Here is a 58,020-nt window from a genome sequence, read left to right on the forward strand (position 1 = left end):
GGAGAGGAGGAGAACACAGGGCTGCTTGTCGTTGGCACAAGTAGTCTGAATTACACACCAGAGCATATGTTTCTGAAGGCATCAAAGTGCCATCCTCTCTCCCTATTAAGACATTGTGAATGGGTGCATTTGGGGTAATGGGCTAGTTGCACAGATTGCTCACTGCATACCACGTCAGCTGCTCTGTGAAAACTGCCAGCACAGTATAACACAGCATAATACGCTAAGGTTTATCAACAGTAATTTTTGAGATGCAAAGCCTGAATATTGAACCGAAGCATATCACTGACCTATCACTGCCTGGGAACACAGCTGAGAACTGAGATCTGCTCCTCAAGTTAAATAGGTAGGTAGACAGATAGCTTGGGAGGTAGTAGATACGGGATGAGAGAGATGAAGTGTTGCATAAAAAGGTGAAGGAGGTAGAAAGTCCTGTATTAGAGAGGTCAAGGTAGGAGAAGGCACAGAGTGTCCTCAGTGTTTCGGATAGTGGCATAGGTGGTCAGGGATCAATATCAAAGATTAGGGTTAGACAAACAGAGGAAGAATGGAGGTGGGCCCTGCCTCTTACACGTCTTGCTTAGAGCTTTACTTTATTTAAGGCTGGCTCGGGGACAGAGGCTTGGTGCCTAGCTTTTTGGATAGAGGACTACAGAGTAAGTTTGCAAGGTCTTGTTCACTGAGTGGGTTTTACAAGCCATTTCCATAGTACTGGATCATTATTCAGGAAGACAAATTCCTGCCTTTCCCTTTTGAGATTAAATTAGAACTTAGTTTTTGGGTCTAGCTGCAGATACTGCATTATTATTTCTTCAATGTGGATATTTTCTTCCTTTTACAGCAAACAGTATTTCAGGAAAAGTATGCAGAAAAAAAATCAGTAAAATAATAGATGCTAGGTACAGTTCAGTGATTAAATGATAAACTGCTTTTGGAAGGGAGGATATAACTACGGGTGTTTTCTATACCAAGGAAACAATTCCATGTTAACCACCACTAAACCTTTATGTAAAAAAAAAAAAAAAAGAGAGAGAGAGAGAGAGAGGGAGAGAGGGAGAGAGAGAAAAGGAAAGGAAAGAAATTGGTCCCTGTTAACATGCTGGGTCAATGTGGAGTGGCAGAAGGGCTCATACTATTATGGATTGCAAGGGGTAAGGTGACCTACTATGCAGGGTAGCTACAGAGTTTTATGGGTTTCATGGTGTAGCATAATGTCCATTGACCACAGTGTTGCAGTCGAACCCAAGTTTAGTTCTGATGTCTTGCCTGTCACTTCGAAACATCAGTACAATGAGTCTGACATGTTTTAATCTATCACTGCTACTAGCTGTCATTCTAGCATTTATAAGTTCATCGTAATTTTTTGTCTTTGTACAAGTGCATCTTGAAATGGAAAAGATTACCAAAACTTTGTATAGTACTCTAATGATAAGATTAAAAAAAAAAGACAATATATTCTGGCAATATAACTAGAAATAAGGCAACATTTAATTTAAATAAAAAACTTTATTAACAATGTAAAATGTTTAATATCTTACAATCTGAGCTAATTCTGGCATGCCCTATAAGAGTTAACAGTGATACGTAGACACCATGCTTTAAATTCTATTGGAAACAAAATGGGTTAGTGGTGTGTAGTACATTGTAGGGTAACTTTATTTTACAACATCTGCTTTTAATAAATAGCTATTTTTTTTCCAAAAGGTTGGAGAGATACCATTGACTTAAAAGGAAATTTATTATTTCTATGCATTGTACAGTATGTTGATATTATAATTTCTCTGTATTTACAAGATCTAAATATTTTTATATGGTTTGTGTATCATAAATTAAGATATTTTTCTATGAAGCTTTTAGATTGAGATAGAGTGGAAGACTAAATATGAATGAGAGCACAAAAAGCAACTGTAGATTTTGTGCAAATTCTGTTACAATATTGTCTAAATGTTTTAGAACTTTAATACTTTTGCTATTAAATAGCTTTCTATGCTTAAAGACCATTAGAATATGACCAAGTATTTTAATGTGATACTAATGAATACTGTACTATGCACAAACTTTTAGCTGTAGTTCAAACAATAAAAAATTAAAAATGATCTATTAAACATAATGCATGTGTCTTTCTTTGAGTCATTTAAGCATGCAAAACATATTTTAAAAAGTTTTAGAAACATTCTTAGTTATGCTAGATTTGTTCCACAACTGATTCTTGAACACCGTAACTTTAAATTGTTAAAACTCTTTATTTTGAAAACGGGGATGGAGCAGAAGAGAAAAAGGAACAGGCTAGTGTAGAAAATATACTTTATAATCAAGAATAGTAACGTTCATCTTTGCAGTGATCAAATGATAGTGGTTTAATCAAAGTTACGATTTTATTGTCATTTCTGTACTTAATCTGTACTTTTAACTGGACACAAGACAACACAGTCCAAAGAATCTTCGCTTCCGTCGTCTTACTAATGGGTAAGGAGTCAAGTTTAGGAGGCTGCTATCATCTGTGATGAAAAAAAACACATTAAAAAAAAAATCACACACACGTGCACACAAACATTCACAAGAGTTTGTATCTTTGTGTGTCCTCACACCATCTACAAGATCAAGTAGTAGACCCCATTGTTCTAGGCACATAGCAAATAATCAACTGAATTTTCTATATTAGGGGAAGGGTCTTAAAAATGCCAATTATCAGGACTCCATAAAAATGCAATAGAAATTTTGATATAAGGAATACCAGTTCAATGACAAAACTTTAATGAAATAAATGCTACCTCCAGTGCTGGGAGACCTAAGCCAAAATATTCTTGCTTGATGAATAATGTTAGGCAACAACTAAAACCCAAAGCACAATAGTATTGAGATCTTAATTGCAGACATGCAAGTTTGACAACCTAAACCTAAATTGTGGGTTACTTTAAAGATGAAAAAAAATATATTGAGTGCCATTTGTGCACATTCATCAGAATTTCAATTTAAAACTCCAAGATCAGAACATCTTGGCACATGAAGATTGTGCTAACTTTCCAAGGCAAATACTTTCAATCTGCTATCCGTGCTTCTGGTTAGCTTTCTACTTTCTATATTAACTCCTTTAAATTCATACAGAACATATAAATTAGTGCCTATAATTATCTTAATTTGTGCCCTGTCAGCAAACTGTCTCAAAAATTCTTTAGTATTTACTTTGAATTTGAGCCATCTTCAAGTAGGGTTTCAGACTAAAACCTATACATCATTATGTTCCTATTCTTGATATACTGGGGACTTAGTTTGGTTGGTGGCTCTAGTGTTGATATAAATTCTTAAGTATAGAAACTTAGGTAGGAAAACATTTAATAATGTGACCCTTAAGTTCACAAACCACATCAACTAAACCTAGCATGGTAACTTTCCTGTTGCCACTTAAATTATGAAAGAGAATTTTATGCAGAAAACATGTATTCAAGCAGGTCTGTGAGTAGTCAGCAACATCATGTGAAGTTTGTTTGGGCTTGCAACCCTAAGTCCTGTCTGGTTCTCACTGAAATTAATGGCAAAACACTTGCATTCAGTCATTTCATAATCATTCTTGTAAACCATGTTTGTAATTCATACATATGTCCAAATTAGAGTCCAGACCATATTAACTACCTATAATGTTTTTTGTTTGTTTGTTTGTTCTGTTTTCTTACACTTTCCTCTAGCTTTAATTAACTAAAGCTCTTGGAATATTTTGAAGCTTTTAACTGCTGTGTCAATAATAGGTTGGACTGTCCATTCCTGAGGCATCAGTTCTCTGAGGTCAGCTGTAAACTGTGATCACAGTTGGCCTCTGTGGGAACAGCAGAAATACAATTTGTGATTCTCTGATCCTGGATTGTATCACAGAGCTTTAAACTGTCTGGCTGACATATGTCTTCCAGCCTGCTGCACGGATGATCAGTGATTTTTAGGCCATTGTTGAAGGACAGTATAGACATCAGCAGGGAAGCGTTCTGTATGTCTTTCTCTCTGTTCTTAATTCAAGTTTCTATGTGTTTTATACCTGCCTGAATTTGTTCTTTTCCATCCTTATTTCCACCATGCTCTTTTTATTCTAGGCTAGGTATAGACTTCATGGCCTTTTTCCATTCTTTTACAATGGCTCATGTGCATCATGTATCTTAAGCGTGATTCCTTTTCTCCTTTCAAATAATTTCCACTTAATCTGTCCCTGCCATAAACTCTTACTTGTATAATCAATTCACCTAATCTGTATTGATCTTTTACTATATTATGATGAATATGAGACTGCTTAGTTCTTCGGGACAATATCCAGGACACATTGGGCATACTTCGTCAGCTGCCAGTGTGCAAAGAGTATGCAGCACTTAAGAAATACATGTTATCAAGAAGAAATCAAAAAGGGAAATGATTATCTTTTAAAAGTTGTTCACATGAGGAAAGAAAGTGCCTGTAGATGTGGAATATATAAGACTGCTGAGCCACAAAATGAAGGATGAATAGCCCCCTGTGCATTTGCATAGGGTTTGTCATAGCCGGATACTAGGAAAAGCAAGCTGTCACCAGCCTCAAGGCAGGTATCTGTGCAGGGTCAGTGTCTTGTCATAATACAGATCCTCCAACGCTTGCAGGGGTAAAGCAAACCCCATCACTCAGCATGATCCGCATCACAGTCCATGCAATTTATACCTTCATTACATTTGAAAAAAAAAATACTTTCTCAGATAAGGAATTAGTTGTGCTGCTGCCTTATCTCCCCAGAAGTCGTCTATTATTTTTTCTGTAGATACCATATCTATAAGCATCCAAAATTCAATACTTTGAAGTGTTGTGTTCTCAAGTGAACATCAAGAGGACAAACTTTGCATGTTAAATTCTAGCACCATTTAATCAGGAGTGAAAGGATTTCATCTGGATTTTTCTTTCTGTAACTTCTACAGAAAAAAAATATTTTTTTTTCATATCTGATGGAAGCCAAAATCTTTAATGATCTTAATTTCCCCTTACATGAAGAAAATATAAAACCTACCTTGATTTTTCAGTGGTAAAGGCATAGTCTCCCTGAGTTTGCTTAAAAGGTTTTTCATTTCTCTCATATCTCTGCAGAAACAAATTTAAAAGAAATACAGTAGAACAGCATCTGAAGACTCACAATAGGTGAATGGTTCACAGTATCATTTTATGTACTGAACGAATGGAATAAAACCCCAAACTAAATAATATAAAAATCTATTGGGCAAGCATTTGGTTCAAATATATCAGGAAATGCATACCAAAATAAAGGGCAGTAGATTTAATAAGGGAAGAATTTTAAGCCAATCTGATTGTAACTGGTAGCAAACTGGTCAAAATTTATTTTCTGGATCTCGAATATTCCGTGTTAAATGAGTTGGTGGGCACAAAGTGGCAAAACATATAATATGCGTTACAATTAGGACTGGCCAGCACTATTGCTAATATATTACCCCATTATTGGCATTTTGTAGTTTGTACCATGAATGTGGTCAGTGTTTTAAAAAGTAAGAAATTATTATACATGTAGTTAATCCTCGTCACTTGAGCTCCCTATGGCTTTAGATAACAAGGGTGTCATTGGATTTAGATAACAGGGATGTCATTTTGGAGGTCTGGAATTTGCTAAAATTTTAAAAGGCAGAAGATGGAAAATATGATAATGAAATACCATCTCACAAAGCAGGTTATATATGGATATATTTTGAAAGAGGCCAGAAACTGTAAACAGGTTCCTGTTTAACAGATAGGTGGCAGACCAGCAATTTTGTGGGCGGGCTTGTGATGTCTTCAGGCTTTCAGGATTTAAAGATAGTGTAGTCCTGCCTCATTCATCTACATATGATATGGTTCTTAGAAATGAACTAGCATGGCTAGTTCATTTCTTATTGAGTCTTATTGCTCAGTTCTATTCTCCGAGTCACTTTCTCAGTAGAACAGAACTTTATTTTATAGAAGTAAACGCATGTTGGCCATCAGGACTGCTCCCTCTCAGTTTTGTCTTTCACCTGGGCAGTCAAGAGAGTGAAAGTCCACTTTGATATATTTTTGGATGATTTTCCCCTATGCTTCTGAGTCTTCCATATGTATAACTATGGGCAGAAACAACTGATACAAACTAGCTTCTGTGTCTTTGGGTTATGAATGCAAAACTGCAGGCAGCATATTACAGATACAAAACCAGAAACTTGTTAAGGTGAGACAAAAACTCTCTCTTTTCTAGCACAGTAATTTTCTGCCCTTTGTTTTCGGCAGCAGTTCCTCTGGTAATTAACCAAAGTAAGAATGTCATTTCTCTTTGCCCCTTTTACAGGTATTGCTTTCAGGTATGTTAAATGCAATAAAAATGTTAAACAGGCTGTAATTTACAAGCACCTACAATAGCAACACTGGCTGCCTAATTGGAAAAGAATAAATAAACTCTAGACAGAAATTTGCTTTATTTCAGAACAAAGTGCTACAGATACCTGTCAGTGTTCTCAATATCTGTGGAAACTTGCCATAAATGCTGTTGAATATCTGTTGGAGATGACGACGTGTCTTCTAAAATAGGTACTTCAGAACTCTCCTCCACTTTAGTGTCTAGGACCTTGGGTGGTGCACAAGGCTCTTTTCCTTTAAAATATTGAAACAAAACATAGTCCTGTAATTAATTCATTAAAAGGTATACTCAAAATATATCATTGATGTTGGGCTTGCTCTTGCACAGCATAAATGAAGAGAGAGAATTGTGAATGCAAACTCCAAATAAGAACTGTTCAGAAAAAGAGTGGACCAGACCAATCTGCTCATCAGAGTGCTGCTGTATGGTCCATGAACTTCTGCGAAACAGGGCTAAGGCTTGTGTGGAAACAGGCATGTGTGGAATTTAGAATTTTTTTTCAGTAAATATTAACAAAGAGTTTCACTTAAACTCCAATGGCTCACATGTAACAGAGAAAATGAGAACCAGAGGACAAAAGAGAACAAAATAAATTGAGAACTAGACTATATATTCGGAAAGCAATATCAAAAGCTTTGATAATAGAAAATAGTGTAATCTATGTGTTTCAATATTACTCACTCTAGTACTATGGGAAAAAAAAGACAATAATGTGCAGTTTTGTAGTTGATAAGATTGATAGCAATACTTAGCTGCCACCAATTACAACCCAGTATGTTGCGTGTTCTGAATCTGCAAACTTACACTTGCCTAATTTATACTTACTATATGAAAATAAAGGCAATATTGGAACTGTTTGGGGACTTCATGCCAGATCTGCCAGGGCTTTTATCATGGGGAGGATGGGATATGGGATGTGGACTATGCTAGTGGAGAATGCAAGAGAGGTAAGTATTGGTGAGATTAGTTAGTATTCTTGCAAACTTCCCATGGCCAGCCTACTGCTATTCTTTGTCTGTAGTGGCAAGTACAGCTCTGGCACTCAGTATTGGACAGGACAGATTATTTCTGTGTACATCATTTAAATGAGAAAATTCAAAGTGGATCACTTAGTGAGAGGTTAATTTTTCCCTTCCTTGTTGTCTAATGAAAGAGCTCAAACAGTCTCACGAAGAAATACATAAAGTCTTGTAAAAATAGAGAAAATAGTGTTTACAACAGTGGTACTGAGGAGTTGAGTAGGATGTGTTTTTTCATTTCACAATTTTTGCTATTTCAGAAATTTTCACATCAGGACAAACCTGAGCATGTCCTGTAAGGTTCGAAAAGAACAGGAAGGACCAGAATCTAGTGGTTATTCCATTTTTCTGGAGCATTAGAGACTAAGACCATGCTATAATACTCTCCCACATCATAAATTATTATCCGAGCTATCAGGCTATTAACTTTCTCATCTTTTTCTTTAAATTAGAAATTCCTTGATCTGAAGAAACTGTTTCAGCATGTTCTTTGAACTGTTATATTTAAAGTTTTTTTTTTTGAAAAATTCTCAGCTACTCGTCTAAATGTCCAACTAGATACTACTCATACTAATGAGAGATATTTGCCTAATGTTTTCATTATTCTTTAAAGTCAGTGCAGTGTCCTTTTCCATGCATTATACATCCTCCCCAAAAGTAATATCTGTGTGATTCCAAGAGATGACCAGACGTGACAGTTTATCATTTAAAAATGGTGTCCTTTGTCCTTCCTCTGCTGCTTATTTTGGCACCTACTGCTAACTTTGCCTTTGACAGATCTCTCTGTGAGCTTCTACCCCTCAACTGGTAGAAGATTACCTTCATAAAAAGAAAAATAAAAGGTGAAAAGTTTTCTGTTGTTCCAGTGAGTTAAAGAACCAAGGATGCTCCCGGGCAAGTGACAGAGGATGAGGGTGATGATATAGTCTGAAGCAGTTGAAGGGAGGAAGAAGTGAAGGCAAGATGAAGTCAGAAATACAGAGAAAGAGATCAAGACCTTTTTAGTGGCAACAAGCTCATATGTTGATTCAATTGCTTGTAGAATAGTAGCCTAAGCCTGCTTCCCAGATTGTATTTTTTATTGTGTATGTATCACCTTTTAGGTATAACTTTCAGATTATTTCTAGTAGCAATTGCAGCTTATGCTGTTACTTTAAAGTAGATTTTAATATGCAGTTTTAATTATTCATTTGTGTAAACTTCATTATTCATTACTTTTTCCAGTACAAGAAGCCCAAAACAGAATATACTGTTCCCAATATCTCACTTACAGCTTTTTTGTAAAAGAGGGTTGCCCTGGGAATATGATCTAATTTGTCACGGATGTCACAGAAATACAAGGTGTTGTTGCTACCACTAGGTGTTAATTCTGCCATTATTTTGAAGTGTTAAATTAAACCTGATCTTTGGTGACATGCTGAAGAACAACCCTGTCTATATATGCATCCTTCAGTGCATCTATTGATGTGAAAGGTGTTTCAACAGAAACAATAACAATTCTTTTTCCCAGCTGGAGAACAGAAGTACAGAGACTGCATTGTTCTTTTTGTTAGCACAGAGGCAGGTTGAGCAGCACAGATTTCCTCTCAACCAAAAAGAACTCCTTACCAGTAATTTTGTTGTACTGTGAACACTTCATGAAGCCTTCCTTGAATTTCAGAGCATCTGCTCAATCACTTGAAAACAGTTAAGAGTCTGCTAATAACAAAGGCTTTGTTTGAACAATGTCTGTGACTCAGGCTTAACATTTCTTACTATATAGCACACACTATAGGTAAACAAAAGCTCTTTAATCTTCTTATCCTAGTGATGGGATGGATATCTTTTGTACAACACACTTCCTTAATATAGAGATGTGAACCATAAATTTTACTTTCAGTTTAGTCAGTGGAAAGACTTTCACTGATTTCAAAAGGAGTTTGATCGTGCACACTGCTTGCAGAGGGGTCCACATGCAGTTGCTGTTCTTGCCAGTTGGCTAGGCACTGGCTTTTTTACTGCTGGTGAAATGTTAATATAACACATACTTGATGTACTCTGGGTCTTCTAGCCTCTAATTCATTCTTTTAGGAGGCAGAGATTTGCTTATGGAGTGAAATGCTCTTGAATTAAATAATGCTGATGATCCAACTTTAATAAGTGTAAATAAGAGGGTGAAAAATGGTCAGCTCAGCAAGGCTACATCACCTATGACCGTAGTGTTATAGGACATACTCACCTGTTGTGCTCCTTACTGCTTTTCTGTGGTGACCTCTGTGGTGTTTGCTTCTGCCATACTGCACTGTGCTCCTACTCTTATTCATACCCTGCTTCCCAGAGAAACTTAGATAATACAGAAAAAAAAATGTATTATAGATCCCTTACAGCTAGTTAGATTTCACTCCAGATGAACTGGAAAGATCTCTGAAGGGAATAACAGAATTTAATCAAGCTGGGGGAACCTATTCCTCAAAAGAAGGCAGCATTTATATCAGATTTCTAATCTAGCAATTAAAAATTAAATATCAAGCTCTAGAACACAAATGAATGGAAAAGAGAACATATAATGGGAAACAGAGAATCTTGTAGGAAGGAAGAAATATACTGCTGCAAATATGGTTAACTCAATCTGAGGAACTTAATTCTTGAGCTATACTTGGGATCAGCAGAATATAGAGTATATCTCAGTGGAAATATTATTATCAAGGAAAAAGCAATGGGAACCGCAAGGCTGTAGTGGATATTGTGTTTTCCTCCCTCCAGGCCTGTTTTTGGCATATTTATGTTAGCTTCTTCCTAGTGTCCACATGAGAATGGGTGATTCTCTGGATTTTAAGTGCTTGTATCCCCACATGTATACGTTTCTCTTCTCTCTCATACCTTATCCCTCTTGCTTCCAAATATCTGTAATATAAGCTATCAAAGGCTTTTAGGTATTATTTTAAGAAAATGAATGTTGTTATCACAAAATGCATGATGGAAAAACAATAGTTACACTATGAACTTCAATTTGTAAAGCTTTCTACTGTACATGATATACACTTGCCTGTGATTTAGTATTATTCTCATGAACCAATAATACAGGAATCAGATCAGTCTGAATTTACATCATAAAAGTAGAATTTATTCTTTCTGTAATGCATACACCTAATTTTTCCATCAGATTCAATTCTTTCATTTCTTATCTAAGTATTTCTATCATTTTTTCAGGTACTGACCACTCTGGTGTCCTAGTGTGGTATCCTTTTGTCCTCAGCTATGTTTAATAAAGTCAGAGGGGCCCACTCATCTCAACAACAGTGATAGAACTGTGATTTTAGCTAATTCAGCCTTTCATTAGGGCTTCCAAATAGACTTTTGGAAAGAATTAACAATATATAGGTTACAAGCATTAAAGTATTTTGCATTTCATTTTGATAAATTCTTTATGTATAAACACCTCATTTAGGAAAAAAACACAGGAAATCAATCAGAATTCGAGAGCATTTCATACAAAGAAGTGTAACATTCCTGGAACTTAATGTGTCCTGGACTCATTTTGCCTGTGGATATTCATCCAAATTTTATTAAAAATAAAAGAGCTATGTGTGAGTAACTGACAGAAAAAATTACCTTTCCATGGTTGTACACTTCTTTTTCAGTAAGCACAAACTAGCATAGTGGCTTCACCTGATTCTGGATCATAAGAATAACATGTTGTTATGAGTATAAATGAATAGTGACTTGCTTTGTCCAAACTCAGGATAAATAGTTACCTGTTTCAAGCCCTACACTTCTATGACATGGTAGCTTTAGTTATTTTCACAGCATATTTTGAATTCTAGAAAATACCTCCACTTGATTTTAACCTTCAAAATTTCTGTCCTGTTATATGTGCTCTTTACCTGTTACATGCTTGCTCCCAAAGCTAGAAAAATGAGTACCTTGCACAAATGCTGCACAGCTAGTTAATAACATGCTAGCAATTTGCAGTTTGGATTTTTTTTAATATTTCCATTATACATTCTTATGTAACGAAACATGGCAATTACATCTGTAGATGATCCTAAGAAAGTAACGGTTTCTCTGTAAACATGTATATACACTAAACTTCAGTAACATGTGCTTCCACAGTAACATGTTATAATGATCCAGTGATTATAATAATATTCTACATTTTTTTTATAATGAAGGGAAGATATTATTGTGGATATATGAATCAGCAAAGCTCTTTTATCTGCTATTTTTACATAGTCAGATGCACTGAAGACCTTTATATTATCAATGAAAATCTGTGAGTCAAAAATATTTGTGACAAAATACACTAATGTATGCTGAAATGTACTGAAGAACTTTGAGGTAATTCTAGATTTTCTCAGTGTGGGAGCTAAACAACCTCAATATTAATTTGTAAAAAAGGTCATCACAGCCGGCAGCTTCTGTAGAGAGAAATTATGCCAACTACTTCCTCTAGCAGCTTGCTAGCTAAGCTAGCAGGGTTTGTTTATTTGATCAAAAGAATAGTCAGTGCTGGGAACATGTACAAGCCAGATCAGTGAAGCAGACATACAACATTTAAAGCAATTAGAGCAGAATTTTGTAAACACTTCAGAGAGGTACCAAAGCTTGTCCAAAGTACCTTGCTTTCCATGAAATTATAATTCAAAATGTTAAAAAAAATTATTACCAGATGGAAGACCTTTTTGTGATGCTGCTCCCTAAGGCATAATGCTATTCAAGGTAATTCAAATTCAAACAACTGAAGGAGACAAATAAAGCAAAATCAGGGCCAGGCGAGAAGCTGCAGGTGCCAGGCGAGTGAACAGATCTGTTCCTTGATGAAGTCAGAGAGAAGAAATGCTATCCAGGCAAGTTCTGCTACGGTGTGACAGTGAGGCATAAGAAAGCTAGGAAGTATGCTAGGGGTAAACAAACAAAGTGAGACATTTCAGAAGATCTCCTGGAAGAGCTCCCATTTGCCATACCACCAGGAGGTATTTGCTACAGTCACCCTGTTAGGACAAAATGGACAGCAAGACCTTTAAAGCTGTATGTTAGGGACTGCAGGAAGACACTGGAAAGTTCCTCACAGTTAACAGGCTCGCGTGGTGCCCTGGAAACTGGACTCTATGCCTTCCTCTGTCCCAGAGTTTTCATGTGATTCTAGCCAAGTTGTCTAAATGCAGCTCCACATTAATAATGAGTGACAACATGATTCTCATTCTCTGGTTGCTCAGCTTGAAGACTCCGCACTCACAACTGCAACTGAAATTACTGAGAGATTACTCTAACTATCCTGCCACCTCAGATCCTAAATTGGCATTCTTTAACTTGTTCTTTCTTTGCAATGGGAAAAAATGTTACTATCTCACTACCCAAGACAGTTTTGAAGACACTCATCAGTGAATGAATTACTGAGAAGAATCTGAGGAATAGCAGGATTTTACCTTTAGAACAGAATTATGTGAAATGAATACAACATATAACACTGAACAATTAGAGTAAAACACAGATGACTGCCCAAGTAAATATCAGCATGTGTCTTAATCCGACAGGACTCTTGGAATGATGGAGAAAGTATATGATCAGGTAACTAAGGACTTAATACATACAAAAAGGTTGAATTAACCCTACTTAGGCACATTTCATTCTGTCATTTGCAAGTGTTCTGAATGTTAATTTTTGCAGTCATAATATGTTTTCAGCACTGGGGTTATGTGGTGTATATAGCTTAGAAATAAATTTATTAGAGAGCACATACCTCAGTTTACTTACTGCATAGTACAGCTGGAAATATTTATGGCTGTTGGCCCTGCTATGGCAGTTACATCTCACAGAAATAATGGACTGTCTTACTACTATAATAGATGCTGTATGACAGTAGTAAATTAATCTGAAGTACCGTAAATATGCAAGAAATTTCTGTACAGGAAGCTTGATAAAGTATATGTAGGAATGTTTGTTCAGTAGCACTGAAAGATAAGGGGAGCTCAGATCAGTGCTGAGAAAGACAGTGAAAGTACCAGAGCTCAGCCCTTAAAACAGTACTGTGGTTTTTCATCAAATATCATCTGTTTCCCAGCAGGGAGTGTTGGCTGAATTCCTCTTGGGAAAAGAGCATCAGCGTCAGCTTGCTGTCTTAGATATATCAATTCCGTAGTTTGTTTGATAATGTCTGGTCAAGATACCAGAACCCACATTATTATTTATTAGCTGCATGTTGGTGAGAAAAGCCTGCATGTTATTCTACATGAATCTCTGCTGGCTCCAAATAGAAGACATGCTTTGCTGAAATCTCCAGAGAGATTTAAAAAGCCCAATAAACTGCTTATCCAACAGGTAAGAGGGTAGAAAATGGAAAATATTACATCCAAATAGAAAATATTACCTTCAAAAATGAGCTACAAGATACAGCAAGAAACCTTATGCAGGGAATAACAAGAGACATATGCAGTTATAAATTTAGCAAAGTTAATACATATTGGAAATGTTTACATTTTCTAAAGGGTAGTACTCTTTGCAGACAAGGAAAATGAATTGAATGTTTGTTTTAGTATCACTCAGATGCTGGTGAAAAACTGAAAAAGCTATATACCAGCTACAGCACAATATACTTCAAATTAACTGGCTCTTTCATCCGTAGAGATAAATTTATGCACTTTGCCTACATTGCAGTCCTTCTCTCCTTAAGGAAAGAATTTCAAGAAAATGCAGGTTCATTCTGCTCCTTGTAAAATAATCTGTTTTGGCAGATATAGAATCACAGACTACATTAGTTTGGAAGAGGCCTTGGGAGGTCATCTGGTTTAACCCTCCACTGAAAGCAAGGTCAGCTTAGGTCAAGGCCCATGGCCTTGTTGGTTTGAGTTGTGAACGTCTCCAAGGATGGAGATTTCACAGCCTCTCGGGTGCCTGTTCTGATGTTTGGCTACCTTCACTGTTAAAAAATAGCTCTTAATATCTAATTGGTATTTCTCTTGTTGCATGATCCTGTTACAGTGCCTCAAAGCATTGTAAATACCCAACTGTTTACTGTAACGCTGCAGCTCATCTTATCTAACTTTAGTCATCTAATAGTAAGAAGTTTAGTTTAAGTTAATCATATAGATTCCATCCACAGGCAAATGGGGCACATTGCATCCACAGGCATACCTCTGCATTACTCAGGCCACCTCAAATGGCTCTCTCTCTCTGAAATTACATAGGGTGCCTTGACAAATACTGCCAATGCTAGGAAATATAGTACAATTTGTCTAAAAAAGAAAAAAAAAGACTAATTTTGGTAGCTTCTTCCATCTTGGAATACAATGGCTGTTAATTTTGACTCTTGATATTCTACAGTTTTCCTTTTGATTTGATAAGATCACTCTAAGAAGCTCAATGAAGCAGTAACAAATCTCTAATTCTTATTTTTATAATAAAAAGGATCATGGGCTTTAGTTATATCCTAGATGCTAGATGTGAAAAATGCATTAGAGGATCTTTCAGGGTAACAGGAACATGCCAAAGAACTATTGTTTTGTCATTACAAAACAAGATCTTTTCTTGTCTTTACCTAGTATATTCTGCTAAGATCTTATCTGGGCAAAGAGTAGTTACAACAAGCACAAATACAGTCCCAAAGATGTGTGACATCACTGAGTAATAAGATTACTGGTCAAGCTGCTTGCTATCTTCTAGTTTAAATATTGTCCCTGCAGACATCCTCTGACTACTGAGCATGACTGAAATTACAATGTGGCGAGAAAAACTCTCCTATGAAGAAAAACACGGACACAGGGCATCCTGACTACAGTTCCTGTAAACCTCCTATAATAACATAAACACATTATTGTGAAGCCTGACTTGAAGCAAAATATGGCTATTCACATGAACTGGAATTTTTCAAAATCCTCCTTTTTGCAGTAGTTATTCTAATAAAAGGACTGAGAGCGCTTGCTCACTGGAATCTGAGTAATGACAATCTTTGATCTAGAACCAATTTTATTTTTAATTTCAGATTTCTGAACTACACAAGTACATTAATGATACATGCCTGATATGAAACACTTATATAAGAATGATGATAATGCAATAGAAATACAGCTTTTTGTAGAAGCTGAAAAGCTACTGTTGTATAGGTGATTTAAAAGTTTGGTGCTGTGCATTTAATGAATAGCCAAGCATGCCCAAAACTCTTGTTTTTTGTTTAAATCAGCATTTGTATATTTGTGTAATTCAATACCTTTCCGATGAAACTGAAGGGATCCTAGCAGACATATGGATTTAAGCATTTCTGTTGTGTACATTTCTAGGCAACACTGCAACTGGATGTATAATCTACAGATTTCAGGATGAATTTCACCGTCTTCTGGGCTGCAATAAAAGAAAAAAATTAATTAGGAATGGAATGAGAAGGACCTGAGGGTCATCAAATTCAGTTCCTTACCACGTTATAATTGCTTCATTAGCTATTAAGCTATGCATATATGAGAAACAGTTTGTTTCTACCACAAAAAGGTTGTTTCTACCAAACTGAATTTAAAAATAAATCTTTAGCTCTACATGAACTCAAAATAGCTAAACTTGGGGTCTCTTGGGTAAGAGTGTACAGTAAGACTTCAGTAAGACTTATTTTCTCTTTTGCATATCTTTGGAAATGGTACAAATTAATGACTTGAAAAATCTAAGCTTTCTTGTCCTCTTTACCAGCTTTGGAGAAATATTTTCTGGTAGACTGAAGAATTCTTCTGCCATTCAGGTTCTGTTACCCTTGGTCCTGGTGCAGCTATGTGAGGAGATTGCAGGGCCCCTTCTACTGTCCCTATTCAGGCTAGAAATGCTGGATGAGGCATGTTCACTAGCAGTTTGCTGACACTTTAATCAGAAACACGGCAGTTGAGACTTTTGGTTTTGCAGTTTCTGTGTTTATGTCTGGATTTCTTTTTTGTCCTCTGTGTTTAAAATACTGCTCATATGATTAACAAATACTGCACTATGAAGAGAATGAGGGAATTACAGAATTTTTCAGAAAACCTGTCTTTCAGGAATGTCTCAGGAGTAAAAAATTTTAAAACAAAATTTGAAATCAAGAGTAATCTTAGATGTCCAATTAATTGCATGGAACACCAGAATAAATCATTTATCCAGATTCAGTATCCAACTACTCTCATGCCTGGCTGTGAAACTGGTCAATAAATCTCCCTTTCCTATGCTCAGAATGGTGCACAGGCATAAATAAACTGTTTCATAAACTGTTTCCTCAAGTGCTCAAAGAGGTGATTTATCCACCCATACTTGAAAAGTAGTTTTTCAATCACCTTTCAGTAGGGCAGTAAGTGGTAAGGTTAAAGAGTCAGGATTTCTGCCACTTCATACTCCTGCTTTAATAAATAAACAGAACCTAATGGCATTTTTAAATATTACCACGTTTAAATTGAGAAAATAAAAAAATTTCTGAGCAAGTTCTCAAATTTCTAGCATATGAATAATATAAATGAAGCTTTCTCAATAAAAAGATTGCTAGCATTCTTTATAGGGATTGAATTTCCTGTAGTTAAACTGATGCTTCTAAAGATCCTCTTGTATATGAAATAAAATTAGACTTGTGGATTATCTCAAGGGAACAAAAGCAACTTACCTGGTAAATTATTTGCAGCAACACTAAACTGGGCTGTTATGCTCTAATTGTTTCTTAATACCAGTCTAGGCTATAGACTTTTAAGACCTGCAGCAGACGATGTTTATTTAAACCAGTAGAATAGATTCTGTCTGACAGCAAGGTAAGAAGCCATTACTTATACTCAGTCAAACTCTATGTCCAGTCAAAATGTTAGATCTGTCTCTTTTGTCATGAACAAAACTGAAAAAATGGATTTTAAGAAAAATCCTACCAGTTTGTGCTGATACAATTTTATTAAAAGTTCAGTTCAAACAAATACTGCATACTAAAACTATTAATTTTCATATTAGGGATTCACTATTATTTTTAACAAAGTAGAAACCGTATGTTGTCTAGAAAGCATGTATTCTTCTGCCACTCATTTCAGTGACACCAGGGAAGATCAAGCCCAGCCATACACTGAAGATGTGAAAACAGACAAGGCCAGAAGAAGACAGGCTCTGGGTTATCCCTGTGCATGTGGCTCAGTGGGCAGGAGAAGGGAGTAGTCTCAAAGGAATATTGGATGCAAGGACTTGCCATAATTTGCCTCAATGAGGGAGAAACTATGTGGTTTTTCCAAGGTCCTTAAGGGTTCTTATCCCTCCAAGTGACAGCAGAAATCAAATGGGAACATGAAGATTTCACAAAATTGGGCAGAACCTTCCTAAAAGGAAAGAACAACCTTAGCACTTTCACAGCACAATGAGGAAGACTACTGATGTTTGCATGGGCCAGTGAAAACTATTAAGAATCCACAGCAGTGGTAAACTTTGCAATCACAAATGCTTAAATGAGCAAAAAATGAAGACAAAAAGGGAATAAAAAAGTGAAGGTTGGGTAGGAGCGAGGACTGGAAAGAAATCATGCTGGACTTACTAAGAAGGGACAAAGGAAGATCTGTCCCACCTGCCAATCCATTATAAAGTAGAACTCATCCAAGAGGCAGGAAATAACTGGAATTCAAATTGGATTTACTGTGGTCTGTGTTACTTCGGAACCAATACTCGATGCATGATAATAAACTTGCCAATTGTAGGAACTTTGTTTCCCTTGAATATATCAGAAATATGTGTATTTCTTTTAAGCCACACTTATTTCTACTTTTAACATGAAGTCTGCATTTTTTCAGAAATCTTGCATACATGATATGTTATTTCATGGATCTGAGCATTAATACAGTGTAAAGCTGTGATGGCAGAACAGACAAGGGGTGTTATCCTCAGTATCTTAAAGATGTATTTTCAGATGTTTGCTATAATATTTCTTCCTATTCCCAATGATTCCTGCTCCAAAAACACTCAATTGCTTTAAGTCCCTGCACAGTTTTCCTGAAAAATTAGCAACCTCGGAGAACTTTGCCTATTCAGAGTCAAGTCTTTCACTGCATATGAAAATATGCATTTGCTGGAGATGAATCCTTGTTCAAATCTCACATTCTTTTCAAAAGATACGAACATAAATGCTTTCAGTGACTGCGCTAGCAGTAGTATAATAGAATAACGAATGCCAGTTAGGGCTGAAAATTATGCTTAGAAGAACCAGCAATAAGTCAACTCATACAAAAATGACTGTGGGATAAACTAAATTTGAATTTTTAAAACCATACCTACCTGAAGACTCCCGAGACACTTAGAAGTTTTACTTATGTGTATTACAAAATTTTATAATACTTTTTATTTTGAATTCTACCATAGTTCACTGGAATTCTTCCAGTTTAGCAAGAGTTAAACCTTAACATTCTCTGCAATTAGATGTTTGCTGTTTCTTTCATTTTTAAGCAATCTATACATTATATGAATTGCAGCTGTTAGATCTGTGATCACTTAGCTGATTAGAAAGAGACTGTTCTCTGCATAAACAATAACCATAAATGTAGCAGCATTTTTTTCTGTAAATTCACAGATGGCAAGAAAGGTTTTTAATGTAATCCCATTGGTATTAACCAAAGAAGATAAAACAAATATAGCTCAGATTTAAATTTAATTTGCTTTAGAATAAATCAGGAACAGCTCGTCAAAAATAGATCAGTATTTCCTAAATCATACCAGCATATTCAAGACCAGCATTTACTCTTTCATTTTGCATATACCACTCCTAATGATTTCAAACTTTTCTGTAAGTGCTTGCTACCAAATCAGAAAAATCTCAAGAGCAGAATAGGATTCTGGTTAATTTGTTGCAAGAGGCAGTCTCTTGAGTAAATGTAACCTTACAGAGCCCATCTAACCAAATAGATTATAAACAAATAATTAGCCAAATACAAAAAAAAAAAAAAAAAAACAAAAAAAAACCAACCAAACAAACAAACAAAAAAAAAAAAAACCACAGCACACCACATTTTCTTACTCTGCAATAGTATTTTAAATTTCTGTACTTTGCGTCTGATATACTTGTTTTTATTTCTCTGGTAACTACATTTAAAATTCACACAATACCTATTTAGATAATACATGACCTCCTAAAGTCTTTTACTATCCTGCTTTACCCTATCTTTTAGCTTAGAGATGAGTTTTCTTATACCCCTTAGTGTCATCGATAGTCTTCCACGCACCTTGAACAGTATTCCCCAGTTCAACACAAAGGAATTACTTCAACAAATGGAGATACAACATTTTTCATCATCTGAGTCTCTTACTGGTGCAGCTCTTGTTTCCTCCTGAGCACTCATGCAGTAATTAACTTCCTTTGAGCTATCCCTACTAATAAAAGGATTACAGAAAGATTTAGAAGTGTAGCGCTCTCCCTGCTTGCCATATTTATCACCCAACTCCAAAATTTAGCGCTGCAAAATCATTGTTCATCTAATACCTAAATCCTTCAGCCTCCCAGTGGGCACTCAAGCATATTCAGTTTCTGCTCATAAAGTTTCCAGGATAACTAGAATCGGTTTCTGAGCAGGACTTCCTTTGTCCTGCAGATGAGCAGTTACATGCCTAGTAATAGATAAACAAGACTTTTGTCTATTTCACCTGCAGGGTGCTACCTGCTAAATGTTCACAGTGCAAAGTGGAACCGCACAAAAGAAAGTCACCACAGATGGCAGCAATGGCCTTTTTCTGCTCAGTTCCTCAGTCATCTGCTCTTCTGCTGTTTCCAACAGAGATACTGATCCATTCTGCTCTGTTATCCCAGGAAAGCTGAATCTACCTCTTTCTTCTTAAGGGTATGATTCTTTAACCATAAGGATATCACTGAGAGCAGTACTGAAACTTACCCTGTGAGAAAATAACAATTACCTTGTAGCAAATTTAGATAAAACTGGATTATTTTTGTCCTTTTTTCTCTACATTGTTTCAAATGTTATAAATCCTTGTATTTTTTAGGAGTCATGGTTGTTAAGGAACTTTACTTAAAATATTCACTGTATTTCTTTCTTTCTAGCTGTCAGTGGCAAAAAGATCGAGGGTCTGTATACAAGGATAGGAAAACTATGCATCTCATACAGCTATTTCATTTTTGAGAAGCAAAAACAGTAAAAGCCTTTCATTAAAACTGTTGTGGGAAAACCAGTCTTGACTCAGGGAATTTCACTTTATTTATTGCCAATTCACATAAACTTTTAATTTCGGTATTCAGTAATTCAGTATTGAGAAGCGAGACATAAACAACTGAACGAACACTTGAGGAAACACCTTTCCTCCCTCTTCCCCATGCTCAAATTTAGTCCACTACTTCTCCCCACTTTCCTCCCTCTCTCCTACCTTCTTCCTAGTCTCAATTCCCTTGTTTCCACCACCTGCATGTTACACTCAGGCCCTCCCAATCTCTTCAGTGAGCCAATGGGTGGCATAGGACATCGGTGTCTGGTGTGTAGCCATTTCTTTCTGCTACTCCTTCCTTCTTCTTTTCCTCCACTGCTCCTTGCTTCTTAATGTTTTTCTGCCCTGGCATGGGTTCTTCAGAGGGACTCCAGTCCAGCATGGAGTGCCTCCTTCCAGGAGTGCACCTCCATCTGTGTCCTCAGCAGCGTCCCCTTCTACTTGCCTCCTCTGTCTTCTTTCTCCAAACACATCTCTTCACTTTGGTCTTGTGTGTCCCTTTTTGTGTGCCCTACTGTGTCTCCTCTCACGTACCCACTCCTTTGTCTCCTGTCTTCAGTGGCTACTGTTCTTTCTTAAATACATATGAGCAATGATACCAACTGCTCTTCTGTGTAGTTGAAGTTTTGGCACGTGGGGACTGTTTTCACCCATTGACAGCTGGCTGGAACCATCTGTGACCAGCACAAGGCAGTTTATAGCTTCCTCCCACATAGGGCACTCCTTGAAGCCCCTGCTACCAAACCCCTGCCATTTACGCCTAATAAAAAAAACCCAAATTATTATATCTTACTGACAGAAGTTTTAATTGTTCAGATTAAGAAGCCAGAAAGTAAGTACAAGAAGGGCTGCTCGTAAACCAGTTTGAATTTCTCAGTGGCTTTCTGTTCACAGGTAAGTTGGAAGAATAATTGGAAAATGTAGTTACAGGTATTTTGACTGACATTTTTACTCTTGTAAAACTAACTTATTTTTCCTATTAGGTCAAATTTCTCAATAGCACAGAAATGTCAACTAGGGACATCTCTGATATGGGCATTTTCTGACCCATTTTTCTCTTTTCAAGAACATGGAGCATCTGTCATTGGACTGTGGATTCTTCTGTCATTTGTAAATCCAGAGTAACAGCAGTAGCATCCAAGAGAAGTATTTTTAGTAGTCTGGAAAAGTTATTTCCAGGCCACTACCCTCACTGATTGTCTCAAATTGGTTAATTAGTGTTTAATTGCAATAATGGCCCAAAGAATTCCATTAGTTTCCAACTAAATGATTTTCTCCTGTGCATGTATGTAGGCCTCATTATCATCTCTGAAAACCACATGATCAGATGCCAACACATACAAAATTTCTTATATAATCTCTGGTGTATGTTCTTTGTAGTGGGCTTAACATTTCCCTTTAAAGGGTCATCAGTTTGGCTTCTCTCTGCTATCTTCTATGCCTGCAAACATAACTGTCATAGTGATGGTTATTGTACAAGTTTATTATTAAATAGTGATGTAGCAAATCGGTATTTATTTAAACAGAAAAATTCATATAATTTTTTATCACCCCTCAAATTAGCTACCTCTATTTCAGTTAGTGTAGCTGATCTCTTTATGAATATCACTTAGATTTTCAAGAGAAATATCATATAGCAATCTCATATAACTGCTGTGATAAATGTTGTTCTCAATGGAGCTGTTTAATAGTAGAAGTGCAGCTAGGTATAGGAGAGAGAGCACAGCACTGAGCACTTGCTGGTGAGCCAAAGACCAGCTGCTCATCAGTGGCCTCTGAGCACAGCTGCCACAAGGCTGTGAAGAGGAATCGTGCTCCCTTCATGCAGCCATTGGGGAACAGCAGTTTTCTTGCTTCTCTATCCACTCAGATAAGACAAAGAGGTGCTGATAACCTGTGAGAATACAGGATTTGGATACCCAGGTTATGGCCTCTGGAGGATACTTTATCTGATAGGGGAGCACTGCTGTCTTTTACAGGATGAGTGCGGTAGGTGCCCACGTAGGGGAGGCCAAAGATAAGATGTGTGGAGTTCCACTGGCTTCAGAGAGCCTGCTGAGCTTCCAGTGATGCTGCAAGACATACCTGTTCCCATACATGAGGAAGGAGAAATGGTGAGATGGGAGTGTATGTGCTTGAGCAAAATAATAACGTTTACTTGCATGCGGAGTAAACTTTAGGGATCCACACAATAGCTATGTCAGGCTTCATTCCAGCCTGATTTTGATTAGAAAATTTTAGGCTTTGATTTTCAATGGAACTAAGAGATTGGGTTCCATCATACAAAGGTTTTATGGTTTTGTTTTTAGTAAAACATACTCTGTATGAAAGAAAGCCAGATGGTGAGCTATGTACTACTAACAACCACTTTTCTCACCATGAGGTCTGTAGGATTACTTATTTGACCTAGTATTTACTTGTTGATGTCTAGGAAAACTGGCAGATCAGTTGGCTCTATTTTACTCTTTTTCTCTCTCTTGCTAAATTATGCTGATAGCTGTGCATTAGGTATTTTCTAACATCATGTCACTCCCTCACAAGGAATTTCTGTAGTTAGCACATGAATATTGTACCACCTAGGTCCATAAAGGCTGGAGATTCTTACTCAAAAATGTGAATACTACTCAGTCAATGAGAAGCTTGCATTACTATGTGAGCCACACTTCTGCAATTTGGGAACTTTGATATCTGTATATACGAAAAGTAGTTACAGAAGAGGAAAGGCTGTTTTACGGGTGTATATACCAGTAACTTAAATAACACATTTTATCAGGCTGCTATTAAATTTTAAGTATTATAAATATATATTAACTTAAATCTATAACATTATTATGTAGCTTTCATACTTTGACCATTGGTAAAATTGATGTTTTTCTTTCCTTGAAATCATGTGTTTTTTTTTTAAAAAAAACACGATTTTGTTCAACTGAATATGTTTATGAAACACTGTCAATAGATGGTATTTATTTTCCTTTGTATTTTCCTAAGCTGATATTTAAAATAAACCCTATAGAGGGAGCTCTTATACCAACCATTATCTTTTCTACCTGGTATAAGCACGAGGGGGGAATGCAGCACTTTGGATAATAATTCTAAGACACAATACACAGGGCTAAAATGTGAAAATGGTTATTTTTCAATTCCATTAAAAAAAGATTTTTTTTTCAAAATAGTTGGCAAACTATTTTATTACACTGCCTTTACCAAAATGTTGATTAAAACTGAAAAACACGATTACAAGTTTTTCTTGTGTCCAGTATTCATAGGATCATTGAAATTAATGAAATATGTCTGGTAAAAGTGAATAAAGCCTCCAGTCTAATTCTTATTTTAACTTAAAAATTTTAGTCACATATTTACAACACAGCAGTACTTTAATATTACTGTCAACAATGTTTAAAAATACACGTTGATATATAATCTATGGCAAAAAGAAGGGCTGAGTTATCCAAAGAATTTGATATACCCTTTTAAAAAAGTGTTAGTTTGACAAAGTCTGTGCTTAATTGTAAGGAAAAGTACAGCTTTACAAACAGCATCAATAATTGTAAAATATTGTAAGATAAAACAACTATCTCGACACAGGAAAAGCATGTATGTTTTAGATGTATCATGTCAACTAAAGGAAAATAAACCTTCGGAAAATCAGAATAAAAACACTAATTCATAAAAATCTGCCTTATAACTCATATATGCACTTCCCATGAAAATGAATTTAAATTGGCCCAATAAGCTCTGGAAAATCACTGTCCAAAACATTACTCTGTAGATTGTCTTTTAATTTAGTATCAGAAAGAGTGCAGTTTAGAAATATACAGCAGATACATAAAACGTCGCACAAATGATCGAGATAGAAGACCTATCTCAGAGATTATATTTCTTCTGGTGGAAAAAATACTGCAGAGGAGATACACTTAATCCCCTTAGATACTAAGGGCAAGAGGCAAACAGCCCCTGTCATTACGGCTTATGTACAATAACCTACTGAATCTGCCTCTGCTTTTGTATCTAACACACACTATTTATTTCTTCATCACATAACCATTTATGGTTTATCCAGACTTGCTGGATTAATTTGAATGCAAGTAGAGAAGTCATCAAATTACAGTTTTATTCTGATCCTGAGAAAACATTCTTGTTTATGTTCTTCCCATTTGCTAGGGTTATTTTAGATTCAATAATGAAAGAATGCTATCAAGTTTTTTTTCTAAAATACAAGTGTTCTTGCAAATTGAGGTCATGTTTTAATATTGCCTGTCATTTTTTTGTTCTATACTAATGCACTGTGGTAATGTCATACAACCATGCCGCACCACACCTCTTGTGGACTTCCTCTGTCCAACCAGAGGAAGAGCAGGACTAGTTCTTTCTAGTAGATCTATAAATGGTTACAACTTGTTTTTATTGCATCACATTGCTGTTTTGAAGCTGTTGTGCTCCCCAGTGCTCTGGCAATAACAGAAACGTGACCAGATTTTGCTTAATTAGACCAGTGTAAATCTCCAGTTATTGTGATAAGGCTGATGGACTCAGTCTGGGTATATGGTAATACGGGCAGGAAAAGGACCCAATGCATTAGCTCATAATGGAGAGACTTTTCTAACTCCTAAGTTGATGGTAGTTTAGGTATTTCTATGCTAGTACAGTTTGGGATAGCTAAAACCATACCAGTAGGAAATACACTTCTCTTATTCATTCAAGAATATCTCATTAACTTAAATTATAAATTAACTTATAAATCAGGGGCCATGTATGGTTTGTAGATTATGCAGTATTTTGAATATGCTGTTCTTTCATTTTTATGGCTCCCCTCTTTCAGAAATACCTCCAGAGGCAAATTTATACTATCACTTATTTTATTAAAATCATCTGCTTTTTTTTTTTTTTTTTTTTTTTTAAGATATAAAATTCTTTTGGAAACTCCCTATAAGAGATGATTACTACAGAAGCAATAACTTTGCCTTTAAAATGGATTAATTAACTGCCATGTTCTTTACACATATTTTGTAGTGATTCTTCCACATCTCTGACCTGATGTTATCAAGAAAACAAGTATATATCAATCACCGTGGCTTCGAGTTGTTCGGGTACTTTGCAGCTTATTTGGTATTTGCAGATGCTATTCAGAAAACTTTTTTTTTTTTTTTTTGAAATTGTCAGAATTACAGACTGAAATTTTCTAGACTTTCTTCCCCTCAGAAGTGAATTTTACTAACTGAATTAACTCAAGATGTGGACAGAGGAGTAAATTATCACAGGACTATCCAAACTACTCCATTAGAGAACACATTGATTATGAGTACCTGATAAAACTTCTTGATTTTGAGTGTAACAGCACTGATATAGGAAATTTTATTCAAACTTTAGGTAAGGCTAGCTAACCCAAACTAGTATTTTGGAAATACTAGTTTCTTCCTGAGGAAAGACAGCTTATTTCTGGAACATTTTCTCACAATTATCCTAAAGCAAGTTACTTCTGGGCCTTATGTTTTAAGATGCCTGCCTTAGGACAACTCCATTTATCTATCCATGGTCCTAATCACAGTGCATCTTGTAAGGATGAAGTTACACAGACCTCCTAAATTGCACAAGAGTCTTTCTTGCAGCCTTCCTAAAGTGCATCATCCAATGACATTCAGACATACAGTACTGCATTATGAAATCATGTTCTTCATGAAATAATATTAAAAGAACATATATAATAGCATTTAAAATCCCTGACACTATACTTCTAAGCACTCAGAATTCCAAATGAAATTGCACATGTATCTTTACTTATGCTTTGAAGTACTAGGAGATTTTCAAATGAACACAGGGCTTGACCACCACCTTTGCAGAAGCTAACTCTAAGCCATCTTTTCATTCTCCTATTTGGCTGGTTGTCCCTCACCTTTAGGGAAATCCATCAGACCTCTGCATTGGCCAAAAATGGGCTGAGTAGTGTCTCTTTCTCTGTACATAATCAGCCTCCCTATTGAGAAGAGGTGGTGTCAAGTGAGACAAAAGAAATCTTTGAGTTAGCTCTCATTTCAGCCTTGCTTAGCTCTGCTTTAGTCAGACCAACAGTCTGACTCACAGCCTCTAATTATATGATAGACACAACTAAATAACAGATAAACCCAAACCATGGCACAGACCTTCCACAAAAGATCTGTGATAACTGGGAAAAAAGTAGTCAGATGAGTTAGTTGATGATGCAATAATTTTTTAAGCTTCCCAAAGAGATGCCTATTCAGCATCCTGCCTTGTCAGCATCTGCAGGCAGCTTTCAGATGAATATCTCTGATATAGTGAGTGCAGAGTCAGGTCTGTGCCAGGCAGCAGGCTCAAGCCCAATATGTTTCCATATTGCCTCTTACAACAGACTGCAGACAGCAGAAAGTCAGGCTGTCTGTGGATTTCTCCTTTGGTTTTAATCATGTTTCTAAATTCTTTAAACTGTCCCTTAATCACTTAGTAATCATTTATAAATTATTTATGAACTCAATTATTCATAGCAAAAAGGAGTGTTATGTAACAATCTTACTTGTTCTTAGTTATGCTGTATTGGCAAAGCTCAAATGCTAAGAATCTAGGCCTACGCTCCCATGTAGCTCCTTTGGTTAATAGGTTTTGTAGAAATTTGGTCTGTAGGCCTTTTGGAGAGAGAATTAATGTTTGGGTATCGTCAGAACAAGTATCTCGCGCAGGATGATCTAGAAAATTTGTTCTGATCTGTATGGACAAGGAAGTCAGGTTTCCCAGAAGTGCTTGAAAAAGAATTAAATGCTTCAGGTATTTGGTGCTGTATGATCTAGGTCGCAGCAAAACTACTAACATATGGGCCTTAGAAGGGACTCTGCCTCAGGCAAGTGGGGCCAGCTGCTATTGACCATCCACAGGACACTAAATCAGATGAGTGCTTTGATTTATGACACTTCTATTTTCCCATCTTTCTGTCTTCAACACCTACTCTGAGTATCAGTTCTAAGAAGATTTTCCTAAAACGCAGTGCATAAAGCACTCATGTGGTCTGAAGACCTGTTATCTGTGTTTGTGATGCAAGTTTCTGGTTTTCCACATTTCAAAATGAGAAAAATGGAGCAGATGTGAAGAGAGAGTAAAATGAGAAACAGTAAGGAACAATGTATTTATATTTCCTCGGAAAAGATGACAAAACACTTTGGTTGGTCTAATGCCCAGTTGAAACTAAAGGGAAAATATTCTATTAGCTCTAGAGGATTTTGGATAAGATCCAATTTGCCTTTAAAAATATTGAAAAGTTCCATACATCCTCATTATTCCCTTTTTTTTCTTGTAGACAAACAATGTGACTGCTAAAATCCTTAAATGGGATGGTAAACAGTCCATGAAAGAGATTACAGTTGTTCAGAATAAGGAAATATTTGGGATTCTGGATGTATCAAATGCTCCTAGCAGTGCTTTGAACAGGTACATTCTTCCATTCTGGAGTATTTATCTTTTTAAAATTAAATATCAAAATACCTCCATGTAAAAGCCTTCCAACTGAAAAAGAAATCTTGAAGTATCACACAGCCCCAGCAGATATTTCACAGATCAAATCCATATGAGTTGTTAAGTTAAAAATCACAGCTGAAAGACTGGGAGAAAACTTGAACAAGCACCAAAAAAGGAAAAAAATACATAAGCTTCTTGAAACCTTTGAATTTATGTATAGATAATGAAATTTTAAAAACCATCTGTTGATAAAATGTGTTTGGGAAGCAGTATTTTAGCATGAAGAACTTCAGGTTACTTTCACTTTGGATTTTTTACTTCTGCTTTAGTCTCCACTTTGTGAGCTGGTGTTCCTTATTTTCCTCTCTGAAATGCCTGTTTCTGCTTGGGGAGCAAACGTGGCTCCTCAAAGTCTTCCTCGGGCACCCAAAATCCTGCACTAGCAAATACCCAGATGTACCAGTCATTTCCATTTCTTGAGTGATGCAAAAGGAACTGTATCTACGCTGCTTTGGGGAGACCTGGGGGAAAATAATGCCCAGACTTTGTGCTCCCTGCGACTTCAGGGCCCCAGCAGTGGCCGGCTGTTCTTCAGCCTGCACAAAAGGACTGCCCCCTCAGCGTACAGCCCGCCTCCACATTGCTCAGTCTAAGTACAGGCCTATGGTTGCAGCTGTCACACTGTCCTAAAGTACCCTAATCTCTTTTTTTTGTTTGTTTGTTTTTCTTTTCAGTAAATGCATAGGAGTAGTAACAACTCCAGAACTGTTGGAAATAACTGGAGGCTGCTGTATAAACAAGACACTTTTCTGTTTTACCATTTAACTTTCTCATGCTGACAAGGTTATGAACAGCACATTTGCAACTATCTCTCCTGCCATGATAGATGGAGATAGGAAGTATCAGCTTTTCTTTGCTCACCCAATAAATATAAACTCATTTTCTTCTGCTAGGGCAAGGCACTTCCTTCAACAACTCTGAACACATCATTTAATATATGATAGTATTTGAATTCTTATGCCAAATCTGCTGGCAGTAAATGTTGTTCGTCGAGAAGGTATTCATAAGAAAGGTAAGAATAGCAAGGTGAAAATGGGACAACGGAGGGGAAGGGAAGACGCTCCAGAGAAAGATTGTTCATGTACAAATAACTGAGTATATTATTCCTCTTACAGTTAAAAATAATATAGAAAATATAAGTGTAGATCTGCAAACATATTCAGGAAAGAAATGATATTAAATAACAGGCAGAACTTCAGCCAAACACTACAGTGTAAATTTAATTTAAAAACCTGAATTTAAACATTATTTAATTGACAGCATTGGATTGATTCCTGATTAAGGAATGTTTGTTCAGTTGAGACCTTAATGCGTAGACAATAGTTTAGAATATTTAATTACTACAAAACAGAATTACAAAGCAATTAGAAAAACCAAAACAGATTTTACACACCTTATAATAAATTTTGACTCATTTGGAATTTTCCCTATGTGAGCCTGACAAAGCTAAGATCTCCCCTGGTTGGAGACTGATCTTTCAAGTTGCTGCTGCTGCTGCTGCTGAGAGCAGTTATCCTTTATCATCTGGGGCCCAACATCTTACTAGAGCAAATCTCCAGGCACCAGAGAGGTGATTATAAATAAAAAGTCTTTTCTTAGATGACTCTGCAGGAAGTCTACCACTTGAAAGGGCAGGACAGAACATGGATCATGAGAAGGAGATGCAGTTAACTGCATGGTCCTGCACAATTAACTTAGGATCTGCACTGACTGATTTCACTGAAGCACAGAATGAAAATTATTTTTTTCTGTCAGAGGTAAGTGTTTCAGAATGCAGAGAGCTACTGACAATATTTGGATTAGGAAGATTTCAGTCCAAAATTTAAAGAAGAATTAAGAAATCACAAGCAAAAACCAGTAAATGCGGAATTTTAAGAACCCATGTTAAGGTCTTTTTCTAATACACAACTTCAGTATCTCAGACTCATGTTTCTGCTTCCTTGAAGATACACAGATATTTGAAGGAGGAACAGTCTGACATTATGTAATGCTTTCTCTATTAAATAATTTTAAAGGTGCTTTAACTTTAAAATTTCAGATTATTTATATTCTAGGGCTTTAAAAATAATGTTTCTTTCAAAATAATTTCAAATTTTAAAAATAATTTATTTTATTGGGTTTTTATTTAAAATTTAATGGATCCCTACTCCCTTTTCTCCAGCCCTTCCTTTGTCAAAACATTTGTCAAAACACTATCTTGCTTTTTAATTTTTCATCTTTGTACTAAGTTACCTCTGTCCTACTCTGTGTGAACATATTGCTAAAATAGTCTGGATTTATTAGAACTTAAATGAGAATCAGAAATACATTTTTTAAGACAATATAATCAAAGCTATACAGAGCCAAGGTAAGCAGAGCGTTTAACTCTAATTGCAGCAATATGCAATTTCTCATCAAATAAAATCTCATCAAATCATCAAATCAAATAACATTTAAGAAAATGACCAGGAAAGAAGCACTTAAAACCCCTGAGTAATTCTCAGCTTTGGACACAGCTGTTACAGTGGAGATCAATGGAAGAAAATCACTGTCATATGCTGGTGAGACAGATCTCAAAGCAATGGATCTAAATGGGACATGAGGGAGCTGTTCTTACTGTCTTGTTTATAGGAATGGTTCTTTACCAGCGCAGCAGCAACTCTAAATTACATCTGTGAAGCTAGGCACAAAGTTACAGTCTACATTTTTTCAACAGATGTGCTTTTCGCAAAATTTTGCCAAGAAAGAAATTTTCTCTCAGAAATACTGAAATGTAACATTCATTTTCGGTTGGTCTAACATTAATTTTGAATGCATATTACCATGGTGCCCCTCATTTTTGTGGGTATATGGTCCTTAGCAGACAAAACATGATGTTCTCCATAAATGTGGTGACAAGATAGAGAATTCAGAGAAATGAAAACCATGATGCTCCGTATGAAATGAAGTCTTGCAGAGAACAAGCTTATTGAAGGTATCAAAGTACCTGTCCTATGGATTCCATGGAAGGCAACCAAATTAATATCAGTGCTATCCAGAATGGTATACAAATGCAGCTACTTTTGAAAGTCTCCTAATTATCTGCATTTGTTGGTCCTTAAATACCTTCACAAGTTCAGTTCTAAATTCCCCTTTAAAGCACCGCTTACAGATATAAGTTAATATCAATGAAGTTTTTGCTCAGGAAAATGTTAACTGACTTGATTCCATTTGTGATATGTGAAGACACATACAGGAGGTGTTCACTGTTGTAAATTGTAGGGTTTAAAATTCCATTGGATAACTGAATAATCCTTAAATTCCACTCAACAATTTAAGATCAAATTTAAAGAAAATAATTTAGAATCAGTACACATCAACTGCTTCTTCAGGAGAAAGACAAGATAAAAATATTTTCTACATGTGTCTTATTTAAGAAACAACATAACAAAATAGAATATTTTAATATTATGCCTTCACAAAATCACAGAATGGCTGACGTTGGAAGGGACTTCTGGAGATCCAACTCCCCCCCCCCACTCAAGCAGGGTCACCTAGAGCATGTTGCACAGGATTGCGTCCAGGTGGGTTTTGAGTATCTCCAGAGAAGGAGACTACAAACCCTCTGGGCAGCCTGTCCCAGTGCTCTGGTACCCTCACAGTAAAGAAGCTTTTCCTCATATTCAGACAGAACTTCCCGTGTTTCAGTTTGTGCCCATTGTCTCTTGCCCTGTCACTGGGCACCACTGAAAAGAATCTGGCCCCATCCTCTTTACACTCTCCAGCTTAAGATACTTGCACATATTAGTAAGATCCCCCTCCATCTTCTCTTTTCCAAGCTGAACGGGCCCAGCTCTCTCAGTCTTTTCTGAAATGCTACAGTCCCCTAACCATCTTTGATTTTCAGCTCTCTGCTGAACTCACTGCTGTAGCTCCATATCTCTGTTGTTTTGAGGCGCCCAGATCCGGACACAGTACTCCAGATACGGCCTCCCCAGGGCTGAGTAGAAGGGGATGAGCACTTCCCTCAGCCTGCTGGCAATTGTCTTCCTGATGCAACCCAGGATGCCATTGGCCTTCTTGACTACAAGGGCACATTGCCTTCTTTTGAAAGACTAAAATATGAACTAAAAACACTAAGTATTTTTAAGCCATAGGTGTATCAGTACACCTATTTAGTAGGTGATTAACCTAAAGCATCAGAGGGAGGTTGAATGAAAGATTTTCAAGATTTTCTAAAAACTTTTTATGAAAAAACATTTATTCAAAAGATTAATTATTCTTGTTAATCATGTTTATTATGAGTGTCTAAAACCAAAGGTAGTAGGGCACTCTTAAATTCTGTGAGCATTTCAAAATTCTTACATTCGGTGTTTCTGTAAATGTACCTAGTAGCTAGATTCTTGGGCTGATTGCTGCATAAGAAAACTGTTTTCATAGAAGAAGTCTGAAATTTCTTATGTCCAAGTGATAGCAGATATTCTGAAGAAAGGACAAAATGGGTCAAGAAAAGAACATGAAGTTAGAGAATGGTTGCAAAAATGTCGAACTGTCTAAAAAATGTCAGCATGTCCCGATGCTGCAGCATTCTCAAAGGGACGCTACCAAACTAATTTAGCCCCCAAATCTGTCTGGCCACATGTATTGTTTTCTCTCACTCCAATTTTGTTATTTAAAAGGTTGGCATAACTCAAAACAGGCGGTTAGGACAGAGTGGGTATTTCAACTATTCCTACAGATAAACAGGCTTATCTGTGAGTGGAAAACTCCATGATTCCTGAGTCAGTTGGATTTAGAGAAACAACACCCTCTGGAATCTAAGCGGGGTGGGATGCTGGACATGTGCAAGGTAGAAAAGAGTCCAGCAGAGACCTTCAAATAGGACAGCACCTCACTTCTTGGTATCCATTTCCAGGATTGAGTTTGGAGCGTGGGATGATCTGAATGCAGAGGGCATGTCAAAATGGAACCCAAACCGCCCTAAACAAACAGCCTCCTCCAACCCTAGACCAAGAGACTGTAGAAGTTATGATTCACTAGGCTAAAGATGCAGAATGCTGAAGTGTACTCAGCATTCATGTAAGTTCTCTCTGCTTCCCTGAATCTTTCTGTATTTTATCTGCATACAATACAAAATACAAAAAGTGGGATGGAAAAAGGACAATATACAAATTTTCCTTACCATCAAAAAAGTGCCTTAACAGTCTTCAGTGTTTGCCAGTGCTAGCACTGCTTGAAACAGGAGCAGAATGCAGACCTCTACACCGTTTTGCTCTCCAGTGCCCCACACTGCCCACTGGGTCGGATGATGGCAGCAGGTCCCTTTTGTCCCTGTAGTTGCCAAACTGTTTCAGATCACGTAACAGGAAAAGCTATTGTGCTGTGCTCTTACCAGGGAGAATATGCCTACCTGTGGGTGTCCTCGAATATGAGGCACAGCCCCTGGCAGCTTGGGCTTTTCTGTTAGAGGACCCCTCACAAAAGAGGCAGCAAACCTGTCTGGCTTACCTGACGTTTGCAGTCCTTGAGTGTCTCAGAAGCAGCACTGCTGCACTGGGAGCTGTTGGAATGTGCTGGTGGAGCGTGAGGTGGAAGAAAGGGACAGATAAGTGACTCTGACAAAGATGATGTCTACCCTGCTTTCATCTCTCACTTCCACTTGTCTGGAAGTCAGAGCATTCTTCTAGGAGGTAATGTGCAACTGCTCTAGAAATTAAGTTGACATGTTAATTTTTAGTTTAAAAGAAAGTGGCAGTTGACACTGCGTTTTACGAGGAGTCCAAAATTGTCAGTGTGTGTTAGGCTCTAAGGATGCTCTGAGTATGCCGATGAGATCAAGCTCCTCTGAGTATGAACAAGGAAGAATGCCTCTTTCCTGCCTCCTGATTAGGTTTAGCCCTAAACAAGGTGCTAAGACTCTTCTACTTTGTCAAAAATTAAGTTATATTGTGTCTTTTCAGATGTAGAACTTTTCAGGCTTTTTAGGATTTCTGTTCTGGAGAAAAGGGAAGGGAAGTAAATGCTAAATTCAGTTTTAGGTATGTTTGCCCTTTACTAAATTTGGCTCCCAGTTATGAAAGATGTATCTATATAGAGAGATATTAATACCCTGTATCTTTAAGTGCAAACTGCCTATTAGAGAACATTTTTAAAGACAAGGTTACAAAGGAAAAGTGCATCTGTGGAGGTTAGCTATTTTGAGAACTCTAGTTTTAGTAAGTAACCTTGTTTTCTCCTTCATTATTTGCTTTCTGAGTTCTCTTATTAAAAATTGAGGCATCAGACTTAAATGATTTTTTTTCTACTTGCAACTTTTATATTTAGTAAATAGATTTTCTTCTCAACAACAGAACACATCTTAACTCAGTTCCGTACAAAATCAACCTAGCTTTTTAGGGTCCCTTTCCATTGTTCTAGATGCAGAGGACTTGTACAATTAGAGATTTTTTTTTAAAAGGAACCCAGCATGAGAACTCTAATTGTGAAGATTGTTACCTTTTTGAGAGAGGAGTAAGCTATGTTATACTTCTTGTGCACTAGTTTGTCCACAGAGAGTTGAGTACACAGTATATTCACATCTGAGCTTACATCCCCATGTGATTTGAACCACTGGAACAAGTACAGTCTCTGATATACAATATTAAGTCTGGAGTAATTTCAACCTGAGAAATTAGTGAAGCTATTCCAAAGAAAGTGGAACAAACACGGTAAGAATTTTCGCACAGAACTTGATATGCTTGCGTCACAAAAAGATGTGAGTGTTTAAGAACTATGCTAAAAATTTACAGAAAGTGAAAGCAAGAGGCTTTGTATGATGAAAATGCTCAGTAATGAACTTGCTCCAGATCCTGAAAGTTCTTCTTTGGATGGAGACAAAGATCTCACTGATTTTTCTCACACTGAACAGTCCCAGTCAAGTCATCAAGACTGAGTAAGGTACTGCTGAGTAAGGTACTACTCAGTAATTGTAAGAATAGAGGGGTCTGGCCCACCAGCTTATACGGAACTACTCACTGAGATGATTTTTAATATATGCCTGTAAGTACAAATGGCAAGTTTTTTATTTCCTGCAGTTTGCAGAAGCAGGCAACCTAGACATTTTGTACCTTCTTAATATTGTCCTTAAGGTCAGAGTTGTCCTCTTACTGTTTTGAAATTTCTGCAAAATTTTGGCAAAAACTATATGAATTTAGGGAGCATTATGTCCTTGATATATCACGTATGAGAGCATTGATCATCATATTTTTTAATTATGATTTAATTATGAATTAATTGTAAGCATAATTAAATTATGCTCACAACAGGCCACATTTTGGTTATCATGGTGCAGCCTCTGTGAAGCTAATACTTACTTTATTTTCAACTTTTCATTTGGCTCTTAAAACTATGCTAACTGTAACTGAGATAGGATACAGGGATAGTGCCTCATATTCAGAACTCAAAGGATTAACTTTATCATTGCTCTCCCCACCACTGGCATAGGCAGTTAGAGAAGGAGTGCAATGGCAGTGATTGCAGAGACAGCTGGGGAGGGCAGACATCTCCATAAATGCTGCATGATTGATATCTAGCCTGGGGAGAGCTCTAGTTTGTTGCTCTATCTACTGGCATTACCTTGTTTTGATTCATGATTATAAAAATTCTTCTCTGTTGAACTGAGTGTTGCTGTGTTTTGTTTCGGCTAAGCTATACCACCTGCCAGGAGCGCTTTACTTAACATCGTAAGTTAAACAGTTAAGACAGTTTCTATTATGACTGTCTTAATGCTGCTCTCATTAAGTTATAAGCCTGAAGTCTCCTTTCGCTTAATTTCTCTTAATTCTCTTAACGCGTGTCTGATTTTGCAGTATACTTTTTTTGTTTGCTTGTGTGCTTTAAAGAGCAGATGCTCATTTTAAAATGCTTTAATCTGGAGGCAGTTCCCAAAAATTTTAATAAAAAATCAGCCACAACTGGGTGTGACCAGTCTTTTAACACAACTGATTTAATATTAATTAGGTCTGAGAACTTACCCTCTATTGCTTTATGAAAACATCAGAAATTTACTATAGATTGCAGAAGAAAAAAGAACAGCAGAAGTGAACTAGAAGCATATACTTAACGTAATGCTATGGCAGTGCTTCTATATACTACAACAAAAACTAGAATGCAATCACGATGTGATTTTTAGGTCTACCTCCCTAACTTTTCTTGAACTAAGAACGTTTAACAATTGTATTATAAAAGTAACAGACGCACCCCAGTGCAAAGTAAGGAAATTTCATCTTGGAATATTCCTGATAAGAAAATTAAGGGTGACTATTGTCACAGGTTGGAAGGCATCAACTATAGCAGGTTACTAAGGACCATGTCCAGTCAAGTTTTGGATATCTCCAAGGATGGAGGTTCCATAGCCTTTCCAGGCAACCAGTTCCAGCGTTCAACCACCATCACAGTAAAAAACATTTCTGTCTTTAATATTTAAATGGAATGTCTTGTATTTCAGTTTGTGCCCATTGCCTCTTGTGCTGTCACTGGGAGAAGTCTGGCTCAGCCTTCCTTTCAATCAGATATTTATAAACATCAGTATGATCCTACCTGAGCCTTCTCTTCTCCAGGCTAAATAGTCCCAGTTCTTTCAGCCTCTCCTCAAATGATAGATGCTCCAAGACCCTAATAATCTTAGTGCCCCTTTACTGGACCCACTCCAGCATGTCCATGTCTTTCCTATATTGCGGAGCCCTGAACAGGACACAGCATTCCAAATGTGGCCTCACAAGGTATGAGCAGGGGGGAAGGATCATCTCCCTTGATGTGATGGCAACTATTCTTAATTCACTCTATGGTGTTTTTGGCTTTCTTTGCCGCGAGGGCACATTGCTGGCTCATGTTCAACTTGGTGGCCACCAAACCCCCAAGTTCTTTCCTGTCAAGCTGATTCCCAGCCAATTGGTCCCCAGCCTCTACCGGTGCATGGAGTTATTCCCCTCCAAGTGCAGGACTTTGCAAAACTAAGCTGAACAACAGAGGGCAACCCATTTGAACGTTAGCTTCACAGAGATGTACATTGTCCTATACCCCTGGGCAATACCCTCTACATATACATGAGAGTATCACAGACATATGGCCAGTTCTAGTTTCAGCATGCCAAGTATCTGCAGAAGTACTTGTGTTATGTATCCATACCACGTGCTTGAGAATATGAAAGGGACAAAGTGTGTACACAGTTGTGCAGACCTGTATCTTAAAATACAGCTTTGAATTTTCTTTCTGTTTACCTCCTTAAAATAGTGCACTTCTCCTATACAGCTCTCTATTTGATGACTTCTGATCTGTAACACAGTCGGAGTCTTTACCAATCCCATAAAGCAGACCCTCTTCCAGAACAGACTGACACTTTTTATCTTCTTCATCTTGTCTCAAGTGTTTTTCCTCTCTTTTAGATTTCCTTCGGAAAAAAATCATGCTGACTCCTTCTCTTGTTGCTTTAGTCTCTCCAGGTTGGACCACAACTTCTACAAAGATGCACAGCATAATTCCATTGAGATACTTAATTTCTAGTGCATTTGTACAGTAGAAAATGTAATGGAAGGACCAAACCTTCGTCACTTTTTTCAGAAGATAGTCTCATTAAAATCACTACAAATTTTATGTAGGACTATGGTGAGCAGGAACTGAGCTGGGATTCTGAAATGCCAACTCTGAAAGAATAGCTCATCAGCTAGAACTAGAATACTTCAATTTAAAATATTTTTATTTCTAATCTTTATTCCCTAAAAGCCCAAGGTAGTTTTGGTTGAGAAAAGAACTAAAACCTGCATCTGCTCTTTGATAAAACTTCATGCATTTCTACAAGAAAAATACATAACAGAGCAAGTTAAGAAGAGGGTCTAATAGCTATGAAGACCTATTAGGTCAGAGATAGAATTTGAAGTTCTTCTTTTCAATAAACTAAATCTCTTTTTCAAATTGAATTGTAAGGATTTAAAACACATCACAGTGTAAAGATGTCATTATTCATCCTCAACATTTTCTGAGTAAAGACTTTAATACTCAGACAAATACTGAAATCTTCTATGAGAGCTCGGATCTGTCACATATAAATTGTTCCTGTGCAGCCTCTGGCTCAGGAAACACTTAAACTACTGACTGCTGGGAAGTGGCAGGCATACTAGGGAAGGCATCATGTTATACACAGCCTGTTTTTTATATACTTTTGTACTAAATCTCTGCTACAGGCTACTGTCAGATTTGGACTAGATTGAGTCATATGGTTTAATCCAGTGAAGATTTCTTAAGGTTTTATGTTTTCTTGCTACTTTTTCATTATCTCCTTTGCTCTTCTTTCTGTCATTAGTTTTAAAAAGCTAAGGTAGTTCTCACTTCCTCCATTTCCCTAACTGGATTGCCTTTTCATGGCTTATCAGTGTATACTTTTTCCACAGCTACAACTGAAGCCTTCTGTTCTTGTTCGTTTTACACCACTGTTCTACTCTCATGTCCATTTAATATTCCAAAAGTGATGTTCCTATGATCAGTGTTTTCTCCTCATGATTTCCATCTCCTTCGGTTCCTATTGCATTATCTGTGTCTGAGCAAAGCGCCTTTCCCAATGCCAGTGAATCTGTTCTTGTTTCTTTCTGTCCAAGTCTTTGCACCTTTCTTCTTTGTTACCTTCCCTGCTCAGATAGAACCAGTGAGTCATGAAGGGAAATAGGTGCCTTTTCTAGCTGCCTGAATGAGTAGTGCAAGAGGCTCAAATCCTCGTGTATTCAAATAGGAAGCATAAAAGGAAGCTGCCTGCTAATTTTCCAAGGAGGACATCAGCGCAAACAAAATTAATGGACTTAATGTTACCTGATACAGTGATGCTGATTTCTTGAAAGAAACTCAAATGTCCCTGCAACAGCTCAGGTCACTTAGACACTAAGTGAACATTACTAATGAGCTTAACTAATAGAATGATGATATGTAATGAAATTTTATAGTCTAGTAATATAGTTAGCTAATTGTTATTGTTACTCTGTCTGGGAAAGCAATAGGCAAGGATCGCTATCCTTTAAGAAGCTTTTGAAGAAGTGAGATGGAATTGGCTGTGTCATCCAGAAGCTCACACAGTGCAATGCTGCTCATTTTGAACTAAAGCAGAGAACTAAATGGGCCTTTGTCATATATGCTGACTCTCAGTGATACACCAGCCTCCTGACCATTTAATACTGGAAATGATTTAATACCATTCCTGTCTGTAAATATTTTTCTTCCTGATACTTTTTCTTCTTAGCAAATCATCTTCTCATTCCAGATTCTGTCATATGCATTACATCACTGTCCCAGCTGACTTAGAGTGAACTTCCAAGTCTATTACTCCTCTCCTTCTGTTTGTTTTCTAAACTGAATCCTTGCTGCACCTCCATCTCCCATCTTTCATCAAAGATACACTCAACAAGTTAAGTTGGCTCACACTGCTTCCCTCAGCTGTAGGAGGGTGAGCATGTGAAGCACATCTTGAAAAATGCCTGTCAAACTAAACAAGCAATTTCCAGAGGGTTTCTAACACCTACCAGTTGTTATGGATATCACGTTATTATCACAGTTATTTAAAACAGTTTTAGATTAGCTAAATGTCAATCTCATAGCAACTGCACAACCTTCAGGACATCTTTGTGTATATGACAGACTCCCAACTGTGAAATGATTACCTAAAAAAGCTCTGTATTTCTAAAGAAGCATATATCTATGGTTTCCTTTCCGGGGGGGGGGGGGGGGGGGGGAGTTTGGTTCTGCTATTTTATGTATTATTTTCTTTTTGAATCTGAAAATGAACAAGATCAAATTTACTATTGTTTATCTGCTTATTTGCATATACTCAGTGCTGCAGTGTTCAGGTAGCACATACTGGTTAAAGATCTTTCGATTTTTTTTTTATTTCTCACAGTATTTAGAATTTTAAAAGCATGTATTTTGTTTGTGGAACAAGTCAAATGTTGTAACATCAATACAAGAGTTTTTGCACAAAATCATATCAGAAAAAGTTGACAGTTCTACAAAAAATAACTAGTGGGTTTTTTTTTTGTTTAGTTTGTTCACATGGTCTTCCCTTATGTTTCTATGGATTTCCTATAAAGTAACCTGATGAAGGAACTGCTAGGGGAAATTTGGCAGCACTGCCAAAAACAAACCATTTGTATGCCACTGGGCGATAGTTTATGTTGAGCAACGCAAGCCCCAAAAGCTCTGATGAACTCTGGTCAGAGAAAAAACACCCAGGATGTACATCCTTCTGTTAATACAAATGCCAAATGCATTAATCACCATAATGTGAAGAAGCCACTAATACATAGACTTTGTCTGGGTAGCATGACTTCACTTTTTGTAAGATATCCTTTTTATTTTTTTGTACTGAGACACAGTCTTAAGTATGTGATGATACATTCTGTCACTATGGAAAGAAAAGTATGCAATATAACATAGTAATGTAAGTCCACTGGAGGATAAATTCAAAAATGATATGCTGGGAAGGCTTTGATCCTCATTTCAACACAGCTAAAGATTTTGAAAGATGTAGAATTTAAACTTGTTTTCACAGTATTTCTTTCCATTTCCCCCCTATGTAATTCTCACCCAATTAAGTATTTTCTCCTCAAATTTTGCTAAGTCTGTGGTTGTGCTGAATTAATTGTCTCTAATTCTGCAAGCAGGTGATACACCCAATAGTAGGTCATAACGTTAAAACTGCAAGATTTGGCAGAAATCTATTGCTATTTTACCTTGAAGTGCAAGTGATACAGAGTAAAATCCTGTGCACCTTACATAAAAGCATCCAGTGAAATAGTAAGATACCATCTTGGTAAAGGTAACAGGATTTGACTCAAAATTATCAAAAGGATATGAATATTCTGTAGAATTTGTGGTCATACATCTCTCTAAAACAGAAACATGACATGTTAATGCTTTTTCCCAAAGCCACCTCTCTTACCTTCAATATTTAGCAAAGATGTGCACGAGTACAGTTTTATTTAAACATAAGACAATTCCTACCCAGAAATTGCTGCTAGTTTTTGATGAGCCTGATAGGCCATCTCGCATCCTCGGGTTCGAGTCTTGTGCATTTCGGCATGTAGAGATGGACAGGTGACTGAGACATCCCCAATGGAAATGACCAGCTCCCGGTACAGAGCCACCTGGGTATTGAACTCCTGGACAAGCTAAAAAACAGAGATGATTTGCTAAAATGAGACATTGAGCTATACTGACAAAAACAAACAAGTTTTTATAAAAGCATGCCTAATCTGAGGCTAATTCCTAATCTAATTCCTAATCTAATTCCTGCTGCTCCTGATTTCATGACATACAGGATCAACCACCTAAGATCTAGCAAAGGACAAGGGCCTTCATGCCAGCTGCCTATTCTGTGTACTATAAATGTTCCTTTGCAGGAAAGTAGTATTTCTGCTTTTAATCTCTGAAAGTGTTTGAGTTATTAGTCCTAAATATTAAGCACACAAAAAAATCCCAGCTGTTTTACTGGTAGCATGAGATAATTTTTTGCTATCATAAAAGACAAAAATATCTCCAGAAATGATTGCCTTTGCTCCTCCTGCTTCCTGATTAACAGCACATTTAGGGACTGGAATTTAGCATTTGCTTTTACACTGGAGATTTTGCTAGTTTGCTTTGTAGTGATTTCTATTCTGTCACTGGCCTCTAACCCTGATTTCAGGCTTGAAATTGATCCGAAGTTACTGGCTGAGAAGGTGTGCTAGATAGGCACTTTCCAGTTAGTATTCTAGAAAGTATTTTTTCCAATAAAAAGGACAACAAAGGAACAGCAAAGAAGTAAATCCAACCTTTTCACAGAAATCTTCTAACATAAGCTGTATGCAGATATGTGTGGATACTACCAGATAAATGGGTAACGTTTACAATGATGGTAAGATTATTAGTGTTTAGTCCCGCACGTGGGACTATAAGAAACAAAGCATTTGCTGTTTTCTGAAAGAAAACACAGCAGACTCTTTGCTACCCATGGTGGTGGTAGAATGGTAGGTAGGGAGCATTAGAGCAAATATGCATTTATCTTTGTTTTGCTAATTTGACCTCATTTTCCAAACTATAAAAATAGCCAAAGCAGCTGCTTATAATTCTATAACCATCATTATCCCCAGGAGCTCAACATATCCCAGCATACAAGCATGTTCAAAACCTTCGTTTGGTATTTGGGTTCTATCAGATCTAAAAATTTTTAAGTCAAGTTCTCAGATTCTTAGAAATGGAAATTAGGTGCTTCCCCTGCAAAATTACATTCTGGGTCTTCATACGTCCCACTGCAATTACTCTGTATAACTCAGTACCAGTACCTGGACCCATTTTTGACCATGCTTTCTTAAATTTCATTTTGAGAGTAGTGAGTGAATAGGTTTCACTGTTTATGGAGCAGCAAAACAATCCATTCCCAATGCATTCTGGTTGGTACATCTGCACCAAAAAATAAATAATAATAATAAACCCTCCACTACCAAACAAACAAAACCGTAGATATACTTGTACTCTGCTAAAGGTGGTCTGCGTCTCTGTAGCTTCTGAGAATGCATGTAGCCAAAAGAGAAAAAAAAATGCACTACTTTGTGTAAAGGCATAATTATTCTGCATTGAGAAGAAAAAAGAAAATCCTCACATCCTGCAACTGGTTACTGATTGAGCCAGACGCATTTTGCCACCTCTCACTTGACATCCGCTGTTTAAATAGAGGACACATTTAACCACTACGGCATTGCCAGGGAAAACAAAATGAGACTCATCTAGCAGCACTGAAATAGAGAACAAGAAAAAAAGCACAGGCTTTATCATCTCCTGAATTGCATCTTAACAATCCATCTCTAAAACGTATTTTATTTCTGATCAGTGAATTCTACTGGATAAAGAGTGAAGAACCCAAGCTGCCACTGCTGTTTAACTGTCCAAATTTCACTGCCTGGAATTAAAAAATAGGCAGGACCTAGTAGGACCCACTTGTTGGAAATATTTATAGCCCTGCTGTGACAGCTTTTATTCCTTGGTGATCTGGGAGTTGCTACCAATTCTGAAGTATTAGAGGGGATAGCTGCCAGCACAATTTGCAATATAAGAAAAAAGGATGCCAGAATTCAGCAGAACAGCAGTAGCCAGTATGTTTCCAAAGCTATTGCACAGAGGTGTAGCATGATCCTTTTTTTTCTTTTTTTTTTTTCTTTTTTCCCCAGGTAAAGTAGTAGCAAGTTCACTTGTTTCGCATCTCTGCGACTGGTGAGAGGTGCAGTTTCGGGCCCCTTTTCCAGCTGTCAGACACGCGGTGCACGTCACTGGTTTGGAGGAGCGTGTCAGGATCCAAACACTTAGCGCACGAACGGAGCAGAATGCCACACCATAACGCGAGGGGCCAAAAATAATATAGACGCAGGTCCCCGGTCTGAGATTTTACACTGCAGCCAGCTGTACCGGGCAGGCTGGAAGCAGGTGCTCACAGAATTTCGGGGCCTCAGATCCCGCACCCTATCTGAGAAGGCTCGCAGGGCACGAGGAGGGCTGCAGCTGCCGCACAGCTAGGCGGCAAGCTGACAGCGTGCTGATGCAGCAGAGCCGCTAGCTACGGCGCTAGCCGGGCTTTAGCGGGCGGCAGTCGGGGGCCAAAGGCGGCTGGACGTGCCGACAGGCAGCCGCGGGCGCCGGCAGCGCCGCGGGGAGGCCGCTGCCCGCTGCGCGCCGCGCCGCACCCGCGCCCGTCCCACGCCGCCGCCGCCTCTGAGCCGCCGCGAGTCCGGCCGCAGGGCAGCACCGCCGGCGGGGACGGCGGCTTTAAAAATAGTGCAACTGCACGTGATGGGAATAGGCAAGCCGGCGGGGGGCGGCACGGCCGCCCGCGGCTAACATGCATGAAAACGGCAGGAATTCAGGCGAGCCCTGTTGTTTTACCCACCATTTTGCAGTCGTCCAGGGCTCTCTGGGTCTGCTGGGCGCTCTCGGAGCCGCTGCCCCGGCGTTCAGCGTCGCGGCCGCCCGGCGGGCTCTTGCTGCCCTGGAAGATGGAGGCGGCGGAGCGGGGGCGCTTCCTGCGCCCGCTCGCTGCAGCGCTCATGCACACGCATCCGCCGCGCGGAGCCGCCCGCTGCGCGGGGCCCCGCGGGCGCGGGCAGCGCCTTCGGCGGCGGCAGCGCCCCGCGGCCGCGCCGCGCCTCCGGCCGCCCGCCCGCGCCGCTCACAGCGGCGAGCGCGGCTGCTGTCGGCGGTAGCCTGGCGCCGGCGGGAGAGCCGCGGGAGCGGCGCGCATCGCGGCCGCTACCGGCGGCGGAGGCGAAGGGGCTGGCGCCTTCCCTCCTGCGGCAGCATGTCAGTCCCTGCAGAAACGCCCAGCCGGCGGCATGCTCCGCCGCCCTCCTCCCGCAGCCGGGGGGGCGGCGAGCACGGCCCTGCGCGCCGGCCGCGGGCTCCCGCGCAGCGGCCGCCCGGCGAGCCCTGCCCCTGCCCGCCGCCGGCGGGGAGCCCGCCCGCGCCGCCGAGCCCGCGGGGGCGGCGCGCACCGGCGCCCTCGCGGGGCGGGAGCGCGAGTGGGAGCCGCCCGCGCCGCGTCCCGCCTCTGCGCCCGCCGCCCGCTTGCAGACGGTAGCACCGCGGCCACCCGACTTTTGGAGAAGTTGATCACTGGTCCTCAAGCCGCTTGCTTGGCAGGTACTTCTGTATTCAACCAAGCCGTGGTTCATCGCTTACATATGTTTCCTTTCACGGGAAAATACCACAGTTTGGGGCCCTGCACAAGACCTTTGGAAGGGCTGGTGCCTCCATGCTGTAGGTCGCATTTGTTCACTGTAGAAGGTTAAATCACAACCGGCTGGAGAAGTTGTTCTCTTGCTGCTCCAGCAAGACTAACACTGGCGTTCAGCTGGATGGTGCGGGCAGCCCCCCAGGCCTGAGGCAGCTCTGTGCCTTGGGATGGCCGCGGGGCTGTATATGCGCAGCTCACGCCCTGCTTCCCATGGCCCTCGTGGACCCTCTGCCTTAGCCAGGCTGCGGCAGCCCCAGGGCTGCTCCTGTTCCTCTCCGTGATGGGGTAGCTAAGGTCATTCAGAGATTTACTTCACTTGTGTTATCCAGGGACAATTTTATATACATTAAATTGAAGCTTTTTGTATCTCAGTGTGTCATCTTTTATGTCTGTAATGTTCTTGGTACCGAAGAAACACCAGACATGACACACATGGAAACTCTGTCTTTCCACGGAGCCTGGATACGCTGAAGCTGGTGCTCTGGAAGGCAGAGGACCTGTTCGCAGGCTGCACAGAGCACTACTGTAACGCAGGCAGCCCGGGATCTACTGGAGGTCTGGACACGGCCTGTCTTGTCTATTCCAAAGCTGTTTTTAGACATTTCCTACTCTTTTCCTGAGAATGGAAGCTGCTGGATGTGTATTAGTATCGATGGGTTTGCAGCACTTGCAAACACTGTCATTGCTCTTAACCAAAACGCAACTGACCTCGCAATGCTGCTCCTGTAAACATGCTACTGGATCTTCAGCACTCAGAGCAGCAAGAACTTGCAGCGTGCAACTGCAAGGACACCACATTTTCTTTTCATAGCAAACTTAATTCTACTGCTGATAGGAGATAAATGCTTAAATTTGGTGCTGCACAAACACAAGGTTTGAGCTAGGACATCACATTACTTCCATAGACAGACAAAACACTACCTAATGACAGGAGCTATTTAAATACTAGGAAAAAAGCAAATGAATGCATCTTCTCCTCATGATCTTTACGGAACAAAAATATCTATTTTTTAAAGGGAAATCAGAATGTACTGCTATGTCACCTTAACATTAGTGTTCTAATCTTTGCTTCTGTATCATTTCATTCATATGTTCTAGTTATTTCAGGTCTCTAAGAGCTACTGTAATACCAATAATGAAATAATAACAATAGTAATAAATCTACTAACGAGTGCAGTGTGTTCGCTTGTACATGACCTATCTTGGATGCAGTTCGAGTTCCTTGAAATTAATAGTAAAACTGAGCTGAGTCAGAGCTGAGTTTTGCCCTTTGGCCAACATCTGGAACCGTTTTGAAATCCCAGTGATCTACAATGTGTTCAGTCCTATTTGCTTCTATTTTCAGTGCATTTACATTTGGAGGTGTATCTGGTAATTCTTCTGGTAATTGACTCTGTGTTTTCGTAATTTTTCTAGCTGACCTGTGAAATAACGCAACATTACGAATTTAATTTTGCCCTCAGGGTGCTGTTGGAGAAGCAGGAATGACAGGGAGCAAGTTAGTTGGAGATGAAGAAGATCAGTTGTGTATGTGTCTAAGTTCCCAGTCTTTGGGAAAGAGCTGCAAGATGAACTATCAAATGCTGCCTCAGGGGGCGGCAGGAGCAATCAGTCTTAGTTTGAAAATATATACCACTAGGAGACAACGTGCACTCCTGAAAAAAAACAGGTATTTATGCTGCAATATTTTTTTTTCCTGAAAAGAGAAAAAGAGGTATTCAGACGATTCTTTCCTGTTGTCTGAACTGGAGTTCCTGCCACAAATATTCTAACTTTGTCTCCTGATGTTTAATGGATTAAAAGGGGCCTTTTTTCCCCTCCTACAACACTCTCAAAAGAGCACAGATAAATGACCTTTAAACACGTTCACAATGTGCGTGGCCAGTTATATAATCAAATTCCTAGACAACTCCACAGCTCTATAATGAAATAGAGGTAAATATATAGTCTTTGCTATACATAACCTGAACTGTACTTCTACAAAAATGAACTAAGATGAACTTTTTACTTGGGAGTCTCTTTTGTTCAATTTTGTTGTAATCTTTGTCTCATACATTTATTTCTCTTGTTTTTGGTTTCTGGTAAGATTTCCCAAGGGTGTGTAAAATGCAATGCGCTAGCTAAGTTGTGAAAGAGATACTGATTATGTGAGAAATCTGAGGAGAACCCTTTGGAGGGGAGAAAAAAGGTGAAAATACAGGCAAAGAATTAGAGAATGCAAAACAGGCTGATTCTGTAGAAGGAGATACAGGGAGAGAAGAGAAAACCAAGAAACAGGTACCTGAAGAAAATACAAGAGAATCATTCTGCATGAAATGGGGCAGAAGAAAAAAAAATCATTTCCTCCGGGCTGGGAAGTTAGGGCACGGAGTGCCCCAGGAGGCAGTATTCTGGCCCAGTTCGAGAGAAGTCTTTCGGGGGCGCAGAGCTGAGTGGTGTTTGCCTTGCTGAATTCAGGGACCCATCCAGCGGGGGCAGCTACCTGCACCTCTTCTCCTCAGCATGTGCTCAGTGCAATGCTTACCAAGTCAGATTGGTTTGGGGGAAAGATTGCACATTCATTTATTTTTAGTATTTATTATGCTAAAAGCAAGACACAGGGGAAAAAATATATTCAGTTGCTTTAGAAGTCAATACAGTGTTTCTGACCCCAAATATCCTAAATTAAATCTCTTTAAATGCTTAAAAATAATTTATGCTTGGCACCCCTCAAAACAGACGAAGACATCCATGTCTTCTGAAATTTATAGCCACAACTCAGTGAAGACTAGGAATATATTAGAGATTTTAGAGAGAACTGAAACATTTTTCTAAGTCTTGTTGGGTCAGTTTCAGCAAGTTTACAAGTTTACTTAGGAAATTAATGTCCATGCAGTGTATTAGCAGAGGAGATGCTGAGGAAGGAGCTTATTTTGCTTGCAGTCAGTTACAAGTTTTAAAAAGTGTTGTTATTACTGAGTCTGTGTGCGGTCATCACACTAGTATAGGCATGTAGCTCCTGGTTATGAGCAGTGCGAAACAACATGCTTGAGCTAGCAAAAATGTCAAAATGGCTTAATCTGTTTCAACTTTCATTTTCCATAGGTGTTGCAAAAGGCTGCTTGTGACACTTAGGTTATGCCCTGAGGATGCCAAAGGATGATTTCTGTGAAATTTCTGGTACTTAAGAACCATTGTATTCCTAAAATCAGAGGCTGAAAGAGATTCTAAATCAGATAATCTGAGATATATTCCCACCTTCTCTATTTCCTTTACTATGTGCACTTACATACAGAAATGACATACATAATGACAAAATGACATGAACCTATGTGGAAATAATTTTTAGGAGCACTCAGGTAGCCAGACAACTGACTGGTTCAAATTTCTCCAGATTTGGCCAACAAGATGTAGGATTTGATGACAAGAAAAGTGAAAAGAAAAGCCTATACAACTAGATATTTTTTACTTTTAGGTCTGTGACTATAAATTGCTTAGACATAATATCACTTATAAAGTAAAGGCTAATTCTATCAGCACTTCTTAATATGAGAAAAAACAAAATTCCTATTTTCAGAAATAATTGTTAGGATTACAAATCTTTAAACTGTAAAAATTAAAAATTATTTAGGAAATTATTCTGAAAAGAACAGGGCTAACATCAGTTTTTTGTTATGAAAGCATCAGTATGGATAATTTAGCTAATATTGTCAAGATAACAGAGAGTGAGTACAATAAATACATATACATTTGCCTTAACTTTATTTTTTGTGTAATAGAAAATTTGGCATAAAAACAAAGCCAAACAAGGAATGAAAGATAAAAAGGACGACAAATAAATCCTCCCATAAACATGCGCAAAATGAGCCAGGAAAAACTAAGTTCATAAAGTACAAAAAAAATCTAAATAATGAAAACATACTTTTAAGAAATAACAATTAAAAGATCAGCTTTATGGGATTATTTACTAATATGTCCCATTACAAATTTCATAAATGACTCTGCAGTAAAACATTAGAAGAAATATGCATATTAAATCCATACATGATTTATAGCAAGGTGAAGATTAAAAGGAAAACATGGCTATGAATAAAAGTAGAATAGGAAGAGCTATGCAAATGAATACACCATGTATTTCTGAGGAGCTGTAAGACAGAGGAGTGACAGAATATAGTTCTAGCAAAATGAATGCTAATGAATTTACTGTCTGTAGATGTACCAGTGCTTTCCTACTTAGAGAATGCAGTGTTTGGCATACACTGTTTTGGCTGCCTGCTTGATGGATGCTTAGGAGAAATATGTGTTTTGTGTAAAATGTCTAAATTGCAATCCTCTACGTATTCTGGAAACATATACTTAATTAAAAAAAAAGTCTAATCATTTCAGAATCATAGAATAATGGCTAGATACCCAACCAAATGATCTTCATCCCCCCTACTCCACCTAGGAAAAATGCCTGGACTACTAGACAGGCCTTCTGCTTTATCTTCAGAAACATTTAAAAAATTGTATGTTTAATTATAGAAGTGGACTATATGACAAAATACATAGTCATTATAGAGTCTAGCATTGTTCTTAGACCCACGTAGTTTTGAGAAATAAAGTCCTTTACAAAATTTCTGTTTCAGTCTGTATGAGAAATGCTTTGCCACTCTGTTTGTACTCTCTCCTAAGAGACACACTGCAGTTGCTCAGATGTGAAATAGCAAACAACATAACCTCTACCAGGTGAAGGAATCTTGCTAGTAGATTGCATGTACACATGTATACATTTTTTTGTTGGAAAGATTATTTTCGTAACATTTCAGTGGTTCTGGACAAGTATTTTCAGATTTCAAAAGTAAAGGAAGGATAATAAAATTTCACTGCTGTATCTAATGTAAATGCAGCACAAGAATTATGCTCTGTACAAAGAGCAAAGAAAGCTTCAAAGAAATTCTTAAAGAATTAGTCAAACTCTCAGACTTTCAAAGAAACTCTCAAAGAACATTCAAAGAAAACTCTCAGAGCTAGTGACCTAAAGAAAGTGTGGAAACTAAATCAGAGTGAACCCCAGGCTTAATGAATTTGTTATAAGAAGATGGGAATTCACCTCAAAATCAATAAACTCATTGGAGGCAGCAGTACTTTGAAACCTCTTTTCTGTCCACGTGAATTTGTTATTTGTGAAAATGCCTTTACTGGCTTCTTTATCTCTCCACTCTTCTGCTGTAGTCAGTGATAACTATTCACTAGCTACAGGTTTAAAAGAGACATAGTAGCCCTACAGAACAAACTGACTACAATTTCAGTTATTCTGTTGATGCATATTTCTGCTAAATGGTCAGAAAAGATACAGCACTGATTTCTTAAATTACCATTATTGCACTTAGAGATTAATGTTCTATTGAACAAAAATAGATTGCATCCTCTTAAGAGCTATCATCTGGAAATCTTATTCTGCAGATTCAATAAATTTTCACAGAAGACTATTTTAATAACCACATTCTCGTATTTTTTTTTTTAACGAGAGCTTAAATCGCACAGAAAATGATGTGATTTCCATATAAGTGTCATTACAGCACACCACAAACACTGGCTTAATCTGCTTTTGGTACGTGGCAAATGCAGCACGGCTCACTTTTACACGAAAATGTAGTATGGGTTGAATCAAATGATCAGTGATCTTTTACGAGGAAACTTGAGCTGTTATTCTGCCTTGCAGGCTTTCTTGGCTTTGCTGCTATGAGTAATTGCTTTGAAATCATGCCATTTTCAAGGGAAACATATACTGCAAGCGTCTAAGTCATACTTAGGAGGAGTTATCCATCTGCTTTCACATCTACTAAATTTGTAGTTTTTTAATGTAAGGAATATAATTTTCAAGTCTTAATTCTTGATCAAGCTGAAACAGTTTATGCAACTTTCACCAAATACGTTGTATATTTTTTAGTGTACTATTACTTGCTTATAAATACATTCAAATTACAAAAATGTGAATTTCCTATGTCTTGTCAATTTTAATTTCTATTGCTTGCTGTTATATCCAAATATATCATATTATCAAATATGGTCCTATCAATGGCTCATATGAAAAGAAATACAGACAAGAGAAAAACATCCTCCGAGGGATCACAGGAGACTGTTTGGATTCCCGTAAACTTATTTGTATTGGAAACGTCCTTGTTTGTCACCCAGCCTCTGCAAAACAAAGATTTGGTGATAGGAGGAAGAGAGAGAGCAAAAGCAGCAAAAAGAGGGAAAATGATTCTGCTCATGCTGGCACGGCCAGCAGCTCGTCGGTACCGCTGAAGAGTCATGCTATCGATTTTCACAACGCTTTGTACTGGCTTTTCTCTGCTCTTATTAGTGTTAACTCTCCTTGCACTAAAGCGAATATTAACTTGAGTCAGTGCAGGGTTAGGCGAAGCAGTATTTTAATACAGTTTTAATACACAGGCAATAATTAATTTAAGAATAGTGAAACGAGAAGTTACTGTGTATTTTATATCCCTAATCTCTAATAAAAACTATATTATTGAAAAATTAAGTCACACTAAGGTACTGTTGGAATACCATAATTAAATAGAAATCATTTTGAATTAAATTGTTCCGTGCTAACTTTCTATGAGGTGAATAATTTTCCTGGAGAAAATCAGCGTCGCCGTGGTCTCACCATTTTCTGTCGATACAAGGTACGGAAGCGCACTCCTTGCACCAGCAGTTTTTCCGTGGATACCCAAAAACCCTGAGCTCTGTATTTCTCACTGAGGGCTAACTTGCTGCGAGCACGTAAAAGGGGAAAAGCAATTTCATAATAAACAGATCAGAATAGTGGAAACATGTATTTGTAAGACGGTGTGGGTAACGCTAACAGGTGTTTGTGAGGCTCATGTCACTTACTCCGCCAGGAGCTTGCGCGGTGGTAGCTACGTTCCCTACACTGAGCAAGTATAATAATGAGATTATAGAGAGCAAAATACACGCACGGCCACAGCGGCTTCTTTCCGGTCTTTTTTTCACGTTAGTTCGTTGTTTCACAAAGCCGCTGGTGATAACCTCGCAACTCCACCAGCCAGCGCGGCGCCGGCGCCTCCCTCTCGGCGCGGGCACCCGCCGCCGCCCCGCGCGCGGGCGCCGCAGCGGCCTCGGCGCCATCTTGGCCGGCGGTGCGCGGCGGGCGGGCCCGGCCAGGGCGGCCCCGCCGCGGCGGCGTGCGGGCCGGGCCGGGCCGGGCGGCCGCGCGGGGGGGGCCGGCGCCGCCCTCCCCCTTCCCCTTCCCGTGGCACAGCGCTCGGCGGGGCTGCTGGCCCGCGGCCGCTCCGTTCCCGGATCCCGGCGGCGGCCTCCTCGCGGCTCGCTGCCTCGGCCGCCGTCGTGCGGCCGCCGGCAGGGCCGGGCCGGGCCGGGCCGGGCCCGCGCACCTGCGGCGGCCGGGAGCGCTGCCGAGCAGCGGCGCGTCCTCGCTCGCCCTCCTGCCCGGGCTTCTACACTGCTTGCGGGGGAGAAGGCACAACGCTGTTCTTAGCACCTGCTCTTCTGTGGTTTAGGTCTCGCTCCCCTTCCGTCTGCCAGAACCCCGAGGAAGGGATGTGTTCTGTGTTTTATGTTACGATGCTGGTTTTAAGTGTATGACTAGCTTAAACTAATGCTCTGCATTGCAATTGGAAGTAGCTAATATCATAGGAAAAAACACGAACCATCAGGCATAGTTTTCAAAACTAGTGCAGATCCAAAGAGGGGGGGTTTTATGTGCTTTTTGTTTTGCTTTGAGAAGGGCAAGTTAATCTTCAGACTCTCCCAGCCAACAGAAACTGTAGTTGCTCTGAATGAATGCTGGGCGCTCCTGAGAACTTGGCTGTTCGTGACAAAAACAGTGAAAGGGAGCCTTCGTTTTTGCTTTCCTGACCTTCGAGTATTATGGTTACTCTTTTAATTATCTGAGAAAGGATTGAGGATGATGGTGCTTGCTGACACAGAATAGGAAAATCAATACAAAAAGCATATAGTTACCCATATGAAAGCACATGAAAAATTTTTTCTCTTGATATTTTAGGGTAGGAGAATGACAACTTTATAGATGATTTTGACCTAGCTTTTCAGTTGTATGTTAATATTAACTGTATGATTGCATAAAAACTGTAGTGAGCTGATGATTGCTTTAATTTTCTCTCTTTTCAGCTGTGCAGAAAGCCTGGTAATCCTCGTCGTGGTGTGGCGGTGGTGTGTTGCTGCCACAGGCTTGTAATTTTACCTTTTGAAAGTTGTTGAGTGGTTACTGTGGAGATGGAGAGGTTCATTTATAACAAAAGTCCTTATGACTGGTCGTAGCTGTATTGCTTGGAACCAAAGAAATGTCAGGATGAAGGCTTTGGCTGGCAGCCTTTGTCTCTTCTAATTCTTCCTCCTTTCTGCTTTGTGGACAGTAGAAACAAGAACAACCCCCCCTTTCTGAGAATGCTAGCTTGGTTTTTGTGTGCTTGTGAAGTGAAGTACATCACTTTGCAAGATTCAAAAAAGAATTAAGCATGATTACGATTCCTGAAGAGGAAAGGTTTGGGGAGACATATTCTCAGAAACATTGGTCTTGACTATATTTCATAGGTGTACAAAGAAACAAACAAACAACCCCCCCCCCCCAAACAGCAAAGCAACTTAAGGAATCTTAAATTCAGAAAAGGATTGAGCATGTGGGAGGACCTGCAGAATTTCAGAAAGATATGGTACATCCTTGTCTTGAAACATGTTTTAAAATCCTGCATGAAGCTGTTGTGCTGCCAATAAACAGCTAAAGATTGGAGAATTTATGACTACTCTCCAAAAAATGCAGGACTGAATTACACTTTGAAACCAACCGGTTATGTCTTTGCCTTTAATGTTTTTTAATGAATTTGCATTTTTTTTCTTGCCTTGTTTCTATTATTTTTAGCTTTTGCTTCCTTGCATTAATTCCTTCGTGACTGATGTCCTGTATTTTTAATTGGTACATTTTCATCTTCCATTTTTTCTTCAGTTCTGATGTTACCTATCTAATCTGTATGACTTATATTTTCCAGTCTGATTTCTCACTCATTTCTCTATTGTCCACATTTTTTTTTCTGTATGATCAAAGAACAGTTTATTGGTTTGTGTTCTGTTCTTCTAAACGACAAATTGAATTGTAACTTTGAAGGTAGTGTGTTAGAAGACCAAATATGACAAAACTCAAAACTGTCCTTGCGTAGGATTAATTAGGTATAACAGTGGAACAACTTCCTGAAGAACTCATGTTAAGACTGTAATGTGAGAGGAAGGTTTATTATACTTATGAAGTTGGATCTAATTTTACTTAATTATAAGCAGACATGAACTGTGTCCTACATGGTAGACCTACAGAACCAGATCTCTAGTCCTGCCTCTGTTGTCCAAGAGTAACCACAGGTGACTGAGGAGATCATATTCCATATTTATCTCTCTCTCTCTCTCTCTCTCTATATATATATATATATCATACATTCCACAGATGTGCTATAGATTAGTATATACCTCTATGTTATTTCTTACCCTTCTCACTGGGGTGTAAAAAAAATGTTTGAACAAACATCCCAAGGAATAATCAATGGGTTATTTGTAATATGGAATATTGAATGGGGTTCAGCAGAGTCCGGCTCTGTTCAATGTTTTTTGTAATCACTCAGATAATGTTACTGGGAAAATGATTATTAAAGTAGTAGATGATGTGAATCTGGAAGGGATTGCTGCTGGAATTTAGATAAATGAGGATTCATTGTGATCCTGGCAAACTGAGAATATCATCTTTAAAAATGTTAGGAAGTTGTATAATGAAATGTGTGAGATAACTGCACTTTGGCAGAGGTAATCCGCCATATAAATATACTACTGGGGTAGATAAAGTTCTGCAGAACAGAATCTGGGTTATTCGTTGTTGAGTTGAAGAAGAAGCTGTTACAGGGAAAAAAAGCAACCCTATCATACTAGGAGGTATAGTTCGTGGTATAACTGGCAAGACACATAAAATAATATTCCACTTAATATTTACTTGGCCTCAGCTTTACCAACTGCAGTGCCCTATCCAGTGTGGTGCCTTGCAATTCAAGAAAGATGTCAGCTGTCAGCCACTTGGGTGGAAGAGGAGGAGGGAGAGAAAAAAATCATAACGGGCCTAGAAAATGTGAACTTTGCAGAGATTGCAAGTACTGGAAGTAGGGGACTGAGGGAGGCCATGACTGCAGTTCTCAAGTATGTAAAAGGCTCCTGAAAAAGGAAAGGAAAATTCCCCCTGCACCTCTGGATTTATAGAAATTTGTAATAAATTTCAGCAAGAGTCTTCAGGTTAGTTTGAAGGTTTTTCTCCAGTGGCAGGGATAGTGAAGGTCTGGATTTTTTTTTTTTTTTTTTTTTTTTTGCAGAAGAATGTAATTGAAAGTCTTAAAGAAAAGGTTAGACAAACTTATGCCAGAAGTTACATATGAGATGTTAATCATCCCTTGGGAGGGAAATTGGATTATAAGACTTCTCAAGGTCTTTTTCAACCCTGTTCTTCCTGGAATTACAAAAATTCCTGTCGGTTTCATAAGAAATACTTACAAATATTTCTATAGAAGGTAAAAATTGCTTTTGCAACTTCCCCAGACTTCTGAAAGGGTCTACCATTTCATGGAAAGTTATTTTTCAACTCTAGAGAAAGATATTTTCTTCCACTGCCTTTACATTACTTCAGCATCTTTTCTGCTTTTTAGATTCAGTACTGTCGAAAGCAGCATTTTGTAGCATTCAATTACTGGAAATGCTGTTCTCAGTAGAGCATCAGTAAAGTGATTTAGTGACCATAACATCAGTACTGATTAAAGATTCCAGTAATTTTTTATGTGTTTTAAAGATCAGGGTAATGAAGAAGTGTGGAAGAAAGGAAGGAAAGGGAAGAGGAGAGATACATATACTAGCATGTAGAAACAGGACAGGAAAGCTGAATAGCAACAGAGAATACTTAACGAATGACGAGACAGTGAAATGGAAGGGGTTAAAAGAACATATCTAGGAGTGAAGGTCAGAATGAGAAAATGCAAAAGGTAGTGGGATACAGAGAAAGAGCAGGTCCACATTTTGCCTGTAGCTTTTTTCTATTTTTTCCTTCCATTTCTATTCAGAGAACACCTACTATTGACATTTAAAAAAGAATGGAGTGTTCTGAGCACTCCTTCATCTGTTCTGTCTGTAAATATTTTGGCTTGAGGAAATGACAAACTCTAAAACTTTGTTAATTCTACAGTGGAAAGGAGCTACAAGTGTGGATGAAGAGCAACAATAATGTGTCAAGTTGGGCTGGTTACTTTTTCCTTGTAGATTTGCTACAGATATAAAAAGGTTTAGTTCTCTGAATCCTCTTACAGTTTTAGTGGAGACTGCTTAAATGTGTCAGTTTAAGTGCAGTAACTACTGCACTTGGATTTCGTCATACGTATGATTTGTTGGTTTATTCCAAGTTGTGTAGGGTCATCTACAGCCTTTTATTTGTAAGTTGTAGATGGGATCGTGTGGTTTTATCTATCTGTATCTGAAGTCTGGGATCTCTGCATTGTCAGCAGTTAAACTGTTGATGTGATGTGTAGAAAGGGATGGTTTTGATCCAGTGGCTGAAGCAGCGCTCTCCTGCCCCAGCATACAGTTGCTGCAGAACAAGCACAGATTTTTATAGTGAGAGCACCTCTGTCCTGCTCCCAGTCCCTCTTCGGGGTTGCACCTGCGGTTGCTCGGCAGAGCACAGCTTCATAGGATACATAGTGTAGGGAAGGCACTTCTGCAAGTTCTCTCAGAAAAATGCTCCTACATGTGGACTCTCTCCTTTAGGAATGAAGGAAAAGTCAAAGTTTGCCTCTAAAATTGCACAAATAAAAGGAAAATCAAATTCTAGATGTATGGGGTCATAGCATAAAACCACTAGTCAGCCATTGTCTTTAAAAAACGTCTTTGCTACTTGGAGCAACTGCGTGACAACTTTATTTCAAGGTTGATGTAAATCCAAGACCAGGTATACAGGATTTTTTGTTTGGCCTGTAATCCGCCTAGAAATTAACAGGCAAGCAATACAAAGTGTGCTTATGAAAAGAAGTACTGTTTAATAAACAGAATAATAGACTCTTCTGTTGAAACAGGCTTTGCTTTTGATGTGGGCAGCAAGTGTTCAAACTCCAAAGTAAGATAATGACAAATAGTTTCAGAACTAGTAGACAACAAAGCTGGTTGCTGAAAACAGCAGTGCATTAACCTAGTAATTTCTGAAGCATAGATTAGATTGAAGTAGCTAGTGAAATATCTGCAAAACCTAAAGCAGACGGAGTGGAGCTTATCATTGCTGTAACATACTGAAGTGAATTAACGACTGAGACTTGCACAGAATACTCATGGAGTAGATCTGGTACTATGTGGTATGACCATGATTATTGAATCAAAAGCATGAACATGGATTGTCAAAAAGTCTGATTTTAGAAATTTCTCAAAAATAAATATAGGAAACTTTGATTCACTCTTTCAGTATAACCTTCATAGAACTGATACTCTGAGAAATCCGGAAGAAGATTCTTTTATAAAATCAGTTGTAGGTGAGTGTACTCAAAACCTGCAAGTGTGCATGGTTTTCTTAATTATCTGTTTAAAAACAGGTAACAAGAATGATTTTTATGTTTATTTTAAAAAATCTGTTTTCAATGACCACATCTATAACAATGGACTGTGAAGCATCTCCGTATTCCTGAACACAGAGTTCTACTATGGCAGCACCCTGACACTGTTTCTGTGAATGGGGAAAGCATACATACTCTGTTTTATAGTCCGTATTATTCCCAGTGCAATCAACTATGCTACATTTACATTGTAACTCAGGGATTTTCCTGCTTTAAAAGATTGTAACAATCTAAACTATAAATATCAATGATTCCTATTAACACATTACTTAAAAGGTCTACTTCTTATTTCCTTATTCTTCTTGTGTTCTCCTGTGATTTTCTTTTTTTTTTTTTTTTTTTTTTTTTTTTTGGGGGGGGGGGGGTGGATCTTTTAAAATACGTGGTATCCAAGACAGGAATCAAACCTATTGTGTTTGTAGAGCAGCTGTGGTAGAGTAAAGAATGATATTTAAAGTACAGTGGTACTTTAATGAGATAAAATAGCTTGGGTGAAATTCGGGTCATAATCTCAAAGGAAACATATTCTTGCAGTTATTTCCACTCCCCAGCCAAATAAGAAGCAATTTGAGAACACATTTTTCTTCCTACATATAA

At 38.3% G+C, this 58,020-nt stretch overlaps 1 protein-coding gene across 2 annotated transcripts; it reads right to left on the reverse strand.

The window, feature by feature from the left end:
- Nucleotides 1-1,486: 1,486 nt before the first annotated feature.
- Nucleotides 1,487-44,154, reverse strand: RGS7BP (regulator of G protein signaling 7 binding protein). 2 transcript variants are annotated; one of them, XM_062599731.1, is made up of 6 exons: nt 43,943-44,154; nt 41,029-41,195; nt 15,578-15,708; nt 6,462-6,609; nt 5,012-5,082; nt 1,487-2,498 (listed from the first exon to the last, which is right to left on the reverse strand). In XM_062599731.1, exons 1-6 carry the CDS (start codon nt 44,099-44,101, stop codon nt 2,407-2,409), a joined length of 768 nt encoding a protein of 255 aa, XP_062455715.1. In that variant the 5' UTR covers nt 44,102-44,154; the 3' UTR covers nt 1,487-2,406. The 2 variants fall into 2 exon arrangements, with proteins under 2 accessions (XP_062455715.1, XP_062455717.1); XM_062599733.1 differs by lacking the exon at nt 43,943-44,154 and adding an exon at nt 42,665-42,742.
- Nucleotides 44,155-58,020: the final 13,866 nt, after the last annotated feature.

This window comes from Rhea pennata, chromosome Z (assembly GCF_028389875.1).
Source record: "Rhea pennata isolate bPtePen1 chromosome Z, bPtePen1.pri, whole genome shotgun sequence".
Lineage (NCBI taxonomy): Eukaryota > Metazoa > Chordata > Aves > Rheiformes > Rheidae > Rhea > Rhea pennata.

Coding starts and splice junctions, on each gene's coding strand:
- RGS7BP (XM_062599731.1), bottom strand. CDS start 44,101: ATGAGCGCTGCAGCGAGCGGGCGCAGGAAGCGCCCCCGCTCCGCCGCC. Junction 15,709..41,028: donor AAACTAGCAGCAATTTCTGG/GTAGGAATTGTC, acceptor CTTTTATTGCAG/CCCAGAAGACGGTGAAATTC. Junction 2,499..5,011: donor TTTACCACTGAAAAATCAAG/GTAGGTTTTATA, acceptor TTTTCATCACAG/ATGATAGCAGCCTCCTAAAC.